The sequence below is a fragment of the Pinus tabuliformis genome, chromosome 9, assembly GCF_031772625.1.
Source record: "Pinus tabuliformis cultivar Carrire ecotype Pingquan chromosome 9, CPIR1, whole genome shotgun sequence".
In the NCBI taxonomy this organism is placed as follows: domain Eukaryota; kingdom Viridiplantae; phylum Streptophyta; class Pinopsida; order Pinales; family Pinaceae; genus Pinus; species Pinus tabuliformis.
In genome coordinates, this window is record NC_142307.1 from 1238133467 (window position 1) to 1238205555 (window position 72089).

The following is a 72089-nucleotide window of genomic DNA, read 5'->3' on the forward strand; positions in this document are numbered from 1 at the left end:
GAGAACAAGCCATCTTGTCTCGTTCGGTCCTCTCCCACCTCTGTGGGCTTTCAAGGTTTCAATGTGGTGTTTGGTGAATATTTGTCTGAAGCCCATCCTATCATGGCCCGCCTTTGACAGAGAATGGGTTGCCGACGAGGCCAACTCAGGCGTGCCTCCAATGACTCCACTTCGGACTCGCCCGCCACCAACGAGCTGTTCACTGGGCGTTATCCGAGTACCCGTAGTGGGTGAGGAAGGCGCCGCGCATCCAATCTGCCTCCAGGGCCACCCTCGACAACTAGGTCTGCCATTTTTACTTTCAATAGTTTGCTTCATCGGCCACGGGTCACTGCACACATCATGGTGGTGTTTTATGAAACCACGCAATTGGAAGGCACTGATAGTCATACGGGAGGTTCGGGAGCTATTGATGGTCCTCCCCCTACGTTCCAGCTTGGCATTGGTATGATGCCACAGCCTGCACGAGCGGAACCAGGGAGAGGTATTCAGGACACGAAGATGCAGCCTGCCGATCCCGGTCCCTCTGCTCAGTTCAACGCTCCTGCTGAGGATGAACAGGAATTCGGCTGGTGCCGAATTGTGGAGGAACAACCTGATGAGTAGCATGCTTCTGCTGGAGGTAATCCTCCTTACTTTTTATCTAGTTTTGGCTATCCTCAGCTGCTTCTTAGTCATCTGGGTTTTGGGTCTCTTCCGGCTGCTGGCGAACGGATCTCCTGGTTTTGTTTTGGGATGTATGGGACTCTATGGGTGGTTTTTTTTTTTTTTGGAATGATGGCTCTTCTTCAGAGCAATGTACTGACTTCGGTCACCCTGTAAATACCTTCTCTTCTTCTTAATAGAATTAATTTTACATAGAAAAAAAAAATGCTAACCCTTCATGTACAATATAAAAAAAAAACATTAAATTTCTTGGTAGCATTTATTTTGCAAAAAATATAGACATAATTATAATTTTATTATTATCTAAATTTTAAGAGTAGATACATTTTTTATATTTTGATTATGATTTAAAATTATATAAATTTTATGCAATTTTAAGTGAAACCAATCAAATTTTTAAAAATTCTTACTTCTTATTTTGTTCAGGAAAATGTTTAAGGCCCTTAAAATACCTAGAATGTTGTTTCTACTTGACAAACCTAATATATCACGACCATTGTAGATTTGATCATATGTCTCTTTATTTCAATTTGTCTTCTTCTTTCATGAAAGATTACTTTGTATATGGTCTTTGTCTGTAGCAAAAACATGCTACTACCATTATGTTAGACTCTAAATTTTATATTCTAAGTTATTATAAGGATATTTTTTTATGTAATTTTTTCTTTTTTTAAACTTACTAGTATAATTTAGTCAAATGTGTAAAATTGGTCTTGTTTTCCTTTGTCTCTTTGTATATGTTCATTGAGTCAAAAAGATCCAGTAATAGGGAAAACAACCTTAAAATTAAATTGTTTAGAAGGTTAACTTAAAGTCTCCTCTTCTAATCATTACCATAAGTATATTAAAACCATAACTTTCCTTGACCAAGGGCTTGGGATCTCTTTCAAGAGGTTCATAACACTACATATAGGGAAACTAGATAAACTTATCATAATAGATAAGATGAAATAATGAGAAAATATCTTTAAAAGCATTAGTCAAAAAACAAATTGCAAAAGAGATCCATACATTACGATCTTATTATATGGAAAAGTATAAAGCCCTTGTCATTAATTTCCATAGGCCACAAAGTTCACTCCATTTAATTTCATTATAGTATAGAAAACTAATGCAATTTAATAACATTCATTTTCTTATGGGAGAGATAAAAATTCATGAATTTTTCAAAAGCTTCAAATAAACTAAGAGGCAATCCACATGTTGTATAAACTTTTGAGAAAAATGGAAATAAACATATAATTAGTAAATTTAAATTCTGGTTAAACTTGAAACAAGTCCAATTTTCACTTTCATCCTAGTGATTTTAAAAATAATGAAGTAATCTCACTTTTGATGTTGAAGTGACCTTCATCTCAGATATTATCCATAATAAATTTTCATATATTTAAATTAAAGGATTATAATGTTATAATAACTAGGACCAGCACATACACTTCTAGTGTCCAAAGCTCTAGTGTTGTCCAATAAAAGGTGCTTTCTTTCTCTAAAAAGATGCAAATCTTGCTTTAAGGTCCTTCATTCTTGAAACTATTGCTATGTGCAAATTCTATTTTTAATACCAATATGTGTTGGAATAAAAAGCAATATTATTGTTGGGAAACATTAGAAAAATTAAAAAGGGGGTAAGGTTGGGAATAACTTATATACCTCATAGAAATTCATGAAATGAGCCTCCATTTTCCCTTTATAATTTTGAGTGATGTTAGCCTTTTCAAGTTAATAAATGCTTATTTCCTATAGCCAAAATATTGTTTTAAAGAGTTGTGTTTCACATCAATCTTGATTCATCAAAGTTTAGGGTGCTCATTGCTTCCCCATAGTGGTAATGCTGGGGAATAATAATTGGAATCCAAAGCATGTTGCAAGTAAGTATTTATATTTTAAAACTAGTCTTTGATATCCCCCCAAATCATGTTGGTTATATCATTCCATTAGGAGAAGAAAATTTCTTTCCCGTGAACAAATTTATGGAAATTATGGGTCACTAAAGTAAGAGATTGAATTTTTCAAAAAAAATAATAGGGCACTACATCTACTATGAGCCATGATTCCCAAAACAATAGCTTGTAACCTTTTCTGAACAATTTTTTTTATGAGACCCAAACAATATTCAAAAAAATGTCAATGATGTGCTAACAATGATTGATAGGGTGTGCATTGTGGTATTTATAATAGGTATTTCTATTTAAAGAGCACAAATAACATAAATTGTGTTTGATTTTGTGGAAATCTAATCAAACTCTTTGGAAAGATTCAAGTTCTAAGAAGCTTGAATTTCATAGAGCATAACTCTAAAAAAATAGTGAATCAAGGTCTGAAAAATGAACTAGATGATCATCGGGATTTCCCTTCACTATGATCCAAGTTTTAGCCTCTAGAACCTCCAAGAAGAAAAGTGATAGCGAAATTTCCAAGATAACCTACCAAGATAAATACGACTTCCTCAGATAATATTTATGAAAATATAGCGAACCAAGATCTAAAAATTGAACCAAATGATTAACATGATTTCCCATCACAATGGTCCAAGTTAATCCTTTCGATCCTCCCAAAAGAAAAGTTATAGCAAAAGTGCCGTGATGACCTACTTATCCCATAAATGACATTTTTGGCTTCCACCATTAAACTCTATGAAATTACTTACAACCTATAGATGAAATTAAAGAAAATTCCATATGCTTAATAGGGAAAACATCAAATTAATAGGGAAGACTCAATTGCAAAAAATTATCATCCATTGCCGATGCATCGCAATTCATTTAAATTCCACAACCAAGTGAATTAAAACCCCCTACTCTAGACTTTACTATCATAACCAACATAATGATCATAGATAAAATAATGTAATTTTATCATGAATTCCATAGCCAATTGAATTCAAACCCTTTTTTCTAGACTTTACTATCATAACTCGCATAATGATCATAGATAAAATAATGTTATTCTGATTAGCCTAATTTCCCATCACAATGGTCCATGTTAGGTCCATATAATGCTAGTGTAGCCCCCATATTCTTATTGTTGTACCCCTTAGAAACCCACTATTGTTATTGTTGAGCTCTTATATTATTAGTGTTATGTAGACCCTAATTATATTTTGACCATTTAGAATCCTATATAAATAAGGAGGTATTGTCATTTGAATCATCCAAGAATTGTTCATTTATGTGATGTAAAAGTATTTTTCGCTCTCAAAGAGGCTTATTTTCAGGTCTTTGAGGTATATTTTCTTCCATTTTGTGATCTGCTTACATAGTATTTGGTAGCAGAGCTTTGGATCCTAGGGTTTCACTACTTCAAACAAATCATCTTGGAATTTTTTCTATAATACTTAGTTTGTGAGGCTTCAAAAGATGAAATTTCCACCATGTGGAGCGAATATCTTGGTGAAAATCATGTAAATATTTTTGAGATTGGTTTTCTATATTTTTAGAGATATGATTCAAGGAAATTAGTGTTTTTGTATGCTCCAAAATTTTGTCTCAAACATGTGTCTAAGGTATAATCATCATAACTTTCATTTCGGGCATCCAAATTGAATTTTATACAATGTGTCTAAAATTACATATACTATAGTTTCTTGGGTACCATTTATAGGGACAAATGATGAAACAATGGCACATGGCATTCCGTACAAGTGTGCTCTACTGAACAAGTCCATACACAGGCCATATTTGAAGATTTAGCATAACATTAACTTGAAGAATCCAACCTTGGTCTAAATTGTGGCATTGGAAAGAAGACCCAGGGGGATACCATAGGATGAAATCTCAAACTTTGGAGAGCTACACAAAGAAAACAATTTCAAGATCGAGCTCATGAAAGCAAGAAAAAAGTGTGTATTTTTTAAGATTTTGTTTTAAAAAATAAGTTTGAAGTGATTCAAAGGGCATATTGAAGCATAGATATCATTATTTAGTTCTAAAATTCATCAAAATAAAAAAATGGATACACCTACTAAGTCAACAAAAAAATATGGTATGACACATGAAGAAGAGGAAGAAATGCAATATGATGTATCAAAATTACTAGACCAAGTGCAATAATTTTCTCTCTCACAAAGAGTAACAAAAACTGAATTGGATGTGATGATGAATGTTAAGATGAATTGTTTAAAAGAGGACATGAATGATATAAAAAGGGGTATGGAAAGTTTGAAGGACGGTTTAAAAGATGAAATGGAAGGTTTGAAGGAAGGTTTAACAAATTTACTACACGAAATACTTTCTAATGGTGACAAGGTATTCCATGAAACTCATGATGAGAACAAAATGAATGTGAATCATTATTTTAGAGACTCTAACTTTGGGTTGAAGACTAACCACATTCCAAAGATAGATATGAGGAAGTTTGATGGCAAGGATCCGGTAACATGGATACTAAATATGGCGTAGTCCTTTGATCTACACAATGTGAAACACACACAAAAGATATGCATTGCATTTTTATATTTAGAACCCAATCCATTTGTATGGTATATATGGCTTTGTTTTGATAAGGAACTAGCTAATTGGACAATTCTAATGGTGGAATTGATATCACATTACGAGGATACAAAGAGAAATAACTTCATTAACCAAATGATAAATCTCAAACAAAAGGTTTCGATTGGGGAGCACATTGAAGTCTTCCAAAGATTGAATATGAAGGTAACTGATATTCCATAGGAACATCTAATTAATGTTTTCCTATGGATTTGAAAGGATAACATCCAACATGAGGATCACTTTTGGGAAATTAACACATTGGATAATGCATTTAGTGTGGAAAGAAAAGTTGAAATAAAAATTATGGAAACAAGGAGGTCTAACACTCATAAATATAAAAATGGAAGTGTTGTCACTCCTAGCCTCCCACAACCTACAAGGTTGACACCACAACACTTGGAAGAAAAAAGAGCAAAAGGGCTCTATTACAATTGTGATAACAAATATACTAAAGGTAATAAGTGTTCCAAAAAGAAATTATTTTACATAGATTGTGAGGAGGAGGAGGAAAATGAACAAGGAACATCAGAAAAAGAAAATATACACCAAGAACCAACTCCAGGGGTTGAAAAAGAAGAAATGAATCTGAGCATATCTTGTAATGAATTGGTGGGAATTACTACTCCTGAAACTCTTAAGATAGAAGGATATATTAAGAAGAAAGAGGTAATGGTGTTGATTGATTCAGGTAGTACCCATAATTTTATTCATTGTAAGATAACCAAGGATTTGAATTTCTTTCTATGTCTAGCACCAAAGTGCTAATTGATGGTTGCAAATGGAGGAGCTATAAATTTCTTAGAGAAGTGGCATAATATAAATCCTACCATGGGAGAATATGTATTGAATATTCCAATCATTTCCATTGCAATGGGTGGTGCTGATGTTGTATTAGGATTCCAATGGTTATAATACTTGGGAATGATATCTTTTAATTTTCAAGATTTTTTTTTTGAAAATTTTCTAGGAAGGAAAGGAAATTTAATTAAGGGGTATCGTAGGGAAACTTGGGAAGATAATTAGTTCTAATGGCATGAAAAATATTTTGAAGAAGGAACAACAAGGGGTATTTTTGTAAGTATTTTCTCTATATGTTTAAACATCTAAGTCATCCATTTCTCTAGATCTCCAAAGAGTCCTTGACAATGATTCCAAGGTATTGGAGACTCTAAAAGGTCTGTCGCCTATTCATGATCATGATCATGCCATTCGCTTGATTCCTAGAAGTGTTCCTCCAAATATTAGATCTTACACAAGTATCCATATGCCCAAAAGAGTGAAACTGAATGTATGGTTGCAGAATTGTTAGAGGCAGGTATAATTCAACCTAGCGAGAGTTCTTTCTCTTCTCTAGTAGTGTTGGTACACAAGAAGGATGGATCATGGAATATGTGTCTGGATTATAAACAACTCAACAATATCACTGTTAAAGATAAATTTCCCATTTCTAACATTGATGAATTGTTCGATGAATTGTATGGAGCAATTTACTTCACCAAACTAGATCTTTGTTTGAGATATCAACAAATTAGAATGAAGAAAGAAGACATTTCAAAAACAACATTTAGAACTCATGAAGCTCATTATAATTTTTTGGTCATGCAGTGTGGTCTTACTAATGCACCTTCCACATTTCAAGGTTTGATGAATTCCATTTTCAAACCTTCCTTATAAAATTTATGTTAGTATTTTTTGATGATATACTAATCTACAACAAGTCTTGGAAAGTTCATGTTCAACATGTTGATAGAGTTCTCAAACTATTGGAGGAGAAACAATTGTAAGAAAAACTATCCAAATGTTTCTTTGGGGTAAAGAAAAGTGGAATATTTGGGTCATATTGTATCTCATGAGGGTGTTAAGGTATACACTAACAAAATTATATCCATAAAGGAATGGAAAATCCCCACAACCTGAAAGCATCTCCTAGGATTTCTTGGGTTGATAGGGTATTATCATAAGTTTGTTAAAGATTATAGGAAAATAGTAGAACCACTAACAACATTACTGAAGAAAGATGTATTTTTTGGACTCCAGAAATAAGTAAGGCCTTTAAACATATTAAAGAAGAAATGTGGTGAGCTCCCACCTTACCTACACCTGACTTCACAAAAACCTTTATTGTGGAATGTGGTACCACAAGAAAAGGAATTGATGTTGTTTTAATGAAATAAGGAAGACCCATTGCTTTTAAAATCTTTCCATTCAAGGGACAGTAATTACACAAACCTATTTATGAGAAGGAAATGTCAACAATACTACATGCTCTAAAGAAATGCCACCCTTACCTAATGGGATGACACTTCAAGGTAAAAATAGATCATGATAGTCTTAAATACTTCTCGGAACAAATATTATCTTCAGAAGAGCAGCAAAAATGGGTCAGAAAGGGGTGAATGCATGAAGATATATTACACTTTTGGGCCAAATGTGGTGATGAAATTTCAAAATATTACTCTTTTATTGAATTCAAGCCACCAAAATTCATATAAGCATTGTGGATTTCAATTCAGAGTAAAAAGATTTGTGGAGAATTATGTTGTTGTCCTTATCGTATTTTTTGAAAAAATATTTAGTGTCATATAATATGCCAATTTTCCATTAAATGAAGTGCTTCTCTTTGCAATTTTTGCATATCTTAAGAGGTATTCATGTGTTTAAAATGTGAAAATTTTAAAGTATATATATAAGCATGGTCTAAATGAAGATAAATATGTTTTTCATATTAAAAAAATATTTTTCTAATGAAAAATTATATTTTTTATTATTTTTTGAAGTTGGCTAAATAATATGTCAATTTCATTTTGTAGACACATGTGTTCACTTAATTTTATTTTATTTTATTTTATTTTATTATTTTTTTTTTATTTATATATATATTTTTTTAACTATTTAAATAAATTGGAAAAACAAGAGTATCCTTTTGAAGAGGACTCATAAAAGAATATAGTTGTATTTTTTGAATTTTTCCATTTTGTATAATTTATCTTATTGATGTTTCACTCAAACTCATTAAAGTTGTCCAAAAAAAATTCAAGCATTATGTTTAAAAGAAATAAGATGAAATATATAATATGAACTCAAAAATGTGAAACTCATATGCTATTAGATATAGGACTCCTTCATAAACCCAACATGATCAACTCCACCACCCAAGGAAAAATTTTGGCCTAAGTTTGCTAGGGTACAAAATTGTGTTATAAACAAAGTTGCAGAAGGGGTGCTAGAATTGTGTTTTTCAGGATCTCAAAAGCTCGATCGAGAGCTTAAAATGGTTGATCAAGAAATTCACATGGTGTTATAGACATTTTTGTGCCTTACAGCATGAAGCATGAAATGTCCATAATCTAAGGGATCCAAAGTCCCTAAACATGTTGTTCCTACCCCTAGAGGAACAAGGTCAGCAAACCACAGCACTGAAAATCAGTTCTCCACCTGAAAACACTCAAAAACAAGCAAATTCTGGATCATGTCAACTGCTCCACTGAGCATCTGCGCTGAATGTCAACTGCTCCTCTCTGTACCTGCGCTGAATGTCAACTGCAAAGAAGGCCACCTGCGCTGAGCATACTTGGACAAGTGGCACAGTCATTCCTCAAGGTGTCAATGCCCAGGAAGCTTCCAAAATGACACTTGGATCAGGGAATTCGCCTAGTGATGAGTAAGAGGTTCTTAAACTCCAAGTGGAAGCAAGGATCTCCAAGTGGACTCAAGAACTGAAGAATAACTGAAGTGGGAGAGGACACTAGTCAGCTTCATGCCAGCCTCAAGCTGACTCATCCTTTCTCCAAAACTCCTATATATAGAGCTCTCTCATGAGGTCTAGGGAGGCTGGAATATTGTGAATGTAAGGAAGTGCTGTTGGTTTGAGTTTAGAGCTATTGGGTGATTGCTTTGAAGGAGGTGAAGAGGAGATTTCTTTCTGCTGGGAGGTGTTGCTGGATTGGGCCTCTTATGGTTGTAACACTTCCTGAACTTTACTTCTTCCATTAATAAAGCATTTGAGGTTCTTCTATATGCATGTGTCTCAATGATGTATTGTCATACTTGTGTATTTGATTTATTCTAATCCTTGAATCAGTTATGAATGTATGCTTCTTGTAGTTTCCCTCTCTTGCCATTTTGCAGGATCTTGGTGTAGCTGGGCCAGTGAAAGAGCAAGGAGCTGGGAGCAAGCAGCAAGGAGAGAAGAGTGGATCAACCATTAGCGAAAGATATCGGTTAGTGGATTCCTTTCTCCCCTATTTTACTTTCATAAAGAAGAAATCTTAGATACCTTTTCATCCTCCTAATTACCCTTTAGTGTGTACTTGATTGATAGCTTCTGATTTGGCCAAAAACTGTGAATTTTTGAGCAATCTGTGACCCAGAAACCAAGAGAAACGCAAGTTTCTCTCTTCAGTGCAGGCACTGTGAAGGCAGTCTGCATTTCAGCGCAGTTCCCGAAGGGGCTACCTGCGCTGAATGTCAAACTGACAGTGTACTACCTGCGTTGAACCAGTCTTGCCTTGTGCTACTGAGGTTCCCTGCTGTTTCTTGCCCTGTTTTCATCTTTGTTTTTGCAGCCTGTTGTCAGTCAATGTACCTATCTGAAACCAACTTTCCTTGCCACTATTCCGCCTCGGTTGTATAAAGAAACTGTGATTGTTCTTTGTGTATTTCTTACATCATTTGCAGTTTCCCATAACGAAAAGTGAAACTAGTCTTGCTGTGGCCTCTTAGATCTAGACCTGTGATAAGTGTCGTATTTATCTCAAGAGTTAGTTTGTTTGCTGTTCATAGCTGATTGAGCTTTTTGCTTTCGTCATATGGTTTGAATTTATATATTTCTATGTGTCGAAATAAGTAAATCTTAAGGTGTCTTGATTTTGGACAAAGTTTGTTTGCTTTCACTTGAAATTGAATTCAAAGTTATACAACAACTTTCTTTTTGTAATACATCAACATTAAGAAAGAGAAAAGAAATACCTGCATTTTGCATTTGCATTTGTAAGTTTGCATGTTGATTTAGGAGAAAGTGCATTAGTGTGTGCTTTGTGATCTGTGTGAAAAGATGATGTCTTTCTTTTCCCTCAGTAGTTAAGATTTTCATAAGTCGAAAAGATTGAATAAAGCTTGCTTATCATCTTAGACTGCATTTAGGAATTTGTACCAATACATCTCGTGGTGATCCTGAAAGGCAAAATTTAAAAAGATCAACTTAAAATATATTGAATGAACCTAACAACGCTTTGCAACATAACGCTCACAGTAGAGGTCTAGGTAGAGACGTGTTCCGGCGTCGTTAAACGTAGTGACTGTTGATCTCTACGAAGGTGGGTGATTCCTCCTGAGGGACGATAGCACTAATACGGACTTCTGCTCCCACGTACCGTCGCGTATATATTGGGAGACCCCTATAGGCATTTACCCTTTATCCTTAGGAAGCCGTGTCGGCCGCCCTACTGATGGCGATGCAGTGAACACAGCATTCACGAAGATCGACCACCCGTACCGTAAAACGTATTCTGTGGTTTCGCGAAAGGTTTGGCACACCCTCTGCCTAGATCTCCAGAGCAGTTTCTTTTGGCCTTTTTCAAACTCTATAACTGAAAAAGTCCAACCGAGCATTTGTCACTTCGGGCTCGTTAAAATATCGAAGGAGACTAGAGTCATCTTTAACTTTTTCTCGACTCTTTAAAAATGAAAAAGCAAGTTGTGTCTAAACGCGTCTAATAAAATTCATTCAATACGGAAATATAATTCTCCTTTTTGTATTTTAGTTGATCGAGTAATCCACAACTGTGGAAGAAAGTCAATTGAAACCCTGTCGTTCGCGGAGGCTTGCGAGTCAACCGTCTTTGTCTTCGGAATCGAAAGTAGTACGGACAAAGCAAACTCGCTTGACTGGGTCAAAATCTCCCATTAAAGTTAGAACGACAGTTCCAACAACATCTGAGATCCCGGTCACTCCAAGTATTTCTGGAATCCCTGCCTCTATTGAAGAAGTTCAACAGCCACAGAGGGACAGTAACACTGATCCTGGTCTGAGAACAAGTACTTGTGTCACTGAACCAGTTCCGTCTGTAACCGGTCCAGAGAGTCTTGTTGCTCAAACAACTGTCGCTGTCGAAACAACCCCTTCTTCGGCACCAGAAATATTTTACGGACCTGACGGTCTTCCTCTTCCACCTGGTTTGATTGCAATAGAGGAAATCATAGAGGACTCGCAAGCAAATACTCCAACTCATTTTGGAGTAGGTGTCACTCTTTTTCCTTCTGCATCAGAAGTTTGTCCATCGCCAGCGGAAGTTCCTGTAGAATCGCTAGGCAGTTTATTGGATAGACTTAAAATGTCGGAGCAACCGTCGACATCTAGGACTGTGTCAAATGACACAGCGATAGTAGAAGCCCCTGTCGTCACTCCAACGATGTTTGCTAGTGTACCAGCTATCCCAACTAGCTCTCAACAGCTAGAAGGAGTCCACCCAGGGACTATTTCGACAGTGTGGTCTGTTCCAGTTTGTTCTTCTGGTATAATACCCGGTAATTTATGTTGAGACTAGACAAATTGTTCCCTATGGAGGTCAATTTGGGCCATCCAGTCCTCAAAGGCAAGCCATACCCTTGAGTTCCGGATTGCTACCGTATGGGGGGCAATATGCCCTTTCATTACCCCCTCCGGGAGGATACCCATACGGCAGTTCTCAACAGTGTTCAGGTTTGACTGGAGTTACGACAAGTGGTTGGGTACCTATGTTACCCCAACAGCCAAGAGTTGTGTATTCTATGCAACAATGTGTACCTATGTCTAGCATCCCGATGACGCCAACTATTGTAACTGTGTCGCAGGTTCAAACGATGCCTGTTGTATGTCAACCCCAGGTTGTAATGCAACAGCCCCTTGACCCGGCCACACAACCACAATCGCCAACTGCCGGGACGACATAGGTCCAAACAGGTACAATTACCCCACATCTTGGTCCGTCGGTTAGTATAGCACAGCAAAACATGGCTTCACAGCCATGCATGGTGCAGTACCAACAACCACAGTTCCAGCAAGTGTACCAAGGATCTGAGCAACAGATCTTTGCGAATAGTGGACAACCCTATATTCAAAACAGGTTAAATCAACCACTTTACAGTGGTCAAGTCCACCAGCCATATCAGTCATACCAGCATCAATTGCATTATGCTGGTATGCAAAGGCCTACTGCTCAGGCGATTCCATCGTATCCTGGATACGCCTTGCCAAACCTGAGTCAACAGTTACCATTCGTGGCAACTTTAGAATTACCAGATTTACATCGATTGACGAACGATCCAATTGCCTATGCCCATTGGTGGCTAGCGATTCCTCACAAGCTTCCGTCGGACATTCCTAAATTCAATGGAAATCCTGGCGAAGACCCGTCGAATCATGTGATGACTTTTCATCTATGGTGTTCGTCGAACACCTTGAATGATGATTCGATAAGGCTTTGCCTTTTTCAGAGGACATTGACAGGTCCGGCAGCTAAATGGTATATTGAATTACCTAGAGCCTCTTTCGACAATTTCAGTTCCCTAGCCACGATTTTCTTAACCCACTTTCAGTTACCTATAAGGTACGAAACTGGAACAGAGATCTTAACCAATTTCAAGCAGACAACGGCCACACATATATCCGATCATATACATGAGTGGCGTCGTCGTCACAGAATGGTAAAGACTTATGTTCTAGATCAGCTATTAGCTGAGTGGTTTATAAAGTCGCTTCTTCCTGCTATAACAAAAGATGTGGCCAAGGGAGGGGTCGTAACAGAGGAGCAAGTTATTGCTCATGCCCAGTATTTAGACTTAGTATATACTCAGTCTGGCACGCTCTATGACAAGATACCTGACGCCCCCAGACCGGAATTTTCAATTCCTCCTCCTCCTAGATCAAATAGTGACTCTCATGCCGGTGACAGTGTGATTGGCACCGCAAACGCAAAGTCGACAAGGGATTCGAATAAGAAAGCCCGTAAGACTTCAAATCAAAATGCAAATCAAGAAATTCTTGCTTCGGAAATAAATGCCATATCTGCGGATAAAGGCAAAAATTCCAATCAACCAGGAAGCAAGAAAAAGCAAAACAAAGGGAAGAAGAAGAAACAGGGTGAGTCATCCCCTCAAAAAACTTCTTCAAACCCTCCTGGAAATAGGAAATTTCCTTGTCAAATATGTGATGAGGAGGATCATGGGACAAAGAATTGTCCGTACAAAGCTGAACTTAAGAAATTTTTCAAAAGTTCACACACCTCAGCTGTGCTGACTGATCCATTTCCTAATCCAGGTCAAAATATGGTTGATAGTGGAAATGCTTCCCCGTCGCAAGTGCTAATGTTATCGATCTCTAAGCAACAAAATGATGCTTTGATTTCGACAAGGAGTAAAGATTACGGGAATCCACAGGTGTCGAACGACAAAGGTAAAGATCAACCTAGTAGTTCGACAACAACTTCGGCAGAAGTTGTACCCCCCATCACTCATGAGTTAACAATAAAACCGCCAAAGGGAGTAGTACACAAGTCGACATTTAATCCTCGCGCCAGAGCGGCGCAGCATTATAACATAGTGGAAGATTTGGCCCAATCGCCATCCGCTATGTCGACTCTTGAGGTACTGCAAAATTGTCCATCCCAAAGGCAGGCGTTGTTATCAGCTATTGGTGGAGTGGATCCTAAGGATTCCAATCTTGTATCCTTTGATCACAAAGGATATGATCCTCAGTTACCAGCTCAACTAGCTTTCCTTATTCAAGTGAAAGCACTCAACAAAACTGTTCACAGAACAATTATTGATGAGGGGGAATCAACATTATCATGTCGATGACTTGCTGGAAAACTCTCGGATCTCCAACCTTGTCGCGATCTTCGACGACATTAAAAGCATTCGACGGAAGGACGTACACCCCGTACGGTATCCTAAATAACTTAAAGGTTGAACTAGGGGGAAAAACAATAGAAATAGATGTTGAAGTCATCAATGGCAATCTTGACTATAACATCCTACTGGGAAGACCATGGATATATGCCATGGCAGCTGTAGTGTCGACTTATTTTAGGAAGATCGCATTCCCATTTGAAGGAGGGATTACGATCGTCGACCAACAGAACTTCCTCCCTAATGGTTCACAAGTTACAGGAAGCATTCCCATGATCCATGGGAGCGACCATTCAATTCAAGATATCGGAGTAGGCCTATTGAAAGACCCCACAATGATGGGAGCTTTCGCATTGCCACCTCCTATCCATATAGGAAATATCCCGTTTGTAGCAACATGCAACATGATATCTTCCACGAAGATCGCAGAAGACAAAGTCGACATGGATCATTCAATGGTTTTGCCCCCAAGCCCTATAGAAATATTGTAGCAATCAATGTTTCGGGCATGGGAGGCGAACCCAAATCAACGCTCGTCGAGCGTTTGGGTAGATAGGTCTGGAGAATATGGTACCCCATTAGATCCTTGGTCGAAAGTGCATGGGACTGACGAAGGAATCTTACAATCAATGTTGATTGAGGAGGCACCCTGGAATGATCACCACCATCGTTCCCTTCTTCCAGAATGTGAAGAAGATACTCAACACGACCTTTACCACCCTTCAGTTTTTGAATTCCTAACAAATACTGTAAATACGGTGGATTCCGAGCGAAACTTATCCAATATTGAAGAGACTATAGCCATAAATATCTCGACAAAACCTGATGTTGTAGAGAATATTCATGTCGGCAAAAGTTGTTCCCCTTCAGAACTGGAAATATATGGCCCTCTTTTTCGCGAGTTTAGAGATGTCTTTGCGTGGTCATATGATGAAATGCCAGGCATTGACTCGAGTATCGTTGAACATGAAATTAAAATATATCCTGATGTCAAACCAGTAAGACAACGGCTTCGACAGGTTCACCCGAAGAAAGCCGCTACCATTAAGGCAGAAGTTGAAAAATTTCTCCATGCTGGATTCATCTACCCAGTTCCTCTAACCGATTGGGTATCGAATATTGTCCCTGTTATGAAGAAACAAGGGACGATAAGAGTGTGTGTCGACTATAGGGATGTAAACCAAGCTTGTCCAAAGGACAACTACCCTACACCCTTCATCGACCAGATAATTGATGAATGCGCCAGATGTGAGATCTTTTCCTTTATGGATGGATTTTTCGGGTATAATCAAATAAATATCCGCCCACAGGACCAGTCAAATACTGCATTTATCTGTCCGTGGGGCACATTCGCTTATCGAAAATTACCCTTTGGTTTGAAGAACGCAGGGGCGACGTTTCAGAGGGCAATGAATTATGCCTTCCATGACATCAAAAACATCGTTCAACCATATCTCGATGACCTTCCGGCTCATTCGCGAAAGCGAACTGATCATCCGCAGCATTTGAGAGCGATATTTCTACGTTGCCGACACTACAAGATAAGACTCAATCCGCACAAGTGTGTGTTTTGCGTCGGTTCTGGTCGTTTACTTGGCTTTGTAGTCTCTAAGGATGGGATTCTTCTCGACCCCTGTAAGGTTCAGGCAATCATTAATTTGCCTCCACCTTCAAATGTGCTTCAGATTCAGAAACTCCAAGGGAAAGCAAACTTTCTAAGGAGGTTCATTCCAAATTACGCAGAACTTGCTAAAGGTTACACTCGTCTTTTGAAAAAGGATGTACCTTTTGTCTGGGACCAGGTCGCGCAAGCTTCCTCTGATGCTCTGAAAGATTCTCTAGTAAGAGCGACATTAATGTACGCCCCAGACTATCAAAGGGATTTTAACCTGTATCTAGCTGCAGCGAATACGACCATTGCGATGGTTTTAGTGCAAGAAGTCGATGGAATTGAACATCCTATTTATTATTTAAGTAAAAACTTAAACGATACAGAAAGAAAATATTCCTATGTTGAAAAACTAGCGCTTGCAGCTGTTCAAGCGATTCAAAGGTTTCGACACTATGTCCTCTTTCGGAAAACTACCATTTTATCAGATTGCAACCCCATGACGTATATACTGTCGCGACAGTTGCTGGGGGGAAAATATTCAAAATGGATAGCAATCCTTCAAGAGTTTGACCTGGAATTTGTAAAATCCAAGTCAAAGAAAGCTCTAGTTTTCGCGGAATTATTGTGCGATCTCCCATCGTCGTCCAACGATGAAACATCCGAAGAGTCAATCGTGGATGAAAATTTGTTTCTGATATCTACAAGCGATGAGTGGTATGGAGATATCATAGTTTATCTCCAAACCCAAAAATTCAGGCCTAACACCTCTCACTCTAACGTATACGATACCAATCCAAAGACTACATGATCGTCGGTGATACGCTTTACCGTCGTGGTATCGATACAGTTCTGAGGAGGTGCCTTACCCATGAGGAGGCCGAGAAAGCCCTGAATAATTGTCATTCAGGCGCGTGTGGGGGGCATCAATCTGGATATGCAACAGCACAAAGAATCTTACGAGCAGGATACTTCTGGCCAACCATGTTCAAAGATTGCATAATCGCAGTCAGAAGTTGCCATGCATGTCAGATTTTCGATAGCAAAACCAGAAGACCACCCGCACCTTTACAGCCAATAGTTGCTGTTGGGCCTTTCGCCAAATGGGGCATCAATTTCATGAAATGTAACCCCACCTCGACCGGGGGGCATGGGTATATTATAGTCGCCGTTGACTATTTTACCAAATGGGCCGAGGCGATGCCTACATTGGATAACACTGGTGAAACAACTGCCCTTTTCTTTTTCAATCATGTAGTCGCCAGGTTCGGCGTACCACAGGCTATAGTTACAGATCATGGATCGCATTTTTGCAATCACATGATGGTTGAATTAGCTACCAAACTAGGGCTATCTCACGACAGCTCTACCCCGTATTATCCGCAAGCCAACAGACAAGTTGAGGCAATCAACAAGGTCCTGAAGCGTATGTTGCAAAGGATGATCGGGGTTCACAAAAGAAGGTGGCACCTAATCCTGTACTCAGCCTTGTGGGCTTACCGAACGTCGGTAAAAAATGCCACTGGGTTCACACCGTTTCAACTGGTGTATGGCCTGGAGGCAGTCTTACCAATCCAGTGCGAAATTTCGTCTCTTAAACTCGCGATTGACCTCCTCCCCGAAACTTCAGAAGAAGAGGCCCATTTCTTGGAATTAATCCAGTTGGATGAAACCCGTCGTGACGCCGCTCTGGCTAACGAAGCCCATAAGAAACGAGTCAAGGCGCAGTTTGACAAGAATGTCAAACCTCGTGTCTTCTCTGAAGGTGACTTGGTCTTGCTTTACGACCAAGAATCCGACAAATTGGGAGCAGGAAAATTCAATTCTTTATGGATGGGTCCCTACATTGTTAAACGAGTGTTAGCAAAAGGAGCCTGCGAGTTAATGGATTATGACGGAATACCACTGGCGCAACCCCACAACGGGTTGTACCTCAAGCGTTACTATGCCTAAGTAGTAACCTGAGTGCTTTTGTTGTATTTTGTTTTCACTGAAATGTTTGTTTCGGTTGAGTAATCCGCCTTTTTCATTTTTTGCAGATGTCGAACTTTTCTGAGACATATGTGGGATATGCCGACGGAGCGAGTCGTAGTTCGCGGAATTTATCCTCCGCAGCCTGGGCCATTTTTTATCCAAGCGGCGAGTTAGTGAGTTTCAGAGGTGTGTGTATTGGGCAATCAATGAATAACATCACTGAATATAGCGCGTTGATAGAACTCCTCTCTGATACCATCGCCCATGGTATACGCCGACTAATTGTCAGGCTAGACTCACAACTTGTGATACTACAACTCAATGGTATATATTCAGTCCGCAATCCAGCTATTTATCGAATGTTTCTAAGAGTTAAGATTTTGGAAAGACAGTTTGATTCAATTCAATACCAGCATATTTCCAGGAACTTAAACACATTAACCGATTCATTAGCAAACTATGTGTTAGATAGACATTTACGACATTTATAAAAAGAAATGCATCAGTGCTATGCAAGTGGATCACATGAATCAACCAGAATAAACCTCGAAAATCAAAATATATAAAGCTGTTTATAGTTTGTACATAATGTTCTGTAACCAAGACAAAAATTGGTCATATGACCCAAAAAACTCAAAAGTGCTAGGGGGCACCCTAGCCTAATGGTGCTCATGATAGCACGTCACGGCCTGTGCAATCATGCGCAAGAGACGAGTCCATCGTCTAGGTACGCCAGTAGTATGCCGCTGCAACTGTAAAGGTAACTCATCGATCCGTACATCCGGAATACCGAGAGTAAGGCTCTCCACCTGCTCCTGCACAGCTGTAAGGGTCTCAGTGTCGTCAAGATCGCGAAGAATAACTCTCCTAGCAGGCTCCGCTGCCGGGGCAGCAATGGGCGATCGTGGACGAACTGCTGGACGAACAGGACCAACATCTGCATGCACCCAAGAGTGATTAAAAGTCTTGATAGAATAAAGCACAGCAACATTATGAATAAAAATAGTAAACAGTGATATGGTCAGAGATTTTACCAATAGCGCCCCACTGCTCGCCATCCGGTAACACCAAATCCGGATCACCTCGGAAATCCATACCCACATATGGATACTCGAAAAAGACCATCTCCTGGCGCTCGAACCACCTAAAGAAGGCATCAGTAAAAGTAATCTGAGGTTGACTTGCATGCCTAGACATGTTATCGACCCACCTCTGCATGCGTGGCTCGGTCGGAGAAGGCAAGTCGAGTATGATATACTGAGGCTGCATCAGTGGGATTTTCTCCAAGGCGAAGGCAGTCAGAATAGAACCAAATCCAAAGTTCTTCAGCTTCCCGTCCTTCACCTTGGTCAACTGACTTTTCATCTGAACAAGTACTGCATCGCACCAGTTGAATACTTTCGGTTGGAGACACTCCAAGGCGTGCTGCACATAAGACCTGTTGGCAACATGTAGAGATGCGCTACCGGCCATCCTACCAATGGTATACAGAATGGACCTGAGAGACCTATCAGTAATCTCACGGATAACAACCTTGCCGTCTCTGCTCGGCTGGGAACCTTCCCTACAGTACTGGCGAACATAGTCTCTCACGGAGTCATTCCCCCGGGCCGAACCTGACAAAGAAATGGGGGCACCCCGCCTTGACAACCCAGTTAAGAAGTAAATGTCTACTATGGTCAAGGGGATGGTTTTTCCCCTAATCTGGAACACTTGGTTAATAGGATCCCAAGCATCAAGCATATACTGCAGCAAAGTGATCTATGCTCTCATACTAGAGATACGGAAAAACTTCAGCAGGCCACAGTTCCGCAGAGCGTTCACCATGACTGGGTCATGGAGAGCAATCATGTCTTCTTCTTCATGTTCTCGTTCTCGCCATGTAAGGGACATTTTCTCAAAGGTTCCTGAAAAACAACCAAGAGAATGAGTAAGATCCTGAATTTGATGAGAAACTGGCGAAAATTCATCAAAAAATGTGCCAAGAACCCAGGTTTTTGAGATCAACGCAGGCAGACAGTGTCCTACCTGCGTTGAAGGTCAGGCTGCCTTAAGGCAGCTTGACATTCAACGCAGGTTTCGAATGAGGAACCTGCGCTGAAGCTAGGGCGCCCTGGCAAAACCCCTGAGGCTCAGAAGAATGGGAAAACAGGCACAAAAAAGGAAAAGGAAACCATGAAAAGAAAGAGCTAGTGTTTAGCTCCTACCTGGTCCAGATGGTGCCGAGAATCGTCCACAGAATCTCCCGAAATCAGCTAGTGAAAATCAAGGGGAAGAGGCACCTCGAGAGCTCCAACAAACAAAATGCAAATGAAATGGTAAAATGAGAGGCAAAAACTCTTTTTAATGACTTTTTACGTAGTTCAAAGCAAAATATTAGGGTTTTCATCTCACGTTTATATATTTCTAACTAAGTTTGATGCAGCAATTGAAAATGCAGTACTATCTTTGAGAAGAGAAAAGCTAGTAATGGTAAAAAATCAAAATTTGACCATATAATCGAGCAGTTTTAGCACATAGTTCATGCTCGTTAAAAAATAAACGCAAGATCCGAGCAGTTTTGGCACATAGTTCGTGCTCGTTAAAAAATAAACATAAGATTGTGAGTAGGCTTTCCCTCAGAGTTCAAGCTCATCCAGAAAAAATGAACCGGTAAATAACCATTGTGATCGTAAATTCATCAGCCATAAAAAGCCTTGGTTGTGTTTGCACCTGTCACCTCCACCGTCATTTGGCCGATCGTTCACCTCCATATGATTGTTTACCCATTTTGAGGAACAGCTGCGAAGAGTGATTTCACCTAGCCATCCTCGTGACACTGCCGTGATTGGAAAATTCCAACCTGTACCTGGAATCAGTTGCTATCCCTGTTCATCACTCGTTCCTCAAAAGACGAGTCTTCTTTGAGCTCTTTTCATCTGACTCGTAAAATATGAAAAGTTCACCGAGTTTTGGCCTTCCAGCTCTTTAAACGACTGGAAGAGCTATCCCTCCTCTAGATTTTAATCTTTTTGGACCTGAGGGATTATTGCACAAAAAGATCGAGCGCTTGTTTTGTTCGGCTCGTTAAAAGTACCGAAAACTCATCCCTTCTGAATTGTTTTATACTTTTTCAGACTTAAGGGATTAGATGACGAAAAAGGAATTTTGGAGTTAACTTTTTGTACCTTTTCAGACTCTCTAAAAATGAAAAGGACAGAGTTTTCCTTGTCGTTAGACTCGTTAAAATGATTAAATAGCGACAAACTTGTCTTTAGACGAGAACGAGTTTCCCTATCGCTAGGCTCGTTAAAACATAGCGATGGGCTTGCCCGAAGGGCAGGTTATAGAACAAGCATATGTTATCCTCCTCAAGCTTGACAAAAATAAAGAGGTACTGGTCAGAAATGACTGGGGAAAAATTGGGAGAACCTCAAAGCTTTAATGGTAGCAAGTCGCTCTTGAACATGACACTTTTCCTCCGTACCACATCGGGTTGGGTTGTTTCATTCACCGGTCTCATCACCATGGTCTTCGCCAAACCATCCACATTTGGGGTAATGCTACCGATCCATCGAATCAGTGTCGTTATATGTTCAAGAGATGTCGTTCAGAAAGAGTCAACCGTGTCCCATCCACTACCATACATTATCCTTCATCCATTTCATGACCGCCACCCTGAATCATATGTCACAGATTGTTTTCACCTCCACTAAAATCATTAGCTCCGTTCCGTGTCACTGATGTGGGATTCATTAAGGCCCTCCTTTGACGGATCGCTTCTTGTCGACTTCAGCTCATTATCCAAGAAGTTGATCTAGGAACAACCCCTTCAGTACTTTGAAGCTTGCATGCCTTAATGGCAAGTCTCTCACTTCCGGCGACAGGTATACATCAATGACCTTCGACCAGAAGATTTTGCGTGGTGTTCGACGCCAAGTCCTTTATTCACATCACGTGAATTGTACTGCAGTACCTTGAGGGTCATTATCATTATCGGTGATTCCTCTCGCGCTTGTTAACGGTTTACATCATTGGCCGGTAATCAAGCGATGTCTTTCCATGTTCGACTTCAGCGCAGTTCTCACATGGATCGACTTGTACTTAGAGTGAAGATCGAACGAGTTTGAAGACCCCGGATCTAGTTTCATCCATCCGGGCTGCAATATATATTCAGGAGATATAAAGACATTTGTCGTGTACATCATTGCAGCAGATGATCATCCTACTCAAAGGATGATAATTTCAGCAGAGAATTATCAGTCTACCATCAGACGATCGTCTGTTCTATGTACCAAAATGAATTTATAAAGCTGAGCATGGGAATGCCCGCCTCAGCTAGATCATGAAAGCTGAATGAAAAATAATGTGTTGTATTGTATTTTATTACAGGTCACCTCTCAGCGATTGAATGAACTTCGGATCCTCCGGATAAAGCATTTCACCCGATAAACGACCTCATACTTTAGGGGGCAATTGTTATAGACATTTTTGTGCCTTACAGCATGAAGCATGAAATGTCCATAATCTAAGGGATCCAAAGTCCCTAAACATGTTGTTCCTACCCCTAGAGGAACAAGGTCAGCAAACCACAGCACTGAAAATCAGTTCTCCACCTGAAAACACTCAAAAACAAGCAAATTTTGGATCATGTCAACTGCTCCACTGAGCATCTGCGCTGAATGTCAACTGCTCCTCTCTGTACCTGCGCTGAGCGTACTTGGACAAGTGGCACAGTCATTCCTCAAGGTGTCAATGCCCAGGAAGCTTCCAAAATGACACTTGGATCAGGGAATTCGCCTAGTGATGAGTAAGAGGTTCTTAAACTCCAAGTGGAAGCAAGGATCTCCAAGTGGACTCAAGAACTGAAGAATAACTGAAGTGGGAGAGGACACTAGTCAGCTTCATGCCAGCCTCAAGCTGACTCATCCTTTCTCCAAAACTCCTATATATAGAGCTCTCTCATGAGGTCTAGGGAGGCTGGAATATTGTGAATGTAAGGAAGTGCTGTTGGTTTGAGTTTAGAGCTATTGGGTGATTGCTTTGAAGGAGGTGAAGAGGATATTTCTTTCTGCTGGGAGGTGTTGCTGGATTGGGCCTCTTATGGTTGTAACACTTCCTGAACTTTACTTCTTCCATTAATAAAGCATTTGAGGTTCTTCTATATGCATGTGTCTCAATGATGTATTGTCATACTTGTGTATTCGATTTATTCTAATCCTTGAATCAGTTATGAATGTATGCTTCTTGTAGTTTCCCTATCTTGCCATTTTGCAGGATCTTGGTGTAGTTGGGCCAGTGAAAGAGCAAGGAGCTGGGAGCAAGCAGCAAGGAGAGAAGAGTGGATCAAACATTAGCAAAAGATATCGGTTAGTGGATTCCTTTCTCCCCTATTTTACTTTCATAAAGAAGAAATCTTAGATAGCTTTGCTTCGATTGTTGCTGAGGTACTATCACCCTTAGAGTGGGATAGGGTCATTCCGTATTGGATACTTTTCCCAACAACACCTGGTTAACCAGGCACTCGATTAAGCTATGTGGCTTGATCGAGCTATGGAGCTCAATCGAGCCTTTGTAAAAAAGTTTCAAATCCTTATGTCAATCCCATAATCTCTTAATTTAGATTTCAAAATCAGTAAAGATCTAAAATTTAATCCATTAGGAATTTAGCCAACTTGATATGATATTATTTTACTAAAAACAAAAATTTAATTGGATCTAAGTTATGAGAAACATTAGAAAATTTTTATGTTATTGCGCCGAGAGGTGCATTATACAACCCAGTATGGGGGCAAGGTGTAAGTATGTTTTTATGTGCTCAAAATATACCTTATCACATACCTTGAATTTGAATAGATCATAAATTTACCTTCCACAAAAAAAATTTGCACATTAAAATTCCAAAATTTATTATAAGTTTTGTTATCATGTCATGTAGAAACCTTATTAAATATAATATTGATATCAAGAAATTATTATTGCTGTTAATATTAAATTATGAAAACTGATATTAATATTAATAATTTAGTGTTAATATATTTTAATATTAATGTTATTAATTTTTTATTGATGTAATCTAAACTTTAATATAATATAAAAGTTGTTATATTATAATATATATTAATATATTAGGATCTATACTAGCTCCAAATATATATGGGAAGGGAGAACAAAGACCTAGAGTGATAGAGGTGGAGATAGAGAGGGAGCAATAAGGGAGAGATGGACATAAAGTGATGGGGAGAGAAGAGGAGTGAAGAAATAGAGAAGGAGAGGAGAGGGAGAGAGAGAATAGGGTAAGAGAGAGAGGGGGACACAAAAATGGAGAGAGGGAAAGGAGGAGAGAGTGGAGGAGAAAGAGATGGGGAGGGAGGTGGAGTTGGAGAAAAAGATAGGGAGGGAAGAAGAAAGACATATAGAGAGAGAAAGGTGGAGAGAGAGAGGGGGGTGACAAGGGAGAGATGGAAAGAGAGTGTGTATGTTTGGGGTGAGAAAGAAAGATAAAGGAGAGATGAAGAGAAGGGCAAGAGAGAATGAGAGAGAGAGGGAGAGAGTAAAAGAGTTGGAGGATGGAGAGAGAGAGAAAAATGAGGTGGAGAGACATAGGGAGGTGGGAGAGAAATGGAAAGAGATGAAGGAAGAGAAAGAGAAAGAGGGAGGGATAGAGAGAGATGTATTTGGAGGGGGAGAGAGAGGGAGTTCATAGGAAATACATAGAGAGAGAAAGGTCGAGAGAGAGAGAGAGAGTGACAAGGAAGATGGAGAGAGAGGGAAAGAGGAGAGTAAAAGGGAAGAGATATAGAAGGGGAGATAGAGGGAGAGAAGGGGGACATAGAGAGAGGGAGAGGGAGAGGGAGGGAGATATTGATCATATGGAGAAACAATGTTGATATAGAGAGATGAAGAAGGAGAGACAAAGGGAGATAGAGATATAGATGGAAGGGGAAGAGAGGGAAGAAGAGTGGGATAGAGAGAGGGAGGCATGGAGGGATAGATAGATATGAAGAGAGAGATAATCTGTGTTTTTGGGGTTGAGATAAAGAGACAAATAAGGAGTGATGGAGGGATATATAAATATAAATACAGTGGTGAGATAAAGGAAAGAACATTTCTTACACTAGCAGCATTGATTTCAGTGCATGTTATGATTTTTAATCCTATTTGATTTCTTGCATTAGACACATTGATTTCTATGTAGATGTTAATTTCTCATTCTATTTGACTGCTTACATAGATGCATTGATTTCATTAACTTAAATGTTCAATATAATCTTGTTTGATTTCTTCCATAAGATGCATTGTAGATGTTGATTCCTAATCCTACTTCATTGCTAGCACTAGATGTATTGATTTCAATGTATATGTTGATTTCTAATCCTATTTGATTTTTTGCATTAGATACATTGATTTCAGTGTAGATGTTAATTTCTCATCCTATTTGATTGCTTGCATTTGATGCATTGGTTTCAGTGTAGGCATAAAAAAATATTGATGATGTGCATCGATTTCTATGAAATAGTAATTCAACCATATATAAAATACTTAAATTTTCATCTCAAATAAAATGTCCATTTAATTGAAATGTTTTCTTCTTGAAACAGTAAACTATTTGTAATTAACTAGATTCTTATTATTGTCATTTTCCATGCTTCTTATTGATTGAAATACTTGGATGGCTATGTAAATTTAGGAAAGTTGATAACATCATATAAAAGTATAGAAATGTTATCATATATTGTTTTTTGACCTATATTAAATTCCAATATGATTGATTTATATCATGTTATGACTGAGTTCTTGTAGAAAATCTTGAAATAAGTAATATTGAATAAAACTTATCTAGATCTGAACCAATGTCAGTAAAATTACCCCATATGATAGTTAAATATTAGGTAAATAACACATGTTGAAATCCTTTTAATTGTATGTGGATCTACATGTATTACAAAAATAATTTAATTTTTAGTAATTCATCTCTCCTTTGGTGAAATTAATTCTATTGGTACCTTGCATGACTAAAAGACACATGATCATGGCTAGTGCATTCATGAGATAACTATTCCAATATTGCACTCACACATTTAGGAAGCTTCATTAATGGACTAAAAGGGCCTTTCAAGGATGTAATAACAATATTTACTAACAATATGAAAGGTATTTCTTGATTTCTCTCAAATAAATTTGCAAATCAAACCAACTGAAGTTGTAGCCAATTGAGGGAAGAGAGCGGGAGAAATAAGTTTTTTCTTTTTTCCTCATTTTTGTTTGAGAAAGAAAAGAAGTTTTTATTTATTTTTATGCTATCATCTAGAGTTTCTATAGGAGTTGATAGTTGGATGATTTATATTTATAATCGAGAACTTTGTGTTGCATATTTTTCTCCAAATAAGTATTACGTTTTTTTTAATCACTTTATTTGTGTAGGTTTACTTGAAATGTGGAAAGAGGGCATTGATAACCATTATGGTGGGAGATGAATCGACATTCATAGACTGTGATGGCAAATGTAGTGACAAATGAAGAAAGAGAGAGAGAAAAGAACTGGTCTAGTGATACCATTAAAGCCAATATCCCATATGAGTCACACACACAGAGACCGATAGTCAAGTCCTTAGATTTTGTGAATTCACCTGTAATGCTTTGGTAACACAATCATAATGTTTTGAAGTGATGAAACAATATTTCATGTGTAAATTATAGTCCAACCAATATTAATTTGGCAAATCATATTGTAATACTTGAAATTTCATATAATATAATTGACGTGCTTGAAATTATTTATATTGGTACTTGATATTATTTACTATTGTAATTAATATATGTAATTTTTTGTTTTCATATTAGATGAACATGCACATTGTATGCCATTTTTTTAATTTATTCACAAAATCATACTAATTAAACTTATGTTGACTAATAATGAACACACAAAATCAACTTAAAACTACTAAATTAGTAGTTTATATTGATTAATGATGAGCAGACATTAAATGAACGTACAATGGCTAAATTAGTCATTTATAATGATTATTAATAAAAGTAAATAAAATGAATATAAAATACTAAATCAATCAGTTATATAATCAATATGAAACTACCAAAAAAAGATAAATGATTATTGTAATTGATAAATTTGTGATTAAAAATGATGGCTAAATTTTTCATATATGTGACTATTAGTAGCTAATTTACAATATATTATAACATGATTGAAATTTAGTCATACTTATTTAATCATTAATTAGTTTCAAACGATGACTAAAATTTGCATATATATGACTATTAATACCCAATTTATAGTATCTTATAATGCGACCAACATTTTGGTCATTAATCAGTTTTCTTGGATGATCACGCAGTAGAATATTTTGTTGTGTATTTGGTCATCAATTGTGGAAATTAATGACCATATCAATGACTAAATTAATGACCAAATTTATGGCTAAATATGCTACTAGATGATAAATTGAGACAACCAATTAAAGACTAACCTAAATGCAACTAAACATTGGTTTTGTTATAAGATACTGTAAATTAGCCACTATTGGTTACCGACTAAAAAATGGTATGTATGAAAATTTTAGTCATTTTTTGAGTAAATAATTAGCCATTTTGTACTATTTTTTATTGTTTACATGACATATTTTAAAATTTAATAAAACTTATTTCAATCGTATTTCTGTTCTTTAATTGAACCTTGAGATTTAAAAAAATGATTGAAGTACTTAAAAATTCGCCCATGTAATGGTATATAGGTGGGTCACAAACATTTTTATATATAGAGATTTTATTATGATATGGATGAATTTAGAATTCAAATAGTTTATTTTTAAATTCTACTTAGAATAACAAACATGTTGATTGCACTAAAAGACACTTTCTAGAAGCCAATATGAAGCATGATTGTAGTTATTTCCATGCTCAATATTAGATTGATACATGATATATTTTGGTTCATTTTAAGTATCAAAATGACTTTCATCATTGTAATATTGTACTTATATCATATTATGATGAAGCCCTTGTAGATGACCTCAAAAGAAATGAAATTGAATAAAAATTCTTTCAGTTTCATTTGTTTTTCTTAGTTGAACGTTGAGATAGCAAAGTAAATTTAGGAAAGTTCATATTTAATTATATATAAAATTATAGAAACATATATCATTAATTCTTTTCTGGCATATTAAATTCCAATTCATGTTACCTAAATATCACGCTACTACTAAGCCCTTGTATATGACCTCAAAATAGATAAAATTGAATAAACTTATTTGTTGTTTAGTAGTCATCTTTTAAAATTGAATTTAAAACTAATTTCAATCCTATTTGGGTTTTTTAATTCAACCATCATATATTTTAGTTAATTTCAAGTATCATAAGTGACATGCATCATAACTTAAGATTGCACTTATTTTCTTAGTCTATGAAACTGAGAATCAAAATTGTTATATTTTTAAATAAAAGTTATAGTATATAGAAAAAATTTTAAACTAACAAAATAATTTTAATAGATCCATAAAATTAAAAAATTAATCAACATCCATAAAAAAGATTAATACACATCCATAAACTGAAATAATGAATGTATCAATAAACTATCCATATGAAAACATATACAAATTAAAAATCACATGAACATCCATAAACTGAAATAATAAACACCCATAAATTGAAATAATGTTCGTGTACATTAATAAACTATGCATGAATGAAATTATACAAAGTCATTATCACATGTGAATATGCCCTATGAAATTGGCCTTAATGTATACAAGTTGTTCACTCTAGGTACCACCATAACTCCTATGTGAGTTATGTTGCATAAAGTAACTGTCCATAATTTGGTACTGTAATATAACATATTCAAATTCAAACTAATTAGATCATTATTTGTACAAAATTAGCAATATGGAAATAATTGATTTTGAATCACATTTAAATTACATATATGAATCTACTAACCTCACTCGAGTCCAAATGCAAGTCATATAGGATTGGGGTATGATGAATCTTGGTTTGGTTCTCCCCTAGCTGTGGCTCAAAAATTGGGGCCTACATCGATGGACGTGCATCATCAATGCCTTTGTATGAAACATCCCACTCATGTATCCATATAACTATAATGTTGTCAGTGCTTTGCGTATGGGCCTGTGTACATACTGTCAAGGACAAATTATAATTAGTCACCGAAATTAATTATCATGCATGTAACTTAAAAAAAGAAAATGTTGAAATCTTCGAAATAAAAAAGTTTACCTCAACTGTTGGTCTATACGATTGTACATAGTGGCTCTCCTCCACATGGGTGTTATGAGGTGGAGGAGAATCCATGGAAGGATGTGCTCATGGAGGATGTCATGGTTGATCAACTGCCCCCTTGGAAGACCTCATAAGCTCATCCATGTAGTTGGGTTGTGTCTATATGTTATCATAAACTTATTAATATCAATTCAATATCATATGAACTAAATTAACATAAATAAGTATTCAAAATTTGACGTTAATAATGAAAAGTTTCATATATACATATGTGTTTGTGTGTGTGTGTAGCTAGTTTGTGTTACATGGGTTGTGAACCCTCAAAGTGTCACAAATGGCATCGCGAAACATAAATGCATATGAAAAAAGTTGGTGAATGGGTAAACTTGCAAGAAATAAATCATCATATAAAGGAATTAGTGGCTTACGAGGCAATGGTGGTAGTCTACTAATCAATCTATGCAATGAAACATGTGCATTGACCAATGACATCCGCATGCTATCTGCAATGGTATCCATGTTCTCAACACCAAGCTGTGATGACTCCTCTAACTTTGTCAGCAATACCATGGTCTAAGATGGCAGTGGCAATAATCGTAGAGGTGGTGGTATAGGTTCAAGGTCCCTACGAGCCCCCTCACAATCATATATACATCCCAAGACAGTTCCATAATAATGAGATCTGGTATTAGTGTAATCCTACCTCATATGTAACACAAACTCTGCATATATATACTTGGAGAAATAAAGGGTGACCTAGTCATGGTGGGGGAATTGGCCCCAAGCTCCAATGATCAATCATACACAAAAGGGGTTGCATCAACATTCTTAATATATTTGAGTGGAATCAGACCTTTATGTCTAGCAGGGTGATCCAAAGGGATGTTAAACAACTCTTCAGGGACATTAATATTTTTTGTGGCCTCTTTCAACATCTCCCAAGTATGTGGGCCTCTCACATCATGCCTCTTGATCCTCTATATGGAATGTAGGAGGCTACTATCTAGGCCGGACCTCCAGTATGTCTCGATCAACCTATTGATGCTTTCTAACATCAAAGACAAACTACACCTAATAGGTGAACTGGTAGGTATGTTATACAACTCTATTGTTATCCACTTATGCTTGGTTGTAATATCCTCCAATGTGATATTAGTGTAGCATCGTCCCACAGAGGGATCAATGCTACACTGTGATCCTCATCTTCACCCTACTAAGGGTCTACAAATGATAAACATAATTTAAAATATATATTAAACAAACTAGAAGCATAATAACATACACATTAAATTTAAACACATTAGCTGAAGAGGATTTCAAAATTAAAGACAATTTGAAGACATAAACACATAAATTTTAAAGAGGATTTAAAATGCAGGAGGTGTACCTGAAACAGGTGAAGAAGGTCCAATATTGGTAGCATGACCATTAACAAATGCATAAACACTTCCTTTGACACTTTGATTCGATTGAAAGAGAAGATTCTATGAGAGAACATGCACTTTGGGTGGCCTACGTGATCTATCATGAACCCAACCATGTAGAGTAGATCCCCCACACTCTAATGAACCACGATTGGGGGTTGTTTAGGAGACGCCTCTACATATTACATATAATACATATAAACTACCCCAAGAAAAAGATGTTGACTAAACTATTCGATATAATATAAAACTATCACATAGAATACATATAAACTAATCCAAGAAAAAAATCTTGAATTAGAAATAACGTTGACAAAAAACCATTTCTAAAGTCAAGTAGAATAATCTAGCCTGAAGTCATAAACTTTAGAGTCTATCTTTTGATAATTTATCAACCAAAGTATTGATTTCCTTGTGAACATAATTGAAAGAAGTGGATAAATATATGTTCACAATTTTTCCCATTTCTAAATAATGCATTTTATTCATAGGGCACACATATGTAAATATATATGTAAAACAAAGAAATAAACCTATTTTCAAAACTAATAAAATTTCATGGCAACCAAATACTCTAATAGACTTTAAGTTCTTATAATGTTTGACTTTCACACTTGACATGTAGTAGGTGCAAGAACATGAAGACAATGTTTCTTATACAACACACTACATAATATAACAATATGGTACAAATTAGAAAGAAAAAAACACGCTTTTATTCACATTAAATGCACTTTTCATGATGGATTTAATGTATCTATCAATGATGCATTGTTGAAACTTGAACTTATATGTATAGTTATATAATTATATTATGTTATCTATATAAAACAATAATATATAGCTATGTGATGTTATAGTTATAATAGTTTTATATATGCAGTTATGTTATGAACTATAATTATAGTTATGTTATATATATGTGTGTGTGTGTGTGTTATAAATAATTTTGTGTTGTATTAAATAGTTATAGAACTATGTAGATGGGATAATATCTGTGGCTGGGATGTAGGAATATGCACCATTTTCCTATGGATCTCATACAATATCTCCAGCTACATAACATTTCTTATATTGCACAAATTGCAGACATAGAGAACACCTCTTTCCTCCAACAGGCATGGAAACATGCTCATCATCTAAACATTCCACCTGATTGGACATAGCTATGGGAGGACTACACTCAGGCTCTCACAAATGCCCACATTTGTATCCTTGATGGTGATGATGAGATTATTTGGGCTCTATCAAAAAATTGATGGTACTTGCTAAAAGAAGGATATCTAATACTATCAGCTCCTAGGAAGCCTCCGATGCTTGTTGACTGGTGGACACATCTTTGGAAGCTTAAAGCTCCTCCCAAAACAAGGATTTTAATGTGGACTATCCTTCAGAACAAAATCCCAACTGGTGATAACCTCCTCAAACAAGCACAATATGGTCCCCATTGGTGCAGCATATGCAAGCACGAGAATGAATCTTCTTCCCACCTGTTTATGGAATGTACGACTCTTAGAAATATGTGGAATCTTATCCTTCCCCCCATTGCCCCCTTTGCTATTTGGGCCAGCAATACTATTCTTGAGGCTTGGCAATCCTGGTTCAACACTTCAGCATCGCCTAAGCTCAGAAACCTCCCCCTTCTGATTTGCTAGACTATCTAGATTGCCAGAAACCGTTTAATCTTTCAGGACACAATGCCGAATTGGGCTATTTTGGTGGCCAAAGTCATGGCTGATTATTCTCTTATTATGTACGATCCTCCCCCACGCATCTCCCGTATTCCCACCCCTATTCAAATCGATCACAACAAACCTTGGGCTTACTTTGACGGTGTTGCACAAGAACAAGGCTGTGGCAGGGGAACCATTCTCCATTTAAACCATCAACATTCCTTTAGTATGCTCATAGGCTTCTGAAGAGGTTCAAACAACTCTACTGAGCTCCTTGCCGCTAAACATATCATTCGGTTCGCCTTGGAAAAAAACTGCAGAGATCTACAATTATTTGGGGACTCAAAAATTATTTGTGACTGGCTGAACAGGAAAGCCAGATGCTCTACTTTTGTGTTGATTCATTTCTTGGATGAAACTTTGAGAATGATTACATCTTTTGATTCTTTAACATTCTCACATATTTACAAGGAGTAGAACGGGGTTGCTGACAGTTTATCCAAAGAGGCTGTGATCGGGGAACAAGGCATCTGGTTGATTAGAGAGCACCATGGGGATGCTTTCTACCAATATTTCCATCGGCCATTCATGGACTTAAATGTTTAATCTAAGTTATTATTTTTGGACTTGCATAGATCAGACACATATCATTTTTGTATGTATATATTGACACTGAACAACATAGATATCAGCATGATATTTGTTTTGGTTACTGTTATTTTATTGCTACCCCCTGCGTGGATCATTGGCAACAATTTTGTTTTAACAAGACATGTTTATGAACTGCATACGCACCAACATCTATAGAATGTAATTTCCTTCTTAATGAAATTACTATTTTTCCTTATGGGAAAAAAAGAACTATGTTATGTTAGGTTAAATAACTTTAATTTATGTTAAATAGTTATAGAACCATCCTATGTTATAAAAAATGTATATAGAACTATAATATATAGCTTGAATGTTAATAGTTACATGATGTTACAAAGTTTATATCTATATCTATATATATATATATATAGATATATATATATATAACTTTTGTTTTAACTTTAAATATTAATATTTTATTTAAGTAACTATTTTTTTAAAACTAATCGCACTATATATATTATTAAAAAGATATGTAAAATATAAATTAATTTAAATTTAGAATAATAAAAGAAAATTAAAATTCTTTTTTGATAAATAGGGGTTCACCATGAACAACCATATTCATCATGTCAATCTCAAGCTCCTAATTATGCCGATAGGCGTCCTTCATTGTGGGCTTGGGGTGGGAAAACCCTATTCACCCCAACCAATCACAGGTGTTCATTTTCATCGTCCTACTTCCAATTAGAAAATTCCACAAGGTTTCCTATCATTTCTTGATTCAATCCCTAATATTGTTTGTCTTCATCTATCGCTAAAATGAAAACTTCTCTTGCCAGAAGGAAGAATTGCATCGATTTGAGGTTTGAAATCTCGCTTTTCTCCAAAATAATATGATCCTGTAGAGGTAGAATAATTCATTTAAGAGCCAGAAGCATATGTAGATGGACCAATTTCAAAGCTCGGGCCTTCCTTTGTTCGACACACAAGCCTGGACCCTTTGTTCGATGAATGAGAAGTAAGAAACCGTTACTTTACATAATCCATTCTCCGATGGGGCACCTTAACTAGTTTTTAGTTGCTTTCCCACATGAATTTGGTTTGAACTGATAGATAGAGGTGGACTAGTTTAAAAGATCAAACCTTGCTTTGTTCTACACACAATCTTGGACCCTTTTTCAATGAACGAGAAGCAAGCAACTGTTACTTTGGGTACTCCATTCTCCCATGGGGAACCTTAACTAGCTTTTAGTTTTTTTCTCACTTGAATTTGGTTTGAACATATAGAGAGAGGTTGACCCATTTCAAAGCTCAAACCTTCCTCTGTTCGACACATAAGCTTGGACCCTATGTTCGATGAACGAGAAGAAAGAAATTGTTAATTTGAGTACTTCATTCTCCCATGGGGCACCTTAACTAGATTTTAGTTGTTCGCCCCCTTGAATTTGGTTTGAACAGATAGACAGAAGTAACGCAAAGATTAAGGATGAAAATAAAGTCCTAGCACTCCTAGTTGTGAGAAGTATAATTGGCTCTCTACAGTAAGGAAAGAGGTTCATAAACTGGATTGGTGGTGTACTTTTGGTTCAGATTTTGGATTCTATAGTGTATTTTGGTTTTCTCTTCTTTATAATATATATCAACCCCTTTCGTTTTCTTTCCAAGTTATTTTTCATTTTATTCCATTTCACCTTTATCTTTAAGATGGATATTTATCTTAGATGGATACTTATATTTTTGTTAACCATGTTATCCTTTGTTCGTTTAAACTAGATATTTGTCATTTTTTAACTAGGTTTTCAGTATTTTGTTATAACTTTCTAATTGATATTTTTTCCCATTGAGTTCCCTGAGGTTAAGTATAATTATTTCCTTTCTTATCAAAGGGTATTGATTCCTTTTTAATTTCAATAAACTAGATAACCAAATCCAATTCTTTGTATCATTTTGGTGGTGTAGAATGTTTTTAGGTATTCCAGATGAATATAACTAAGAAGTTCTTGAATATTAGAGGGCTCTCCCCAGGTTGAGGTATGCCTACTATAATGTTTCAAAGGGCCCTACCTGCTCTAATGTTTCAAAGGGAAGCATTGTAAAATGGTCATGAGCTTGCCACAACACCCTAGCTCCTTTCTTGCTTGAATGTTTCAAAGGCAAGCATTGTAAAATGGTCATGAGATTGCCACAACACCCTAACTAACCAAATATAGGTTTGTGGAGCCGCAACTTACCATATCTATGCTTCCTAGGGCTAAATAGTTGCGAGTCTGGTAGATAGTGCAAAGCAAGCGATAGTGGGTCATTGCTAGAGAATTTTAAATGTTTGCAAAGCATTTTGGACAATCCCAAGTGGAAAATTTTGACACACACATGCTATGCATGGAAAGACATCCTTGTAGGCATACCTAGTTCTTTTATGTTGGGAAACCCAAATACATTTTAGCATGTCTTGGAATTGAATTGAGAAGAACACGACGTTATTTCTTTTTGTAGTGTTTGTTTTTGGACCATGTCTTAGGAAACAATCAAGCATTTATCCTTACATAATGAATTCCTTCCTAATGCAATTTTTGTAGAAATATAATGCGGAGGGAACCCTGTAACGAATTACATTGTTGATCCATGGAACCATATTTTAGCTCTCCCTAGAGATTCAAATGGTTATATTACAACTCTAAATATGCCCACATGTTTGAAATGTGAGTATATTTGGATTGTCTTCCCCCATTGTATTTTTCTTCTACTTCATGTACATCAACATCAAGGAAATACTTGGAGGGTTTAGGATTCACAAAAGGGAATGGAAACACAATATTTTTGCAGAAAATGCTTCTACTGTGGAAGAGAACTTTGGTATTACGAATGCCTTGGATCTTCTGATGCTTGAGTATTTACAAATTTTTAATCAATGTTACTTTCATTTTGGATCATGAGTTTGGGATGAATCATATCCCCTTTTCCAGGCCCCTTATTTCCCTTTTATTGATCCCAGGTTTAGATGCTAAGAGAAAGAGAGGCTAGATAAATTTTACATGAAATGGCGGTGGCAACCTTTGGGCTGCAATATTCCGAGGTCAATAGATCTATGCCCTAATATTAATATTAGTTTGGAGAAATAGATGACCTAAATTTGATCTATAATTTCAATTATTTTGGAGCAACATTTCAAGATATAGTAAGAACATGGTTGCCTAATAATAATGTAGTTGCATTTGAGCCCTGAGTTTTTCCAATTAAAATCAAAATTAATATTCATACCAAGAATAATCCAAAAGAGTTGCATGACAATATTATATCCCCTATGTTGTTATATTCAAGAAGGATAAAAAAGAGACCAATGGTAGTCTTATCTTATGTTGATGTTATGTGATTCAAGAAAGTTCATACTGCGACCAATGGAATTCTTATACTGACATTGTTTGTTTAATTTGATTGGTAGTCTTCCACCAATATTTTTCTCTTTGATTGAATTTTAACAAAGTTTTATATTGAACACCATTAGAATTTTAAAGAGAATTGAGCATAGTCTGGTAACCTTTGTGGGAAAATATATATTTTGTGTCTGAACTAATTTCCTTTTATGTGATATCAAATTCAATGCAAGAAACATGCTAAATAGGATACAAAACCATCGAGCAGTCTTTGTTGGTGATTCAATCGGAAGAAACAATGGGAATCACTCATTTGCATGCTAGCAGAGGCAGTTCCAAATGAACTCCAAATATATGAGGTCAATGGAAGCCCCATTTCAAAGCAGAAGGGATTTTTTTCCTTCAAATTCGAGGAGTTCAATTGCACTATGGAATATTATAGGGCACCATTTTTGGTTTTGCAAGGATGTGCTCCTAAATCTCTCCCTCTAAAGTTATAATTACACTAAAATTTGATTTGGTTGACTAGACATCTTAGTAGTCAAACGATGCAGATATTATATTCTTCAACATCGAGCATTGGTGGAACTTTGAGAAGATCTTCAAAGGGTAAGATTTTATTTTGTAGTTTGACAACAATGCAACTATTGCATTTATATTCTGTGTTATACAGTTGAAGGTCTTAATCATGGAAGAATACAAAGTTTATGTTGGTTGTATGTTCAGAACCACAAATAATAATCCTTTAATGGTGATCCTTTATCTTCTTTTTTTTAAGTGTGGTTCACGGGCACCGGAGTGCCCGCTACGTCCACATAGAGAAGCGGGGCAGCTCCACCCGAAGGGAACTGTCGGTTGGCCATATCAGGCCTAACCCCGAGGGCGTCGAGGAGATTTGACCCCGTGACCTCCCAAACCAGGAGAGTACTAGCAACGGGAACTCGACCATTTGAGCTATCCCTCGGGGCATGGTGATCCTTTATCTAACACAAAGCACAATGAAAAAAATTGAGGCCACTTCTTGGTTTTTTTTTTCCAAAAAATTGGACTGGAAAATAAGAAAGCCTAATTTAAAATATCACAATTCTTTCCATGCATTCCATTTATTATTAAACTTGAAAAATTTCTTCCTTGTTATAATTTTCACCTTAGCTTTTCCATATGGATTGACAAAGAGATTTTCATAGGGGCTATTATTTTCAAGAAGGAGAAACAATAAATATGACACTAGATGTGCTGACTGCATTTGAGAGATCTATGAAGACTATGATGGAATGGATTTGTCAAGACGTAAATACAAAAAAAACACATGCATTCTTCTATACCTGGGCTCCTATGCATTTCATGTTTCTGTCATATCTACTAATTTGATAATATCTACACACTTAAATATTTTTCTCTTATGGTATAATATCCAGAAAAGGTAGGATGCATAATTCCCCTATATCTCATATTATGTTCTTCACATGTAGGGGAGGTACATGGAAAACTGGTGGGAATTTCCATTTAGAGACCCACCCAACACTAAGTCTAGTTGATTTCCTTGACCCACATCTATGGAGCAACAATCTCATCATCTCCAAAGCACTGGAGCAGCTTAATCACAAAAAGAATGTGCAACTGCTAAACATAAGATATGATTCAACCACAGAAAGATGGTTATTCATCATTGTATTATTTAGGAATCGGATCTAGACTTGCTTCCCTTAGTAGGTAGGATTACAACAATTGGTGTCTTCCTGGAGTTCCAAACACATGGAATGAACTACTTGTGAAGGTTGTTATTTATTTATCAAATTAAAAGTGAATTTGTGAGGAGGCATTTGGTTCAATTAGAGAGGAAAAAACAATGTTATTTTTCTAAGAGTTTTTAGTCACGATTGCGTGCCATATTGGGATGCTAGTTGGGAAAGAAAGAGCCATTCTATTATAATTATTATATTCATGGTCATCTTGACCTGAGTGATTACTATGTTACAAAATTGCAATTACAACAATAAATTTTTGTTTCCATGCAACATATATTCTACCGTGGAAGAGTAAAGTATTATTACAATATTAAAATCAATTTTAAGTTTTGAAAATTCCTTTTCATCCTGGTTCTCTAAGGACATAATGTGTTGATTTTTCTTAATACAAATTAATCATCCAAGATTCAGAAAAGACAAGATCATTAGGATAGGGGATGCCGCACTTGTTACCACTCAAATAAGCCAAGCTAACTATCCCAATTAAAATATAAATCCAAAGGAGAAACAACACAAGAAGTGTCTAGAAATCTTGAACGAGATTTTATCTCACCACATGGGCAAGTTGAAAATGTAAAGAATGAAATAATGGGCATCAATGAGGAGAATGTTTTCTGTCCAATTATGTGAAGCTTTCATAACCAATATTTTTGAGTAGCTCTAAGAAATTTCTTTTAAAATACGATATTTAAAATATTTTATTTTTCACCAACTATATAATGTGGTAAGTGTTAGAAACAAAGTAGCACTATAATGTTACCAGGATTGGGATTCGGGGAGTCTGTACCGAGCTTGTTGCAAATTCCCCTTGAATTTTTTTGGGAGCTTTATTTGAACACTTTTGGAGAGGAGCAGATTGGGAAGTGTTTGGAAGCTTGATTTGGATACTCTTTCTTAGGAAAGATTGTAAAATCCCCCTATCTTTAACAACTGATAGAAGCATAACACCTTCTATTATAATTTCCAACTTGTTAAATATTTTACACATAAAGAATTGAATCACAGTAGTTGTTTATATACTTTTCAACTTTTTCAGACTTTTTCTGCACAAACTAACATGTCTTAGGAGTTGAATTGAAATTGATTAACATGCCTTAGGAGTTGTATGATAATCATATATTATGAGGTTTAATCATAATAATGTTTATGTCTTAGGAGTTGAATCACATTTCACTGATGATTTGAATCACAATGGGCTACAACTACAATTTTCAAATTATTCAAAAATTTGTCACACTAACTAACTTGCCTTCAAAAAATAGAACTGTTGCCGAAGGGGAATTAGACCCTCTAGCTACAACTAAAACTATTGTGCTTTGACTTCAAATTTCATCACTGCATAAATGGCTAGGGTGAAGTGATGATTTTGATGCTAAAAAATTGTTTGTGTATTTATCGTGTTGGTGCAGTACACTTTGGATTTCGTTTATTTGAGAGTTGTAGTTCTGATCTCGTCATGGACTAGTAATACCTTTGTTTTAAATCTGGTTTCTATTGATTTATAGAGAAACTCTATGTGACATAGATTCCACTAATGGCAGAGGTGGCTTGTTGAATGTATACTGGAGAACGATAGGCTACTCACATGCGTGTGGGCCATGCTAAATCAGGATGTGAGCATCTTTGAAAATGATACCACAAGTGGGCAGGTGGTGTCTGCGAACACCAACAATGTTATTATAGTGTAGGATGCCATTTTTGAGAAGGTGAGGTGAATTGATGTATACATTATGGTTATTTTATTTATTTCATGGTGGGTAGGTGGGTCTGACTTGGCTTTAGGGAATTATTGCAGGTTGAGAATTTTATTTCACTTCATTAGCTGGTTTGTTTTTGGATTCACTCTGGGTTTCTTGACGGTGTGGCAACTCAATCTTGTCACATTGGTGACTTTTCCTTTGATTTCATTCACGAGACATTGTATGCCCTTGCTGTGACTAGTCTCATGAAGTGGAGTCGACAGGCTTACATTAAGGTCCGAGGGATTGCTAAAGAGGTGTGCTTTCACAGATCCTTTTCATAAAAGTTCCAAGTTTCCAACTATCTAACCACGAATCACACTTGAGAGGGAAAGGTTGTTTGAAACTGGTCTCTAAACAAATTTTCTCTTTTACACCTTGGTGGATCCGTAACACATGCCCAAGGTCAAATCTTCATAAGATATTCCACGATGGTGGGGAGCCTACTCCTTACCCTTATCACAAAAGTTTAAAAATGGTAAAATATAGTCCATAGAATTTGAAACCCATGAAGGGTATAACATCCTATTGTGCCAATCACTAGATCATCTTAGGTAGAGACATATCTTTTTGGAGTCTCTACTAAAAATAACAAAATCCCCTCTCTTTTTGGACCCTCTACTAAAGGGGTCAAACTATTTTATACTATTTTATTCAATTTGGTTTTTCCTACATAAACCCCTCTATAACAATCAAACCATTTTTATTCATTTTGGTTTATACTACTTGTGTGAATGTGTGAAGTATTTTGTTTATCATGTGGTGGTTTTATCCAATTTGGTTAAGGATTTGACTTTCTCGTCTTTTCGATTGTTTTACCTATGTTAAGCACTTTTGATGACCAAGGAAATCAACTATGCATCTCCAACATCACCTCCTCTCACTCTTGATATACAAAAAAGGGGTTTTACCTATTTTTAGTAGTTTTGATGACTAGAGAAATCAACTGTGCATCTCCAACATCATCTCCTCTCTCTCTTGATATATAGAAAAGGGGACTTTAAACTATACACCTCTTGAGGTTGAATCTTGTATATTTCATGTCAAACACCATGGCATTGTCCCAATGTTTCTACGCTACATTATAGTGTCTACTTTTCACCACTTATCAATAAGTCACCCCACTTTCCATAACATGATAGTTCAATCAATACAACAACCCTTTTATGTTCATTGAACACAAAATTTCCTTTGCAGTAATACCTAGGTCATATTTTGAAGATCCCAATAGTTATGGGGTTGTATACAATGCTTAGATTTTATATTTCGGAGTATTCAAACCTTGATTAAAGTGGAACAATGCTTTGCTTTCACATTTTTTAGGACTTAACCCTTACGAGGTTCTAACTAAGTATTCAAACACTGTTGGGGATCTAGCAACACTCTTCTTTCACTTTCTTAAGAACTCAAACCTTCTGGGGCTATACCAACACCTAAATTTTAGTATTTTGAGTATTCAAACCCTGTTAGGGTTGTAACAATGCTTCACATTCTCTTTTTAAGGATTAAAGCCTTGTGCTGATACAAAAATGCCTAATTTTCACTTTTTAGAATATTCAAAACACGGTAAGGTTGAAACAATGCTTATTTTCAAGAACTTTGTTCCTCTAAACACTGTTGGTGTTGAAAAAAAATGCTCATTTTCACTAACTCGGCTGGTACCTCATGGTTAGTATATGGATTTTTCATTGGGATGTGAAAAAGGCCATCTCATTTGTGAAGAGAACTATGTAATCTCACTAATAAATTATGGGGATTCTGTGAAGAATATTTTCCTTTTATCATTAAAATATTCAGACTATCTTATTAGATTTAATAGGACATGGTGAGGTTTCTAAAAATTCCTCAAGGATTATGGATCTCTCTCCATCAACAAACAATGAATCCCAAAATTATTCCATTAATTATGAGTTGATCTCTCATATCGTCCGATCTGTTAAGACAACTGCATAGTCTCCCAAAAGGCTTGTATAGTTCGGTGAAATTCAGTCTCTGAAGAAAACTTTGTAATCTCCAATAAGGCTTGTGTGGGTTCAATGAAATCTAATCTATAAAATAAATTGTGTAAGTTCCAAAATATTCTTATAGGTTTAGTAAAATTTTGCGTTCAAGGTTCACCACTGAGTTAGACTGACGATGATATAGTAGTGTTTCTTAAAATTCTTTGTCAAGGAGTGTGGTGCTCTGTCAATCCTTGATATGGAATGAATCTGGTGCTCTGTCCATCCTTGATATGCAATCATAAAGTTAGAAAATTGTTTTAATTATGTGCTGATATATACTTTAAAAATTCAATAGGGAAAATTTTGATATTTTCACTATTGCACCCTTTTGTTATGAATTATATGTTCTTAATTTTAACCTTTTGTGATAAATCATATGTTCTTAGTTTTAGAAATAAATGATATGGTTTTAATTTTAACATTTTGTAATGAATTGTATGTTTTTTATTTTAGAAATTTGAATAATTTATAATAATTTTGCATCTTTTTTCATGCAAAGCTCAGAGTGTGAATAATTTTGGACTCATTGTCTAATTTTTCTATTCAAAATAGATTTTTTGTTTTTATTATGAATTTCATGATTACATAGAGTTGTTCTTCTTCTTACATAACAATCATTTTTACATCATTGTTACATTCCCCATTTCCCAGCAATGAGCCGAACACAAACCACATTTAGATGGCTGAACACAAATCACATTTAAATGGTTGTCCAATTTTCATTTTCGAACAATGATCAGGAAGTGGCATAGTTAAATGTTTCGAATTAAGCAATAACAGGAAATTGGACTTTTCTTAGTAATGGTGAAAAGTAATTCTTATTTTTTTTATTATTATTGTAAATTGGATTTTATTGTAAATTCCATGATTATGGCAAGTGATTTTTGTTTTTTATAGAAATAATATCAGTAAAGTGGTCTTTGAATTTATTGTAAACGTAGTAAAAAGATTCTTGCTTTTATTGTAAATATGAAAAGTGGTTCTTGTTTCTCACTGTAACTTAGTTGTTTAAGTTACAACAAATTCCATGATTATGAAAATATGAAAAGTGATTCTTGTTTTTAAACAACTACAATTGTAAAGTGGCTATTGTATTTATTGTAAACTCAGTAATGGTGAAAATAGATTCTTTCTTTTATTGTAAATATGAAAAGTGGTTCTGGTCACTTGTTACAACTAGTTTATCTTAAATATGACTTTTAAAATAGTTGAATATTTACTTCAGTAGCATTCAATATTTAGGTTTTATATGGTTGGAAGAATGTAACTAATGTAATATGTTTTAGAATTCAAAGTTTACAAGTCAATAATAATGGGCACAGGCTTGAAACTTAAAAGGCCTAATATTCATTTATTAAGGAAATATGCATTTCCGCAATGAAAGAGTAGAAAATACACAAGGACAAAGGTCAAATAGGTGAACAAGAAGATGCAAATCATAGTAGCATCAATTTTTTACTCTCTTATTTTACTTATTATTTATTTCTTTTACAATGGCTTCTTAGTTAGCAAACGTGCTTCTTATTTATCGAGACATTATTTTGTCATGTTAATATAGACTTCTATCTCCTTCAGACACCCCCATCTTTCCATCTTTGGAGTTCTATAGTGTGAGCAAGGCCTGATAAGTGTCTATTACTGATTTTAACATTTAACCTTTAAGATTTCATTACATAATTTTTACATAAGTACGAGAATGTAGAGAGCTTGTTACCTTGTCAGGATTGAGCATATTATTGAGCATATTAAATAAAAAATAGGCCTATCCAACCTAGACTAACACTATGCACAACCTGTGTACCTTATGCTTGCAAGGATTGCTATTGTCTTGAGACATTTATGTTATTGCAACATACTTCTTCTTAAATTTAACCTCCTCTACATTCTTTAGAGGATGTATAGAAACTCAAATTCATATTGTATTTCATTGTCTATAAATTGCCATCCATTTTCCCCTCTTGGTGCAATTGCTAGTTTATTTATTGATTGTCTATAGTTTGGCTGTTTTATATTTTGGAGTTTTTTGGGGTATTATTTTGGTCAAGTTTGTTCGAAATTTAAAATTTAGTTTAAATAAGAAAAGAATTTTTTTTATTAAATTCCTAATGAAAAATTTTGAAAACTAAAATAATTAGAAAATATTCATTATAAACATGCCACCAAATCACATGTAAGTTTTTTATTTAACCTAAATTATAGTTCTTTTGGTGGTTTTGAAGCATTTTCTTGGGGGATTTTTATGGTTTTCTAGGTTGTTTTGTGTTTTTTAAGGCTTGTTTTTGTGGTTTTCTAGGTTGTTTTGTGGTTTTTTAGGCTTGTTTTTGTGGTTTTCTAAGTTGTTTTAGATGATTTGAAGGGTTTTTTTTGTTGGTTTTTTCTGGTTTTCATGGTTTTTGTATGGTATTTTTTTTCCAAACTAGTTTATTTAATTTTGCAAGAAAATTAAATAAAAATACAAAATGGATAAGAAATCTACCTTGGCTTGAGTCTTTTGGACATTAGCGGGGTTGTCAACGAGGTTTGTGGGATGCTCCATGGTCCAATTTCATGATTTAGCTTCAATACCTCGGTCAAACTCTTTTTTATCCCATGATATTTGGAAAAATGACGTGCACAAACCACGACCTGGTGTTTTAATAGGAAATAAGGGCTCAATCAAGCCCTAAATCTTGATCGAGCATTAGAGCTTGATTGAGCCATAATGCTTGATCAAGGGTTTGTTTTAATCCCTTGATTAAGCTATTTTTTAGTGCTCAAGAAGCTCGACAAAGAGCTCTTTTTTCACCTAAACGTGCCATCCCTTATCAAAATGTGTAACCCACCTCCATGTTCTTACTTAAAGATGTTGTGTTTGGCTATGAAATCATCTACAAAAAAGGGAAGCAAAATATTGTTGTAGATGCACTCATAAGAAGGGATGAGGATGTGGAAGCATAGCTCTGTGCCATTTCTATTATCCAACCTGGTAGGATAACTAAAGCAAGGGATGAATGGAAGAATGGATGTTATGCACTTGACATACGAGAAAAAACTAGTGCAAGAAATATGAAAGAATATAGCCTGAAACACATAAATAACACATGAAATGATACAAGCTATAAAGATACTTCATAATTCAGAAACATAATACAATGTTCACTTGCCTCTGTGAGGGGGGAACCTCCGATCAAGCAGAGCTCAGTTACAATAAGACTCAATCATTCTTCCCTTACTATCTAAGAATGTTTATAGCTTAATGACATCTGAAACCCTAACTACTAGTGGTCCCTTACATAACAGAGGTTAACCACTTTATTAATTAACTATGGCTCATTTATAACTAATTGTGGTCACTTTTCTATGATGCGAGTCAAACAATTACAATTATTATTAATGAGGATAACCTCTTATGGGATTTGTTGACTCAACTAACTAACTATGACTCTGACTAGGCCACTTGGGCTTATTAGATAAATAAGGGGCTAGGTTTCGACCCTAACATGCCCTCCCCCATCGAAAGAAAGCTTGTCCTCAAGGCTAAAGCTGTGGAAAATGTGGAAGAATAGTGGATGGAACCCATGTTGCATCTTCTAGAGAGGTGTCTTTCCACTTGACGAGGAATTCCTTGATCGTGCACCTACAGAGATGCCTTTCGCGAGTATCGAGGACCTGTTCTGGTCGAAGCCAAAGTGGACTTCCTCATCCAATTATGGTAGAATTGTTTGAACCCTGCAATTATTCCCCACAACTTTCTTAAGGCATGACACATGGAAGACGAGGTGGATTTTTAAAGTAGTTGGAAATGCCAGTTTGTAAGCAACTGCTATGATACCTTGAAGTACCTGAGAAGGCCCATATAATTTTAGTGCTAGTTTCTGGAAGACCTTTTCTTTGCAAGAGGTCTTCTTATATGGTTGGAGTTCCAGGAATACTTGGTCACCTACTTGAAATGACTGCTCATAATGATGTTGGTCGACATGTTTCTTCGTTCTATTTTGAGCTTGATGTATATTATCTTTGATATGAGTGATCATGGTGGCATGGTTTTGTAGGAGTTGATCAATTTCTTGAACTTTGGAAAATCTAGGGATATAAGAAACTGGTGAAGGTGGAAGTTGGTCATAAACTACCTAATATGGCATCATATTGGTGGCTTCATGATAATTAGTATGATACCACTATTCAGCTAAAGGTAGCCATTGCACTAATTCATGCTCATTGTCTAAAGTGAAGCACCAAAGATAGGCCTCCAAACATTTGTTTATTTTTTTGTATGACCAGCGTTATGGGGATGATAAACTGTACTCAGTTGGAGTTGCATGCCCTGGAGCTTGAAAAGTTCCTTCCAAATTTTTCTGGTGAAAGTGGTGTCTCGATTAGACACAATGGAAGTCAAAATTCCATGCAGTTTGAATATTTGGTCCATGAAAAATTGAGCCACCAATGTTGGGGTAAATGGGTGTGGTAGAGAACAAAAATGAGCATATTTGAAAAGTATGTCAACAACCACCATGATGACTAATTTTTTTTTTGACTTTGGGAGACCTTAATGAAATCCAAGGAAAAATTCGTCCATATGGAAGTAGGGAGTGGTAATGGTTGTAAGGTTCTTGGTATCTTGATCATTTCCCTTTTGTTTCACTGGAATACACCGCATTCAACTACAAAATTAATAATTTATTCTTCATGTCGGTTGAAAATAATGAGTGGCATGCCTATGCATAAGTCTTCTGAAAGCCCAAATGTCCGACAACTAGAGGGGAGTGGAACTCTTCCAAGTTGTAGACTTTGAGGGTGGAGGTCAGGGATAACGCTACCCGATCCTTGTAGCAAAGAACCTCATCCTTACAAGAGTAGTCTTGTGATGAATTAGGATCTGTTCTTAAGTTATTATTAGTTGGGATAGAGAGGGGTGGGAGAAACATTCATGGCAGGCCTCTTCAATCCAATATGGTATTGGTTGAGAGAGTGAAAAAAGGGTTCCCTCATCATTAAATTGGATCGATAAGGCATCAACCACTAGATTGTCATGCCCATTCTTGTAAATTATCTCATAATCATATCCCAACATTTTTTCAAGCCATTTATTTTGTTGTGGCAACAATAGATTCTTCTCTAGAAAATATTTTAGGCTATGATGGTGGGCGTGGATTTCAAAATGTCGCCCTAATAAGTATGGTTTCCAAGTGCCTACTACATGTAATGTGGTCATCATTTCTTTCTCATATGTATCACACTGACCTAGATGTTTGCCGTTGAAGTGTTGACTAGTGAAATCCAATAGTCTACCTTCCCACATTAATACTGCTTCAATGCACGTACCTGAAGCATCACATTCAATCACAAAAGATTGGTGAAGTCTGGTAAGGCCAATAATGGAGTGAAGCATATGGATTGTTTGAGAGCTAAGAAGGCCTGTTGATCTGCTCCAGTCCAGAGAAATGATTTTTTCTTGAGAAGATTAGTGATGGGTCTGGAAATGCATCCATAATTTCAGATAAGTTTGCGACAATAGCCTGTGAGACCCAAGAATCCCCCAAAATATCCAAGGTTTTTTGTTGGAGCCAATATTGCATTTCTTGAATCTTTTTTGGATCAACCCTCACTCCGTCACAAGCCACAATGTGTCCCAAATAATCTACTTCCATGTCAAAGGAGAACTTGGCTAATTTGACAAATAATTTGTGATCTTGGAGCAATTCCAATATTTTTTCAACATGATGAATTTGTTTTTTTGATGTTATGCTATAGGTGAGAATGTCATTGAAAAAGACTAGGACATTTTTTTTGAGATATTTTTTCAGAAGGTGGTTAATGAGGTTCTGAAAAGCAGATGGAGCATTCCAAAGACCAAATGACATTACCAAGAATTCATAATGAACTTCATGAGTTCAGAAAGTTGTCTTGGCAATGTCAACTTCCTTCATGCATATTGGGTGATAGCCCGAGCAAAGGTCTAGCTTGGTAAAAAATTTAGCACACTGCAATTTATGAAGTAGATCATCAACTACTGGATAGAAAATTTGTCCTTCATAGTGAGCTTGTTAATGGCCCTAAAGTTAGGAGACATGTGCCATTCTCCATATTTCTTTAGAACCATGGCCACTAGAGATGAATAAGGCCTGGAGTTGGGATGAATAACATTGACTTAGAGGAGTTCCTTGATGTTTTTTTCAATTCCATTATTTTTTGCAAAGGGATATTGATATGGGTGGAAATTTGGCAGACAGGCACCTGAGACCAAAGGGATTCTATGATCATGTTCCCCCCTGGAGGGTGGGGGCTCCTTAGGTTTGTCAAAGACCCATCAGTGGCAATCTAATACATATTGCATATGAGGATGAAGACGAGAAGGAGTGGATTCATGCATAGATGGAATTAAATTGGTCTACTACCCCATGATGGCCTTTTTTTTAGAATATTCTCCATTCAATGGGAGCTGATGATAGTAGGAGCACCTTCCTAAAGTCCCCTCAATGTATGAGAGTGGTTGTTTTGCTTAAAGCTCATATATAATGCCTGGAAATCCTTTGTGATGGGGCCCAATATGCATATCCATTCAACACCAAGGATAATGTTGCAAGTGCCCATTTCAATAGAAAGCATGTGGGTTTTGAGGTGATAATCCCCCATCTCAATCTTAATATTTTAACAATGTTCTTCACATTTCATGGTCCCCCAATTAGCGATAATGTTGGGTCCCTATAATACTAGTGATTACCCCATTACTATTGTAGTTTTCCCCTTATTAATAGTGTTGTTCCCCTATTGTCCCCATATTGTTATTACTGTGCCCCATAGAATCCCTCTATTGTTATTTTTGTGGCTTTATATTATTATTGTTAGGTCAGCTAGGTTATATTGTGACCCCTTAGACTCCTATATATAGAAAGGAGGTTTTGTCATTTGAATCATCCAAGAATTGTTCATTTATGTAATATAAAGGAGGTTGCCCCCTCGAAGAGGCTGAATTTTAAGCCTTTGATATATCTTTTCTATCTTTTTCTTGAGTTGGTTTCATAACATTTGGTATCAGAGCTTTGGATTCTAGGGTTTCGCTACTCCAAACAGGTCATCATGGAATTTTCGCTATAACTTTTTGACTGTGATGTTTCAAAAGCTAAAAAAATAACCCATTTGAGAAGAAATCACGCTAAACCATGGGTCCAAATTTTAGAGTTTTTTGTGTTATATTTGCAGAGATATGATCTGCAGAAGTTGGTCTTTTTGCAGACTCCTGAATTACATTCCAATCAGGTGACCTGGGAAAATCATCATAAATTTCTCTCTGAGCATCAGATTGAAATTTTGTAAGAAGGTAAAGGAATAGGATGGACTCTAGTTTCTTGTATATATTTTTTACTGCCAAAGGTCAAAATAGTGACTCGTGGAACGTCATACAAGTTCGCTCTACTAAATTAGTCTATAATCAGGTCACTGTGGGAGATTTGTCATAACTCTTCATTGAAGAATCTAATTGAGGTCATACTGGTGGCATTGGAAAGAGGACATAGAGGGCTACCACAGTTCACAATTTTAGAACTAGATGATTCGAAATTACAGAGGTACATCAGAGGAATATAGAGCTCCTACAAAGTGAAAGAAGGTGTGTAGATTTTTAAAATTTTTGCTTAAGCTTGGTTTGAAAAATTATTTTGAAGGAATTCAAAGGACACAGTAGAGCATTAGTATCGGTAACTGATGCCCGAAGGAAAGAAAATGCAAACACCTAGTAAGAAAACTGAAAGCTCTAGCATGACTCATGAAGAAGAGGAAGAAATGCTACATGATATATCAAAATTACAAGACCAAGTGCAACAAATTTCACTCTCACAAAAGCTAACAGAAGCTAAGATAAATGGCGTGGAATCTAAGATAAAGGGCGTGGAAGCCAAGATTGACGATTTGAAGATAGATTTGAAGGCAGTTTTGACAAATTTTCTACAATAAATGCTTACTAATGGTGAAAGGGGAGTAAATGAAACTCATGATGCAAACAAAGGAAATGTTAATCATGATTTCATAGATTGTAATGTTGGATCGAAGACACACCATATTCCAAAAATCGATATAAGGAAGTTTGATGGCAAGGATCCCGCAACATGGATATTACAAATGGAGCAATTTTTTAATCTCAATAATGTGCAAAACACACAAAAGGTACGTATTGCAACTTTATATTTGGAACCAAATTAGTTTGTATGGTATCAATGGCTTTGCTCTCATAAACAATTTATCACTTGGGTAATTTTTACAGAAGAATTGATAGCACATTATGAGGATACAAAAAGAAACACTTTTTTTAGCCAATTGATAAGTCTCAAACAAAAGAGTTCAATAATGGAGCACATTGAGGAGTTCCAAAAATTGAACATAAGGGTAAAAAATATTCCAGATGAGCATAGGATTGATGTGTTCATGGGGTATTTAAAGGATAATATCCAACATGATGTTTGCCTTTGGGAACCTGATTCATTAGAGAAGGCATTCAGGTTAGCAAGAAAAATGGAAAGAAAAATTATGGCAACCAGGAAGCATACCACTCACAACTATAAAGACAGAAGTGTTGTTGCCACTAGTCTTCCACAACCTATAAGGTTTACACCACAAAAATTGGAAGAAAAAAGAGCAAAAGGGCTTTGTTAGAGTTGTGATAGCAAATACACTAAAGGTCATAAGTGTGCTGAGAAGAAATTATTCTACATAGATTGTGAAGAGGAAGAAGAAAAGGAGCAAGAAAGGTCAAAAGAAGAGGATATACTCCAGGAATAAAGCCTAGATGAAGAACAAATGACTTCGACCATATCTTGTAATGCATTGGTAGGAATTACCACTCCTCAAACCATCAAGATAGAAGGACAAATCAAGAAGAAAAAGGTAATAGTGTTGATTGATTCAGGAAGTACCCACAATTTTATTCATTGTAAGGTAGCAAAAGAATTGAATTGCTTCTTATATCTAGCACCAGAGTGTCAAGTGATGGCTGCAAATGGAGGAATAATAAATTGCTCTGGAAAGTGTCATAATATCAAGCTATCCATGGGAGAATATGTATTGACTAGCCCAATGCTTTCCATTCCAATGGGAGGTGTTGATGTTGTATTAGGAGTCCAATGGCTACAATCCTTGGTACAATAACTTTTAATTTTCAAGAACTTTTCATGAAATTTTCTGTGGAAGGAAAGGAAGTTGAATTAAGGGGTATTGCAGGGAAACCAGGAAAGATAATTAGCTCTAACGGTATGACAAAGCTTCTAAAAAAGGAACGAAAAGGTGTAATTGCACAATTATGTTCGCTAGATGTTTCCACATTGGAATCATCTATTTCTCCAGATCTCCAAAAAGTATTGGACAATCATTCCAAGGTATTTGAGACTCCCAAAGGTCTCCCACCTATTCGTGAACATGATCATGCTATTCATCTGATTCCAAGAAGTGTTCCTCCAAACATCAGGCTGTATAGATATCCCTATGCCCAAAAGAGTGAAATTGAATGTATGGCTGCAGAAATGCTAGAGGCTGGTATAATTCAACGAAGTCAAAGTTCTTTCTCTACTCCAGTACTATTGGTGCACAAGAAGGATGGATCATGGTGCATGTGTCCGGATTATAGGGAGCTCAACAAGCTCACTATTAAAGATAAGTTTCCCATTCCTGTCATTGATGAATTACTGGATGAATTACATGGATCAATTTACTTCACCAAGTTGGATCTTCATTCAGGATATCATCAAATCAGAATGAAGACTAAAGACATTACGAAAACACCATTTAGAACTTATGAGGGTCATTATGAATTTTTTGTCATGCCTTTTGGCCTTACCAATGCACCCTCAACATTTCAAGGTTTGACAAATTCAATTTTCAAACCATTCCTTAGAAAATTTGTGTTAGTATTTTTTGGTGATATATTAATCTACAACAAGTCTTGGAAGGATCATGTTGAACATGTTGATAGGGTGCTACAACTATTGGAGGAGAAACAATTATATGCAAAAAGATCCAAATGTTTCTTTGGAGTACAAGAGGTGGAATATCTGGGTCATATTGTATCTCATGAAGGAGTTAAAGTAGACCCTAGCAAAATTAAAGCCATAAAGGAATGGAAAATCCCCACATCCATAAAACATCTACGAGGTTTTCTCAGGTTGACAAGGTATTATCACAAGTTTGTTAAGAATTATGGGAGAATAGCAGCACCTTTAACAACACTATCGAAAAAAGATGCATTTTCATGGACCCCAGAAGCAACAAAGGCCTTCAAACATCTTAAAGAGGCAATGTGCCAAGCACCTGTCTTAGCTACACTAGACTTCACAAAAATATTTATTGTGGAATGTGATGCTTCTAGAAATGGAATTGGTGCTGTTTTAATGCAATATGAAAGACCCATTGCTTTTGAAAGTCGTCCAATCAAGGGAAAGTTTTTACACAAAGCTATTTATGAGAAGGAAATGTTGGCAATACTCCATGCACTTAAGAAATGGGGACCCTACCTAATGGGAAGACACTTCAAGGTAAAAATGGATCATGATAGCCTTAAATACATTTTAGAACAAAGATTATCCTCTGAAGAGAAACAAAACTGGGTCACAAAGATGTTGGGTTATGACTTTGAAATCATCTACAAAAAATGGAAGCAAGATGTGGTGGAAGATGCACTCTCAAGAAAGGATGAGGATGTGGAAGCATTGTTGTGCTCCATTTCTATTATCCAACCAGATTGGATAAACGAAGCAAGGGAGGAATGGAAGAATGATGAAGAAGTGTGGGCACTTATTCGAAAGTTACAACAAGATTCCAGTACGTCGGATACATTTAGCTGGAAAAATGATTCGTTATGGTACAAAGATCGCTTATACCTCTGTAAGAATTCCTAGCTAAAACAAAAGATTCTTATGGAATTACACACTTCTTCCTTAGGAGGGCACTCAGGATTTTTGAAAACTTATCACAGGGTTAAGAAGGAATTTTTTTGGGATGGCCTTAAATCAAATATTCAAAAGTTTGTGGCGAAATGTTTGGTTTCCCAACAAAATAAAGTTGAAACAATTAAGATGCCGGGTCTATTACAACCTTTATCCATTCCAAGCCAACATTGGGAGGAGGTTTCAATGGATTTTATCACAAGTTTACCCAAGTATAAGAGAAAGAGTGTCATCATGGTGGTAGTTGACAGACATACCAAGTATGCACACTTTTGTGCATTATCACATCCATTTAAAACCAGTACAGTTTCTACTACATTTATGGAAACAATTCAAAAGCTACATGGAAACCCAAAGATTATTGTAAGTGATAGAGATCCCATTTTCACTGGAAATTTTTGGACAGAATTATTTTCTTGTCTTGGTACTCAGTTAGCTCATAGCTCATCTTATCATCCTCAATCTGATGGGAAAACTGAGATAGTAAACAAATGTTTGGAAGGATATCTTCATTGCTTTGTATCTGATAAACAGACACAATGGGTCAAATGGTTGCCTCTGGCTGAATGGTGGTATAACACTTCCTTCCATACAACAACAAAAATGACCCCATTTATGGCACTTTATGGGTATTAGCCACCATCCATCACATCATATTTAAGAGAAAATTCTAAGGTTCAAGCAGTGGAACATCACATCGAACATCAACAACAAGTCCTCCAACTCTTAAAGGATAACCTCATGTTGGCACAAAATAGAATGAAACAACAGGAAGATCAACATCACAGTGAAAGAAGTTTTGATGTAGGTGATTGGGTATTCCTATGGCTACAACCATATAAGCAAATGTCCCTCAAGCAAGCTAAGAAGGATAATAAATTATCACCAAAGTATTATGTTCCATACAAGGTGCTGCAAAATATTGGTACTATGGCATACAAATTGGAGCTTCCTGCAGCTTCTCGATTGCACCTAGTTTTCCATGTTTCATGTTTAAAGAAGGTTATAGGCGATAAGCTCCCAGTTCAAACAATATTGCCAGAACTTGACGAGGAAGCAGAAATTATATTGGAACTAGAAGCAGTCACAGAAACAAGAACTCGATAGCTATGAAAGTGATCAATTTCAGAGTATCTTATCAAGTGGAAGAACTTATCTGCTGAAGATTCCACGTGGGAAGATGAGAATTTTATACAGAAGCATCCAGAACTACTCAAGCATTGAGGACAACACTTTTTTGAAGGAGAGAGGCATGTTGGGTCCCTATAATACTAGTGATTACCCCATTACTATTGTAGTTGTACCCCTTATTAATATTGTTGTGCCCCTATTGTCCCCATATTGTTATTACTATGCCCCATAGAATCCCTTTATTGTTATTTTTGTGGCTTTATATTATTATTGTTAGGTCGACTGGGTTATATTGTGACTCCTTAGACTCCTATATATAGAAAGGAGGTTTTTTCATTTGAATCATCCAATAATTGTTCATTTATGTAATGCAAAAGAAGTTGGCCCCTCGAAGAGGCTGAATTTTAAGGTGTTGAGCTATCTTTTCTATCTTTTTCTTGAGCTGGTTTCATAACAGATAAGGACTTGGAAATTAGATACCACCAATACAAAACAATGAACAACTTATTCTACTCTCTTTTGGACAAAGGTATGAGTGCTTCTAGTATCAATCAACATCACTACTGGTTGTTGCTTAATAAAACCTTGAATTTTGAGAGTTTAAGGTGAAGAAATTCCATCCAAGGAATGTAGTGATATAACTAGCTCATTAAACGTTGTTGTGCGATCATTGTTTGGGTTGGTTGGGGTTTCACCTACTTCTTCCTTTGGCACTTTAGTGATGGAGCTTCATCGATTGAGTTTTTTTTAGTAGCATCGATTTAAGAGAATTTTAATTCCTTGCATTTATGTCACAGGGAGTACTTTTCATCACAGTAGTAGCAAAGCACTTGTTTCCTTCTTTTGGTGATTTCTATTGGCAACACCTTTTGAACCTCAAGTGCTTGGATGGTACCCATAACCTTGGTGGGACATGTCTTTGCGATGAAATTTGGATGATTGGATTGGGAATTTAAGGTGCATTCTACATCTAAGTCCTGGCGGCATGCATCCAACCAAGTAAATGGGTGATGCATTTGTTGAAAAGTGGGCAACAAGAAATGCTAAATTTAGAATGTGCTAAAAATAGAATGTCTAAAAATAGCATGTCTAAAAATAGCATGTCTAAAAATAGTAGTTTGGCCAGTGAGGTCATTGGCCACCTTGGGTGAGAGGTGAAACTGCTAAAAGTAGAAAGTTCTAAAAATAACATTTTTGGGTCCCTTCCTATTTATAGCAATCCCTGGTCTATCTATAGGAAGTAAAATAGAATTCGGTCTTAACAGTAGTTTAATATATTAACTTAATAATATCCATGAGTTAATTAGTTGGAAAAATTAAACTTGAAGTCTTTGTGAGAACATGCAAATTAGTTGTCCCATTGATTGAGGAATTTATCCTTCAATCTCTCCACTGATTGAGGAATTAAGTATGAGTTCTATAATGAGAGAATCAGTTGACTTAGTTCTTACTAGTCAAGTCTAGTTAGATTATTTTAACAAATTGTTAAAATAATAAAGTATAGTTTGTTAAATGCTTGCATGTATGTGACAACTATTATTTTAGATAACTGAGGATTCCCTCATGGATAACTGTTTCATGTCAGTTCTGTCAGAGACCTAGTTGAGATCAAATGAGGGATAATGTACTATCAGATGCTTGGATCTTCCCATGGAATATTCCTTGCATGCAGGAGGAACTAGTGTCCTCAAGGATTGCGTAGTTGGACTTATGGTTGACAGCAGGTATGATTTGGGGCCAATGCTCACATGTTATGAATTGGACCCGAACCAAAATTGCGTAAGGAAATAGAGGATTGATGGACTTGAGGCCTACATATTGAGGCATAGTGAGTCTATGATCTTCGTCTTTTGATTGCAGAGAGTACAGGATAGCTCTTGAGCTGATATTTTTTGTAACCAGAAGAGGATTTCCACTTGATTGATAATATAGTGTTGGGGGTTTTATGCTGCTGCTTTCCCCACTGATATATATGTGTTATGTGTGATTATTTCTCTTGATCAGTTATATGTGTTTATGGTTGATGTTGCTCAAGAAATTGATTTTTCTTCCGCTTAATGTTTTGTAGAAGTAGATCATGTGTTTTGCTTTAGTACATTACATTACCAGTTTGATCTACAGGTGAAATTTCTACATGGTATCAGAGCTAGCTAATTTGTAGAAAAAAATTATACATGGTATCGGAGCACAGTTAATCAAGCAAGGAACAATATAGAAGAAAGAGAAAGAAAGTCGAAGTTTATTATTTGGGATATAGATATCTAGTTCTCATCACAGTTTAGATTTCATCCAGATGGCCTTCACTAGGTTGAGGTTTGAGTATGCCCTTGATGGAAACTCAAACTACATAGCTTGGAAGGATCACATGGAGGCAGTATTGGAAGATAATGGAATTAAGGACTTCATTGATCAAGATGTCCCTAAGCCTACTAATGCTACTCAGGTTGCAGACTAGAAGAAGGACATGGCTAAAGCTAGGAGAATCATCCTAGAGCGAGTTCGAGATCACATAGTCTCGAGCCTCCATGGGAAGGAGACTCCATTTGAAATGTGGAAAAAATTGAAAGATTTATAACAGAATAGCAGTGATCAGAGGAAGTTGGCACTGAAAGACAAGCTTTGAAAGATCAAGTGTGAGAAGGGCGATATGATCACTACATTCCTGAACAAGCTCACCAACTGTAGAGATGAGCTTGCAAGCGTAGGGGTCACTACTGCTGATGATGATATGGTGAGTCTAGCACTCCTTGTCCTTCATAAGAGATGGCATAACTACCAGGACTTAGTGAATGGAAGGGACAAACTGCTAGATTGGGAACGACTGTGGTTGGATTTGATGCAGGAGGACATTAGACGAAAAGGGGAGGCATCCCAATCCAAGTCTTCTCATGGAGCGAAGAAGTTTGACAAGTCGAAGGTGAGATGCTTTCATTGTCATGAGGTGGGTCACTATGCTACTAGTTTCCCTAAGAGGAAGAAGTCCCAGAAAGGTTCCTCCAAGGAATCTGATGATGATGCTCTAGCTTCACAATTTGAGATGGATTTCTCACTTATTGCATGCATGGTTTCATCCAGCATGGGATGTGTTTGGTACTTGTACAGTGGAGCTTCTTTCCACATGTCAGGTGACAAGACTATTTTCCACACTTGGAGGAGAAAGATCTCCAGATACATATCAATATGGGCGATGACAGAAAGTACCATGTCTCAAGTGAAGGTAGGTTGTGGTTTAGAGGGAGCATGGTTCTCCCCTCTCTCCTTCTAATGTTATGTATGTACCAGGGCTGAAAAATAATCTTGTGTCCATTTCTTTTCTTGAGGATAAAGGCTATGATGTAGTCTTTAGTTTGCGAAAGGTTTTCCTAAGGCATATAGGCACAAGATAGACCAAACAGATAGGGATTCAAATGAAGAATCTCTATAAGTTACATGTAGAAGACTGTGCTGCTTTGAGTTCCAAAGCAGAGGTGATGCATGGCCAAGTTATTGGCAAGTTATGGCATAGGAGACTGGGCCACTTGCATCATGGGGCCCTGAAGATCATGCAACAAATTTCTACCAGATTACCCAAGTGCAAGCTGGAGCAAGTGAGCACATGCAAAGGTTGCACTTTGGGTAAGTATGCAAAATTTTCTTTTCATGATCGGGATGGCAGCGTAGGAGCAGTTCTGGAGAAAGTTCATTCAGATGTATGTGGGCCCTTCTCTACAGCCTCCATCGGAAAGTAAAGGTATTATGTTATTTTTGTTGATGATTTTTCTCATAGATGTTGGATCTACTGCATGCAAAAGAAGGATCAAACCTTCTTGAAGTTTTGTGAGTTCAAAGCTTTGGTGGAGAAAGAATCAGGGATGAAAGTAAAGGCCTTGTGAAGTGATAATGGTGGAGAGTATATGTCCCAGTAGTTTAAGGACTTTTTTGCTTCAGAAGGAATTAAACGGGAACTCACGGCACCTCATAACCCATAACAGAATGGGGTGGTTGAAAGGAAGAACAGATCTATTATGGGTGTAGCTCGATCGATGTTGCATGACCAAGGCCTACCACTTCATCTTTGGGCTAAGGCATGCAATACAACAATATATCTTTACAATAGAAGTCCTCATCGTATTTTGGGGATGAAGACACCTATGGAGGCTTTTTCGGGGAAGAGACCAGATGTGAGTCACTTCCACATCTTTGGATCACCAGTCTTTTGTCATGTGACCAAAGATGCTCGGAAGAAGCTAGACCCAACAGCTGAGTTGGGAATACTTGTGGGGTACATGGATACACCTCACAACTATCGTGTGTTTCTGCCTACTAGTTAGAGGACCGTAGTGTGTAGGGATCTAAAGTTCGATGAGCAATGAGCCATGCGAGTATCACTTGAGAGGGAAATAAAGTTGCATGGTGATGATAACGAACTATTAGTTCCTAAGTAGGAGGAGCCTCCTGATGATGCGGATCAGCCGCATGCAGAGATTCTAGTAGTGGAGATCACCACTGCTGGAGTGTCTTCCAGAGATGGGTGGAAATGCTCATGAGAAGCTGACAGATTGATGCAGGATGTGAGAGAGAATGTGGAGCAGGCATCCTCTCAGCACAGATAAAGGAGATCTCCTGATAGATACACTGGCTACATGGCCCTGGTTGGGGAGTGTGTAGTGATCGAGCCTTCTTATTTTTAGGAGGCAATGCAATAACCAGTTTGGGTGGATGCAATGGTAGAGGAGTATGATTCTATCATGCGGAACAATGTATGGGATGTTGTTCCTAGACTGGGGGACAAGTCAATGGTTACTTCCTCATGGCTTTACAAGGTAAAACAGGTAGCGGATGGTAGTAATGAGAAACACAAGGCAAGGTTTGTTGCCTGTGGTTTCTCACAGGTTGAGGGGATTGACTATGATGAGACCTTTTCTCCTGTTGCAAGGTACTCATCGATTAGATCGATTCTAGCACTATCAACACAGATGGGTTGGCAGATCCATGAGATGGATGTGAATACAACATTCCTCAATGGGGAGATTGAGGAGGAGGTATACATAGAGCAGCCAGAGGGATTTCAGACCTTTGATTGTGAGTCACGTGTGTGTTGGCTCAAGCAAGCATTGTATGGGCTAAAGCAAGCACCCCGTGCTTGGTATACCAGGATTGACAGCTATTTCACTAGGTTTGGTTTCACCAAGAGTGAAGCGGATGTGAACCTCTACTAGATCATTGTAGATGGTAAGCTATTGATTATTGTACTTTATGTCGATGATCTAATTTGTAAAGGTGATGATCAGTTGATCAAGTCTTGCAAGAATGATCTTGCAAGAGAGTTTGAGATGAAGGACATGGGCCTCATGCACTACTTTCTAGGCATGGAGGTGTAGCAGAGAGATGGGGAAGTATTTGTGTCTGAAGGTAAGTATGCCAATGAGATACTCAGGAACTTCCACATGGAGATGTGCAAGCTTGTGGAGACTTCTCTAGCAGGTAACTGGAGGAAGGAGGATGCTACTTTAGGTGAGGTAGTAGCTGCTACTATTTATAGGAAACTTGTGGGTTCACTCATGTATTTGGTGAACACATGACCAGATTTGTGCTTTGCAGTGAACCAGCTAAGTCAAGCTATGGTTTAGCCAACCAAGTAATTTTGGAAGGTGGCAAAGCATGTGCTGAGATATCTCAGAGGCACTACACAGTATGGATTATGGTATAGGCAGGTAAAGGGAGTGAAGCTCCAAGGCTTCACAGATGCAGATTGGGTAGCTAGTCCATTAGACAGGAAGAGCACTTTTGGAGGAATCTTCAACCTTGGGTCAGTTGCAGTTTCTTGGTATAGCCAGAAACAGAGATCAGTTGCACTTAGCACAGCGGAGGCAGGGTACATGGCAGCTAGTCACGTTGTATGTGAGGACATCTGGATGCAGAAGATTCTAGTGGGATTGTTTGGTTAGATGATGGATCCTACAGTGATATATTGTGATAATCAGAGTTGCATTAAACTCTATAAGAATCCAGTGTTTCATGACAGGTCCAAGCATATAGATATCTGCTATCATCATCTACGATATTGTGTGGTCAAGAGGATCATGATGTTGTAGTACATTTCGACCAAGGAACATGATGCAGATATTTTGACAAAGGCATTGTCAAAAGGCAAGTTTGAGTTCCACAGAGATAGGATCAGGGTTGCTGATAGTCCATTTCTTGTTGAGAAGGAGTGTTGAAAAGTGGGCAACAAGAAATGCTAAATTTAGAATGTGCTAAAAATAGAATGTATAAAAATAGCATGTCTAAAAATAGTAGTTTGGCCAGTGAGGTCACCTTGGGTGAGAGGTGAAACTGCTAAAAATAAAAAGTTCTAAAAACAGCATTTCTGGGTCCCTTCCTATTTATAGCAGTCCCTGGTCTATCTATAGGAAGTAAAATCAAATTTGGTCTTAACAACAGTTTAAAATATTAACTAATTAATCTCCATGAGTTAATTAGTTGGAAAAATTAAACTTGAAGTCTTTGTGAGAACATGCAAATTAGTTGTCTCACTGATTGAGGAATTTATCCTTCATTCTCTCCACTGATTAAGGAATTAAGTATGAGTTCTATAATGAGAGAATCAATTGACTTAGGTTACTAGTCAAGTGCAGTTATATTATTTTAAGAAGTTGTTAAAATAATAAAAATATAGTTTGTTAAATGCTTGCATGCATGTGACAACTATTATTTTAGATAACTGAGGATTCACTCATGGATAACTATTGCATGTTAGTTCTGTCAGAGACCTAGTTGAGATCAGATGAGGGACAGTATACTATCAAATGCTTGGATCTTCCCATGGAATATTCCTTGCATGCAGGAGTAACTAGTGTCCTCAAGGATTGCGTAGTTGGACCTATGGTTGACAATAGGTATGATTTGGGGCCAATGCTCACATGTTATGAATTAGACCCCAATCAAAATTGCACAAGGAAATAGGGGATTGGTGGACTTGAGGCCTACATATTGAGGCATAGTGAGTTTATGATCTTCATCATTTGATTGCAGAGAGTGCAAGATAGCTCGAGCTGATAATTTTTGTAACCATAAGAGAATTTCCACTTGATTGATAATACAATGTCGGGGGTTTTATGCAGGTGCTTTCCCCAATGATATATCTATGTTATGTGTGATTATTTATGTTGATCAGTTATATGTGCTTATGTTGATGTTGCTCATGAAATCAATTTTTCTTCCGCTTAATGTTTTGTAGAAGTAGATCATGTGTTTTGCTTTAGTACATTGCATTACGAGTTGATCTACAAGTGTTTCTACAACATTCGAACATGGGCTTGGATGGATTCCTTTAGGCCAGTGATAAAACATTCCAAGTAAAGTTCATCTCCTTGTCCATCAGCTCTAATGGAAAATTGTTCAAAAGATGCAATGTAGTCCCTTACTGTACCTATTTGCCTAAGCTTTGTGAGACTACCCAAAAAGTGATATTCCTGATCAAAGCGGTCACATATGGATTTTGAGAATGTATTCCAACTGGGCTTCCTTGGATAAAATTTTTGATGTCACTTCCACCACTTCGATCTCTCTTGGTCCAAGTAAAGTGCTCCCACATGTTGTTTATTTCTATCCTTCCATTTGTGCAAACCATACTACAGTGTTAGAATCATCATATTTGTACATGTCTAGCTTTGGTGTATGGTGGTTGAAATATTGGTGATCTCCATGGAAATGAATGTGATGGATGGATTCTCCTTGTATGTATGCATCAACACTATGATCTTCCCTCATGGGTTCACAAGGCATGTTTATAGTGGTCAATAATTTTGTGAGGTGGGAGGTAATGGTCTCTTGGAAGTCATTGAATTTTTTCTCGAGGTTGTCGACCTTCTTGGCAACCCTTTTTGCAGCCATAACTTGAGACGTGGTACTGAGCATATATTAGCTCAGGTCAAATTTTGAGCTTACTTAATAGTCATATTCTTGGAAAGAGGGCAAGATTAGGAGTCTAATGACATGGGTCACTTGAAGCCATGCCGGCAAAAATTTGGGACCTCCTGAGGATTGGGGGCCTATAAGTGAATGGTACCACTATGACCACCTTATCGTCCTAAAATTTACGGATATGTCTCTTGCAAGCATCCTGAGATGGCCCTAGATCATTTTTTTTCACTCTAAAAGGAGTTTTACTTTAAGCTCATCAATACTATAGTGGTCAAATTCTAGAAAGATTGATACTTCCAATTATCCTATGAAATTTGTGCTAAGACAGTAGTAACATAAACCCCAAGGTCTTGGTACTGCAGAATGTGTTGCGACAACATGATGTGGACTATGGTGGCCAAAGCCCTCATTACACAAAGAGTCGTATCTGCATTATGAAAACCCAAACTATTGAATCTGATATGTACAATGGTGAGATGACCCCAACTGCTAGATATGATCTGTAAGATAGTGACATGACCCCAACTGCTGGATCTGATCTAGATAGTGACAGTCGAACCCTACCAGCTAGATTTTATTTGGATGATAAGGTAGGGGTGATCTTCAGATAGATGAGGGAAATGTGGTCTCAGAGGAGTTTTAGGTGCTACAGATCACAATATACGCAGGGGTCCAACAATAGTAACTGACCCAATATTTCAAGGCACTAACTAAAGAGGATCAACCATACCCTTAGCCTTACTACCCGACTACCTTATTGTACATGCGAGTAATCTCTCTGAGTGTTTTTCTTGGTGTACTATAGTAGCAAGATGGCCGATGACTTATGTAAGTTTAGGTTTCAGGTTACCCTAGGGGGGTTTCCAATATAATCAAGGGTATGTGGAAGTGTAGTCCATGCATGGTTCTGCCTAATACGTTATTACTCAAATGGTTACCCAAATGGGTTACAAGGGTGTCCAACAAGTGTGACCACCTCTTGTAGTTCCTATGAGCATGCCTCTCCAAATATTTAGATTTATGCATTCAATGACATATCTTGTGGTTTAAAGACACTGGAACATGCCTCTAGCCTAAAATTAAATTTTGGCAAAAATTAGAGGTATAACTAGCCCTAGAAAGTCCTCTGATACCACTTGTTATGCACTTGAGCTGCGAGAAAACCAAAATGCCAGAAATACGAAACAAAATAGCCCAGAACACAAAAATATCACATGAAATGAGATAATATGCAAAGATATTTAATTATTCATAAAAAAAATGCAATGTTCACTTGCCTCTTCAAGGGGGCAACCTACAACAGATCAATGCTCAGTTATAATAAGGCTCAATGATTCTTCCCTTATTGTCTAAGTCTATTTATAGCTTATTGATATATAAAATCAAAAATACTAGTGGTCCCTTGAAAAACACAGGTTAACCACTTTATTTATTAACTATGAACCATTTATAACTAATTATGGCCCCTTTTCTATAATACGGGTTAACCACTTACAATTATTATTAATATGGATAACTACTTATGGGATTTATTAAATCAACTAACTAGTTATGACTCTGACTACGCCCCTTCGGATTATTACATAAATAACAGGTTAGGGTTGGACTCTAACAATGACAAAGAGGTATGGACACTCATTCAGAAGTTGCAGCAAGGTCCTAGTGCATTTGGTACATTTATCTAGAAAAGTGAATCATTATGGTACAAATATTGTTTATATCTAAGTAAGAAAGCCCAACTCAAAGAAAAGGTTCTTTTTGAATTGCACACCTCTCTTAAAGGAGGGCACTCAAGTTTTTTAAAAACTTACCACAAAGTTAAGAATGAATTTTTTTGGGATGGCCTTAAATCCGATATTCAAAAATTTGTGGTGAAATGTTTGGTTTGCCAACAAAATAAAGTTGAGACAATTAAGACCCCAGGTATTTTACAACCATTAGCCATTACAAGGTAGTGTTGGGAGGAAGTGTCAATGGATTTTATCATAGGTTTACCCAATTCCAAAGGAAATAGTGTCATCATAGTGGTAGTCAATAGACTTACCAAATATGCACACTTTTGTGCACTATCTCATCCTTTCAAAGCAAGTACAATTGGTACTACATTTGTGGAATGATTTCAAAAGGTACATGGAAACCCAAAGATCATTGTAAGTGACAGAGATCCCATTTTCCCTGGAAATTTTTTCACAAAATTATTTTCTTGTCTTGGTACTCATTTAGCTCATAACTCATATTATCATCCTCAATATGATCGAAAAAATGAGATAGTGAATAAATGCTTGGAAGGATATGTTTGTTTGTTTTTATATGAGAAACAAACGTAGTGGGTTAAGTGGTTGCTTATGGTATAATGATGGTATGACAATTGCTTTCATACTGCAACAAAATTGGCCCTATTTATGGCACTTTATGGATATCATCCACGATACATCACATCTTCTTTAAGAGACAACTATAATGTTCAAGTAGTGGAATATAACATTGTGCATCAACAACAAGTTCTCCAAATATTTAAGGATAATTTGAATCTAGCGCAAAATTTGAATGAAACAACATGTATATTAACATTATAGTGAAAGAAGTTTTGATGTCGGAAATTGGGTATTTTTATGACTACAACCATACAAAAAATTGTCCCTCAATCAAGCCAAGAATGATACAAAATTATCACGTACGTACTATAACTCTTACAAGGTATTGCAAAAGATTGGTACTATGGCATACAAATTGGAGTTTCCTGTATCCTCACAAGTGCACCCGATTTCACATGTTTCATGCTTAAAAAATGTTATAGGTGACAAGCTCCTAGTTCAAACTATATTGCCAGAACTTGACGTGGAAGGAAAATCATATTGGAACCTGAGGCAATCACAAAAATAAGAATCTGATAGCTATGGAATCAATCAATTTCAGAGTATCTCATCAAGTGGAAGAACTTACCTAATGAAGATTCCACATGGGAGGATGAGTATTTCATACAAAATAATCCAAATCTACAGAAGTGTTGAGGACAACACTTTTTTGAAGGAGAGGGGCATGTTAGGTCCCTATGATACTAGTGTAGACTGCATATTGTTATTTTTGTTCCCCATAGTACCCCATATTGTTATTGTTGCGCCCCTTAGAAAACCGCTATTGTTATTATGGACCACTTACATTATTAGTGTTATGTAGGCCTTAATTATATTTTTACCCTTTAGACTCCTATAAATATTAAGGAGGTCCTGTCATTTGAATCATCTAAGATTTTTTCAATTTCGTGATGTAAAAGGAGGTTGACCCCTAAAACAAGCTTATTTCCAAGTGGTTGATATATATATATACATATACATATACATATACATATACATATACATATACATATACATATACATATACATATACATATACATATACATATACATATACATATACATATATATATATATATATATATATATATATATATATATATATATATATATATTATGATTTGATTACATAACATTCAAGTTCTATTAAGCTTGAATTTCTTAGAGTATAAGTCTCAAAAGATAGTGAGTCAAGATTTAGAAAAATGAACCAGATGATCATCGAGATTTCCCTTCAATATGATCCAAGTTTTAGCATTTGGAACCTCCAAGATGAAAAGTTATAGTGAAAATTCCAAGATAACCTATTTGAGGAAGCATGCAGGAAGCATAAATTCCTCATATCATATATATGAAAATATAGTGAACCAAGATCTAAAAATTGAACTAAATGGTTAGCGTGATTTCCCAGCACAATCGTCCAAGTTTTAAACTCTAGATCCTCCCAGAAGAAACATTATAGTAAAAATTCCATGATGGCCTTTTACCCAATAAATCACATTTTGGGCTTCTATTATTAAACTCTATGAAATTACTTATAGCCTATAGAGGAAATTAAATAAAATTAAACATGTTCTTAGTAAGGAAAACATGCAATTCATAGGGAAGATATGTAATTACAAAAAATATCATGCATTGCCCATGCATCCCAATTCATTTAAATTCCATAGCCAAGTGAATTTAAACCCTCTTCTCTATACTTTACTATCATAACTCACCTTATTATCATAGATAAAATAATACAATAACAAAAAGAATTCCTACATATCACTAAATTATTCATGCAATAAATAAAAATAACATAGAAATAAGCATATATCTATTATAACTAGAAAAAATTGGAATTGAAGTAGGGTGATCCATGTTTCACCTGACCTTAGGCTCAACTATGCAACAATTTTCCTCACAGTTAGCCACTGGCATGCCATATCTTGATGCCTTGAGGGAAAAATAAACTCAAGGATTTATCACACAATTTTTAGGTTGGATTTAACACAATATGTGAAGGTCACTCTCCTCCACACATAGGAAAAAATAGTGTGTCATGTAGCTATCACTCATAGCTCTTAACTAGTCACAAGATATGAACCTCTCTAGGTTTTGCCACCATTTATCTTGCGAAATCAGATTTTTGAGTGAGATAGTATGATATAAAAGCTAAGGAGAAAATAAGAGCCAAGAACCCCCTTAATAGTTTCTCAATTTTATAATCACGCCTTGACCCTTCATCTTCCCACTATTCTGATAGAATATTCTTGGGAATACCAACCATCACATCAAGGGAAAATAATACTTATTCAATCAAGGCTACAATTTCTCCCACTCCCCACCCCCCTTGCATATTTTCCTCCTTATTCAAGTTTTCCACCTTGCCAAGGCATCATGATATGTCAGTGGCTCCCTTCCTTCAACTTTATCATTTTTATTAATAAAATAGAATAATACGTCACATAATAATTTTTTGTACATAATATAAATGCTAGTAACCTAAAATTACAAGTATTTAATAACAAAACAATTTTTGGGGAAATGAAAATGGGGTGTCACATCATATCTATAATTACAATAACTCTGCAATCAAAATATGGTGACTAGTTTTCCTCTCATTTCTTGCAACAATGGTGTTTTATTTGGCGATTTTCTTGGAAAACCTCATTAGGATAATTTTGACAAATGTATCATTTTACAACCCATCTATATCTTATACATAGTTATTTTGCAATCAACTTCATTTTACTTCGATCTTAAGCCTTGAGTGCTTCTCAACTTTTAGTGATGACTTATCTATATGCTCTTGGGTTTATTTATTAAAACTTAGGAGTTAATTGTTTTACATATTTTTGTCCTATAAGGCATGTGTAGAAAGAAAAAAATGTAGACAACTTCAAAAGTTAAGAACAAATAAAGCAGGAAAATATGTTAATAGTAAGTTTACAACTTAATATTACAACTTATTGCACTTTATAGGGAATTTAGATGTAACATTTTTAGATAATCACACACTAATGGGTATGGAAAATTTTATGATGCAACCTAAGGGATTAAGTCCTTTTTTTGGGTCAAATCCATTAATTATACAAATCACATAATTAATCACACTCCTGCAAAGTATTTAAAATATATAAGAATGAATGGAAGAATGGAGTAAAATTAAATCATATGTAAGCCATTTTTTTTCATCTAGTCGTGATGCATAGGCTCACAAACTTGTTGAGAAAGAAAATTATAATAACCTAAGAGTGAGAAGTGGATTTTGTATTAGAAATTCTGAAGATGTGAAAGGTTATGTAATTCATTAAACCAATTCCAGTGAAATTATTATTAGGAGAAATTGTAAGTTTGATAATATCTCTTAGCCTACAAGGTTAATTTAGTAGTTTCACATCAACTTTGTCGTTTGGTGATTGTGTGATACTTTGTTCCCAACTTTTCTAATAGTGCTCCTATTATAGTTCCTTCTTCTTATGATGATAGTGAGGATTAATATCCACCTCTGCTTGCTAATTTTTCTTTATTTGTTCCATTTCACATGAGCTTTATCCAACACCATAGATTCCTAGATGTTTTCATAAAACATAAGAATTTGTTAGTGATCTTGATGGTGATGTTTCAAATAAATAGTGTACATGTTCCTAGTTTCAATGAGCCCTTCTTATTTTGGTTCAAGTTTCAAAAACTCAATATATGACAACATTTGTATAAGTTTTTGGCATCCAAATTGGGATGCAAAAATAAAAGAAAAATATCATTCCTTAATAGGGAACAATACTTGTGATATTGTAACTCTTCTAAAAGGAAGAAAACATGATGCTTAGTTATTTTTCAAAGTATTTCCTCAAGTGGAGTGGATTTTCTATTATAGCAAAAATGAATTCCATGCACCTTTTTCTAGCGTTTTTTGTATCATATAAATTGGAGGTCCATCAAATGGATGTGAAATCCACCTCTTTGAATGGAGATTTCAAGAATAAATTTAAATGGAAAAAAAATTGTTTTCTATATCTAGAATTACCCTAGCCTTGTTTTCCATCTTCAAAAATATCTTTAAGGCATTAATCAACCTCCTTGAGCTTCATATGCTAAGATGTATATCTTTGTTCTTGACACTAATTTGTGTAGATGCCATTCTAAACCCATTGGTAGTACCAAGGAACTAGGTAACCATCTCATAATAATTTTTCTTTATCAAAATCACCTTATACTTATTGGCAGTGATTCTAAAATTTTAACCGATGTAAAATCCCTCCTTAAGAATAATTTTGAAATGATAGACAAGAAATTTGCAATATGTTCTTGGCCTCCAAGTTCTAAAAACCAAGGAAGGAATTTCCTTTCTCCAATTTTAAATATATATGTGATATTATTCACCATTTTCACATCGAGCATTCTAAACAAAATATATCACTTATACTATACCTAAAGTAGATGCCACTTTGTACCATCAATTTATTTGTAGCGTTTTATATTTGACTAATTCCCATCCTAATGTTTTCTTTGCTATTGATCATGTTCGTGGAATATGAAAACACTTAATAAGACACAATAGAAGGTATAAAAATGGATATTTTGGTATCTAAGGCAGGGCTCAGTTCATGAAATTAGACTTTAAGGGGGGCATATTGTTCTTTAGTTTCACTATTTTTATTGTACTAGTGACCTTGATGATAAAAATTCTAATACAAGTTATGTTTTCAATATCAGTTTTATATTTTTCACTTGGTCTTGTAAGAAGTAATTTTCCCTTCACTTCCCTTGAATAGAAATGAAGTATTCTGTGACAATTATTTAAATTCAAAAAACCATATGAATTTGGTATATTCTTTTAGATTTATATTCCATTATCAATATTTAACCACACTCTAGTGAAATAATTAGAATTCCATTTAAATCACCATATCTCTAGTTTAATATAGGTACCAAAAACAAATTGAGGTTTAGATGCACTCATTAGAAAGCTTCTTTAGGGTTAATTTCTCAAAGTGCTTTATTTCCTCATAAATGTTAAGGTTATAGACATTTTCACAAAGTCTGTCATAGAAGAAAAGTTTTTCAAACTTCAATCATGCTTTTCCTTTTTTCTTTTTGGCTTGATAAAGGGAATATTTGAACCTTGAATCTCATTGTTTAAATCACACTTCATTACATGGCCATCACCAATTAGAATATGTCTTGTGGGCCAAACTTCAATCTATGTTAATGGTTCAAGAAGTTGTCATTAAAGGGGATAGGCTATAGTGACTCCTTCCTTCACCTATTGCATCACATTTAAAAATACTTCAATCCTATCTAAAGTTGTTTTGATGGGGGATGTTATGATATTTAGACACTTAAGAGTTAGTTAATTTCAACTTAATTTATTGTATCCTTAGGTTAGTTGTGTTTCTTTGGTATGTGTTAGAGTCGGTATTTTCATCCCACTATCAGAGATCAAATCCTCTTGTTGCATTTCATATTAGGTGTCCCACCCAGTCATTTGCATTCCATTAGGCGCATGGATTGTCTAATGGTGGTGGCCTTCCTACAGTTTCCCTCATGTTATCTACCTGCTGGCTCATGTTTGTTCATTAAAAAGCATATACAATCTTCTTTTTATCTTAAGATAGCAAAGGTTGTCTTTAGGGTTTCATTGTCAATTAGGTCTAGGGTTTTATTAGGGTTTTGTCAAAAAATGTTTCAAAGTGTCCAATAACAACCAGCAGGCCATGAGGAGGTTCCAGCATCAATAAAATTCATCATCAAGTGTTCGAAAATGTGTTTTCCCTCAAAACTCTGTTTTGAGGAAAAAACAGAGTATTTAGCTTTTATTGTACAAAAATCATGAAATTTTGTTTTCTTCATTATTTATCACTCCATCTGCAACCCTGGTTTCTTTCCTTAGCCCCAGTAGTTCCAACACCTGCAAAACAAGCAAAGCTCAGGTCATTTGGTTCATCACAAAGTTCAAATGAAGTGAAAAAGTCCAAAAAACAGAGTTTGAAAATAAAGTCATTTGCAAAAGATTATGAAATTGGGTTTGGAAAAATTAAAATTGAAAACCTCCATGTATAAATCATTTCTCCAAGTGTTTAAAGCTCATTTGTACTCCAAGAGCAAAGAGAAAATAAATCAAAGTGGTTGTGGTGAGCAAGCGAGAAGTTTGCGTGAAAATCGCTCCAAGTTGACCGGTGCGACACACTGGGTAGGAGGCACAGCGCACTCACCAGGCACGGCGCATTGGGCCACATTTCACAGTGCAAAATGACATGGGCACAGCGCATACGCTGGGTGTGGCGCATTAGGTTGGATGCGCGGCGTGTTGGGCCGCCAAATTAACATCAATTTTCACTCCATTTTCACCTTTATCCTCAATTTGTCACCTCATTTCATCATATTATCATTACATAACCCTATATTTCCATTACCATATGAGTTTATATTTTCATTTTCCAAAGTTATTAATTTCATGTATTTAGAGTGAATTTATGATTAAAAGTTAGAGAAATAACATGTATTTTCTTATACCTAAAAGTGGCTTGAGTTTGATGACATGTGTAAATCATTTGGAAGTTTCCAAGGCATGGGCCTGAACACTGGAAAGATGGAACATGGTTGCGCCCATTACAGGAGACGATGTCGGATTTGGGCCCCTTGTTGCAATGAGATCTATGCTTGTAAGCAATGTCACAATGAATCCATGAGCCATTTAAAGGACCCCTTGTTGCGCCATGAGCTCCCAAGATACAAAGTTGAATGGGTTATTTGTTCTCTGTGTGACCCAGAAAAATGTCAAGCAAATTTGCGAAAACTGTGGTGTTAAAATGGGGGATTATTTCTATTCAACGTGCAAGTTCTTTGATGATGATATCTCAAAGCAACAATATCATTGTGATGATTGTGGCATATGCAGGGTAGGAGGACAGGATAATTTTTTTTTCCATTGCCAGAAATGTGGTTGTTTCTATACGGTTAGTTTGGAGAAGGGCCAACCCTGCGTAGAGAACTCAGTGCGCCACAACTGTCCAATTTGTTTTGAGTATCTTTTTTATTCTTTAAAGGCAATAATTGTTCTGCGTTGTGGTCATACAATGCATGGGGAAGCTTTGGCTGTAAATTTTCCTTTGCAGCTCCATCATATGCCTGATGAGAGTGTGAATACAAGTAATCATCGAGATCGGCTTTTAAGAATGGTCAAAAGCTTGTCTCCAAATGTGGTAACGTTGGTGGAGCAAGAAGCCAACACTAATACTGCACCTTTCTTTCCCAGGTTCATGGAGACTTTGAGTTATTACACTGCTATGTTTGTATCTTTGGATGTAACTCTGCCAAGGGATAGCAAAGAGCATGTCAGTGTGGAGCAGCACTGCCTAGCACGTGATATGGTGAATGTTATTGCCTGTGAAGGTGATGAAAGAGTAGAGAGGCATGAGCTTTTTGGTAAGTGGAGGTCCCGTCTGACTATGGCTGGCTTTAAATCTTACCCGCTGAGTGCACATGTTAACTCCACTATCAAGGTTGTCTTGAACTCCTATAATGAAAATTACAAAACAATTAAAACAAAAAGTCAAAAAAAAAAAATCAAAACAATGCAAAACATTTTTTTTAGATTTGATTTAATTATGTTTTATTTATTTCTAGTTTTTTTTTAATAACCATACAAAACAAATATTAGTTTTAAAGTTTTTAATTCAAAATATATATCTATATCTATATCTATATATATATATATATATATATATATATATATATATATATATATATATATATATCTATATATATATATATATTAAAACAATTCAAAATAAAAATAAAATCAAAAAATCAAAACAATGCAAAACATTTTTTTATTTTATTTTTATTTTAATAACAATCCAAAGCAAATTTTAATTTTAACAAGACAGTTAGAAATAAAATAAAAAATAAAAAAAATCAAAGCAATTAAAAAAAAATATCAAAAAATAAAAAAAACAAATTAAAAAAAAAATAAAAAAATTTCAAAAAATTGCAAATGGACATTTCATAACAGCTAAAAACATTTTATGCTAACTTGTCTTGTTGGAGTTGGGAACGAGCGCGCAAAGGCAACAGGTAAAAAAAAACTCATTTCATTTTATTTTGGTTGCTAAGCATTCATACTCATTCTTGCATTTTATATCTTTCAAAGAGCTCTTAAAGTTTTCATGCAGGATTTGTACTAAGCTTTTACAGGCGCGCGAAGATCTAAGTTCATGCAGATGTGATCTCGAGAAATCACATTCATTATTGAAAGCTTGAAGGAGTTAGTTACATATGTTGTGACATTTGTCGCTACACATAAATCTTTTGCGTCATGATATGTTACCCACAATTCTCCTTCAAAGCCTCATCAGTCATCCATGTTGAAGTCCATTGATTCATTGTC

General features: G+C 36.2%; 2 pseudogenes; both read left to right on the plus strand.

Moving 5' to 3' along the window:
• The first annotated feature begins 342 nt into the window (after positions 1 to 342).
• LOC149153035 (protein trichome birefringence-like 11) lies at positions 343 to 37726 on the plus strand (annotated as a pseudogene).
• A 32542-nt stretch (positions 37727 to 70268) lies between these two features.
• LOC149153036 (uncharacterized) overlaps positions 70269 to 72089 on the plus strand; it is a 5525-nt pseudogene continuing 3704 nt past the window's right edge.